The 72,089-nt window shown below is 34.5% G+C and overlaps 3 protein-coding genes and 1 pseudogene across 3 annotated transcripts; 2 read left to right on the top strand and 2 right to left on the bottom strand.

Annotated features, from left to right (window-relative positions):
* Positions 1-7,168: 7,168 nt before the first annotated feature.
* On the bottom strand, positions 7,169-8,089 carry Or4l1 (olfactory receptor family 4 subfamily L member 1). Its single transcript, XM_027929809.2, has one exon. It carries the CDS (start codon positions 8,087-8,089, stop codon positions 7,169-7,171), a length of 921 nt encoding a protein of 306 aa, XP_027785610.1.
* A 25,183-nt stretch (positions 8,090-33,272) lies between these two features.
* Positions 33,273-34,250, top strand: LOC114088253 (olfactory receptor 4K17-like). The gene has a single exon (XM_027929837.2). The coding sequence runs from the start codon at positions 33,312-33,314 to the stop codon at positions 34,248-34,250; it is 939 nt and encodes a 312-aa protein (XP_027785638.2). The 5' UTR covers positions 33,273-33,311.
* Positions 34,251-59,777: 25,527 nt separating this feature from the next.
* LOC114088173 (olfactory receptor 4K13-like) lies at positions 59,778-60,716 on the bottom strand. Its single transcript, XM_027929755.2, has one exon. It carries the CDS (start codon positions 60,714-60,716, stop codon positions 59,778-59,780), a length of 939 nt encoding a protein of 312 aa, XP_027785556.2.
* Positions 60,717-61,251: 535 nt separating this feature from the next.
* Positions 61,252-72,089, top strand: part of LOC114087911 (shieldin complex subunit 3 pseudogene) — a 15,868-nt pseudogene continuing 5,030 nt past the window's right edge.

Genomic DNA, 72,089 nt, shown 5'->3' with positions numbered 1-72,089 from the left:
GATATCCCAATCAAGCACCTCTCTCTCCATCAGTCCTGAGCACTGGGACCTGTGCACCTGTAGTAGAGAACTGTTCTGTATTGGGCAGATAAGGACCAGGCACTGAGAGCTGTAGGCTGGCCACATAGCTCAGAGTGCTGGGCTGGGTTGTTGGCTAGGGAGGGGTTGGAAAACTAGGGTCTGGGGATTTGGAGGGTCCTGTTTGGACCAGGGAATTGATGGATGCCAGATTAGGGAGGGAGTCAGGGACTGGGTTGGTGCCAGGTCCTAGCAAGTGTTGGCCTAAGTGTGCACTGGGAACCCAGTAGTGGCAGACTGGATGGCAGATGCCCTCATACCCTTTTCCAACCTACTGACCCTCAATATCTGGTCCCATCCTTCCCCATGTATGGCTCTCTCCAGCCTCTTTAGCAAGATGGTGGCTATTAGCACACCTAGCCAGAAGACCACAGGTATAGCCAAGCCTGCAGGCACCTTGTGATGGTCCTCTAGGCCCTGACTGGTGTCTCTAGATGAAAGCAGCATGGCAAACCTGTAGGTACCTTAATTTGGGCTTCTAGGCCCTAGCCAGTGTCCCAAGATGAAAGCTCAAGATGGCCATGGCATTGGCAGAGTTTTCCCAAGATGATGTCAAAGTTGCCTCAAGATGGAGTTGGCCATGTTTGAAGATGGGGCAGTGACAGGGGTCAGCACAGTGATGGTGGGCAGCTGCATTTGGAGATGCAGAGCTGTGACAGTAAGTGCTGTGGCCAGTGGCTTCCTCCAGGCACTGTCGAGTGTCCCAAGATGGAGGCTTCCATGTTGTGATGACTATGGAGGCAGCTGCAGTATCCCAAAATTGAGGCAGCCATGGTGGGAGATGACACAGCCAAGGCGGGTCACTCAGTGATGGTGGGCAGCCACATTGTAGATGGATAGCCCACAGCATGGATGTCTGCACAGCACAGAGGTCTGCCTCTATTATTTTCTACATATTGGAGAAGATGTATTTGGATTCTTTCTATTTGCAGTTTATGTTTCTTGTATTTGAATTTTCATTTCAGTCCTAAGATTTGGAAAATGTTCTAATATTCTTTATTTGAAAAGATTCTGTATTTCTTTAATTTGTATTTTAGAGCCTATGTCTACCCCAATGATTGATTTGTTCTCTTGATATTATCCCAGATTTCTTGAATATTCTGGTCATAAACATCTTTTCTTTATGGTCAAATTTATTTTCAAGATTATTTGTCTTCAAGGCCTAAAAATAAATCTGTCTTCAAAGTGGCATAATCTATTGGTGAGACTTTTCATTGAATTTTAAGTTTGGTTTATTGAATCTTTCATTTCCAGGATTTTCTCTGTTTTCTTTTTCAGAATCTCAATATCTGTATTGAAATTATCTTTCACTTTCTGTATATTCTGTCTAATTTCACTCCTTACATATTCTTTAATTCATTAAATACTTTTAAGTATCAACTTCCTAAATTCTTTCTCTGACATTTCTTCTACTCTTTTGTTGATTGATTCAGTTGTTGATGTGTTATGAGCTGTTTGGGGTGTTTTTTTTCTCTTGATTTTTTCATTTTGCTCTTATGTCTACCCATCTAATGGGATGCATATAACTTATTCTTTTAAGCAAGGGGCTACTTCATAAATTTCTTTATGTTATGAGTTCTGGGATTAGGCAAATATCCCCAGGTATGGATAATTTAACTTAATGTGTGGCCTCTGCTTTTCCCAGAATTAGTACCACTTGAGAGAAGCCATTGAATCCTATTTAATACAAATATATAAGAGCCAAGTGTCACACTATTTGATCTTTTGAAAAGTGAGAAACTTGTGGATATTGTTCTCCACAGTTTCTCTAATTCAGATATAAACTTGAAGAAGTTTTTGTCTGATTTTCAGCATGTCTGTCATGTATTCTTCCTATAGGTTTTCCAGCACCTGTATAACACAGCAAACTGGGCCTCCTGAGTATAGGACAGGGAGACTAGAAATGTATCCCAATAATCCAAAAACAGTTTCTATTGTTCGAATTTTGATTTCTTGATGGCTCTTATTTTTCTGCTTCCTTGCCTTTCTTATATTTCTTACTAAAAATTATACATTTCATGTATATGCGCTAACTTGGATGGTAATTTCTCTTCATCTCTCCTGTATAGGTTATTTTTGTTAGTTTTTTCCCTTTTCCAGTTTTTTTACATTCGTATGTTTCTTTCCTGGACTAGTTCTGTATAGTGTGTGCACAGTCTAGTATGAAGTTGTTGAGGTCTCTGTTCATTTACCTTAATAATCAGCTATCAATTAGGCATTTTCAGAAATGGCTTCAACCCATAGATTTTACACAACTACTTAAAAAAGACTATGTGCACATTTAGACAATTATCCTTCAATTATTGCCTCTTCAGGGTTTAGGCAAATCATAAACAAGAGATTATTGAGACCTATGTATCACCTTTTCCCCAAGAATTCCTTTTTAAGTTTTGACTATCCTCTTGTTTTCCTGGGCTGTTTAGCATTAATCAGCTGAAATATTAAATAATTTCCACTGATTTTGAACAATACCCTATGGATTATTCCTTATTCACACACCAGCAAGCTCAAGAACAGGTCAAGTAATAGCAATAATGCTACTTGGGATTTCAGGGAAATACAACATGGATCATACTTCTCCTGCACTCAGAAGTAATTCTATGAGGTGTTCCATACACATTGACCTCTGTCCCCAGTTTTTCTCAAATGATTTCTCTTCCTATTTGCAAGGATTTGATTAATTTTCAAATATCTGAAAAAATGAATATAACATTTTTCTTGTGATTTTTCTATAGCAAAGTTTATTTATGTACCTCCTCATTCTAGAATTCTGAAAGTTTGACCTCCTAAGATTGCATTTTGAAAGTGTTTGATTAAAGGAAATGAAAAGTAGGATTTTATAAACCAGAAAACTTTATAAACCATTTAATTGAGGTAACTTTCTTGAAACATAGAATTTAACAACTAGGCAAAGACTGTGAAAGTGTGTATTCATTTTCACTTCAATTGTAATTAAGACAACAGACAGTTTTCATGTATTTGGGATAATAATATTGATAGTTTGCCTCAGCGCAATGCCAATTATCCTGTTCTCCATCAAAGTATAGTCCAAAGAGTTTTGACATACCTGACCAGTCCATTGATCATGAGAAGGATCAATTGTATCAACAATATTATGTTCATTAGGCAATATGAGCAAAAGTTGAACCCCACATGGTGAGAAATAAATTATATGAGGTCATTGATTTTCCATTTCAGTCAAAAATATGTAGTGTATCTTTTCTAAAATAAAAGAAAAATTGATTTTCCTTGCACTTCTTATCAGAGAGAATGAAGTAGCATATCTAATAGACCTCAAGGTTTTGTAGAAACAAATCACCAACATAGATATAATTCCAGGCCTGGAGTTTGATCTATATATAAAATAATAAAGAATACTGACAGCTTTTAGTAAAACATTTGTCCATACTGTGTTGCACCCAGCTCTGTTATTTAGGCCAAACAAACTATCAGACCCTAAAATGCTGGAGGAGTCAAAGGTGGAAAAAGATGGAATTATGGAGCTCATGGAGAGTCCTAGTGAATAAATAAAATGCAGAAATAGAGCTATGCCATTTGTAGCATAGAATTATACCTCTTCTAAAACAACAGATCCTTTTTACCCAGCCTTAGAAGAGTTGGACTTACCCACATGGCACTACTTGCTCATGTTTTATAATTTCCATTGGGGTTGCACCCTGTTTACCAATGTTATAAAGTAGGACAACCACAGTCCATCATACATTGAAAATGATGCATATGAAGCCAAATCAAAAAGAAGCAGAGAGCAAAAAGTTGCATATGCAGATGAACAGGTAGCATGAGCCTCAGGTGGCCATAAAGGGTCCTGTGTAACAACTGAAGGAAGATGAAACATCCCAAGCTTGATTTATACAGAGTTTGAATTGGTATGTGAGAGAATAGAAAGGTTAAATATTATCTGCATGATGATCATAACCCAACCCAGCTTTGAAAAGACAGTATATAAGTCAATTCTTTCAAATGGATAGACCTGCAAGCATTGCATCATATCATGAACTTTGTGTGGAAGAAATGTTCCAGGGTACAAATGTAGATAGATATTCAGCAATCATTGACTGTCTCCATGGTCAGGTTCCTGTAAAGAAATGAACTGGAAAATTGGAGACATAAAGGTCTGGTGCAGAGGCATGTGGATGAATATGTGGGCATGGCATTGACATACAAAAATGTTTGTATCTTAATTGAATATCCACAATAAATAATTCTATACATAAAAGCAGAAACACTACTGAGCATCCAAGAAAAAATGATTCACATAGTGGATACTACTGATGTTAGCCACTATATTTGCCTCTACAGACAGCAAGTATGGACACAACCCAAAATCTACATCTACATTTATGTTGATATCTATGTGTATGTATGCTTTATCTTTCTCTTTTGCCTATGTGTTCATCATGCACATGTACACCAAAAGACAGATATAATGATGTTTAACAAGAACTTAATTTATAATGGCCTGTAATAATTCATAATCTTTGAAATGCATACACCAAGATGTGAGTAGACATGTAAGAATGTATTAATGGAAGTGCCTGTGAAGGAGAAATGGGAGGGAGCCAGAGGAGACAGGGATGGTTTTCAGCATATGATACCATTCAGAGTCCTGTGAAGTAGAGCAGAAAGAAAACATGGCTGGGATCTACTTTGGACCCTCTGTTATGTTCAATTGATGCATTGCCATTTTTATATCAATGTCATGCTATCTTAATTATTGCGTGTGTTTAGAAGTTCTTAAGAACAATTAAAATATGTTCTCTAGTTTTCTTTTAGTTTTTCAAGACCACGCTGGCTATTGTAAGTATTTAAATTTTCTAAAAAAAAATTTTACTATTCACCTGTTAAATTTTATGAAAGTTTATTAGATGTTCACTTGGGATTAAAGTTTGTTTGGTAGCAGGGATTCAACCTAGGGAGATTTAACAACTGAGTCATATCCCCAGCCTGGTTTTTTGTTTGTTTGTTTGTATGTCTGGTTTTTGCTTTGTTTTGAGACAGATTTTTATTAAGTTGCTTAGGGCCCCACTAATTTGCTGATACTGAACTTGAACTTGTTATCCTCCTGCTTCAGGCTTCCTGGTTGCTGAGATTACAGGCATGTGCCACAGCATCTGGCTTGAAGATGTTTTAAAAATATTTGAGAAGAAAAAATTTTGTTTCTGAGTCTTTCAATTTGTGTACATATATTTTTTCATTTAGGCCTTATTTCACTTATTTTATAAATATTTTACAAATTTCAGTAATTAGTCTTGCATATATTTCATCACATTTGCTTATGTAATTTATTTTTTGAGATTTTATTTTGCTGCAAAACAAAAAGTAGATGTAGACTTGGTAGGATCTGTTAGTGATAAATGGTTTCAGGTTTATTTTTTAAAGTAACTCTTAACCATTTTGAAAGTAATATTTTATTTATTATTTTCTGGTTTATATTACTGTTTAGCACATTTAAAAATTACTTACCTTGATGTGTCGAATCATAAAAAGAATGTAATGATTAGCCAAACTTTTCTTAAGGAAACAATTGTTTTAGTCACTTCCAAGAGTGAAGGTTGGAGCAGACATTCTTTTTCTTGCCATCTGCTTCTGCTGGGCTGGCTTTCCTTTTCTTTTTTCCCTCCTTTTTCCTGTTTAAGCTTTCAAGGCGGCCTTCCATCAGTCCCTCACCCTGTATAGGTTCAAAGCCCTATCAACAGTGCTCTCCCAAACTCAAGGTACTAATAGTTGGAGCTCTAGGCAAAGGCTCTCTGGACTATCTGAGTAGGAAATGACTCAGATCTAGCTTATCCCCCTAGGATGTAATTCAATTTCCCTTCTGGGTCTCAGATGAAATTCCATCTTATCATTTTATTTCTTTATATTTTAATTTTTTTTTTTTTTTTGGTCCTGGGATTTGAACCCAGGGGCACTTAATCACTGAGCCACATCCCCAGCCCTTTTTCATATTTTATTTAGAGACAGGGTCTCACTGAATTTCTCAAGCCCTCACTAAATTGCTGAGGCTGGCTTTGAACTTGCAATCCTCCTGCCTCCAAAGTCACTGGTATTAAAAGTGTGCACCACTACACCCAGCATCTTATCATATTAATTAATTTAAAAATGTATTTTAAATATTTCTAACAAGTTCATTTTGTAATCAAAGGATTTAGAATCTTGAGTGTGCTGCACTACAGACTAATGATCTTACACATGTTTTATTAAATGCAGTATAATTCCACCAATCATTAGATGCATATTTCACCTTGTGTTAAAGACATAGAGGATGTTCTATAACCCATGACTCTGAGATTATGCTCTTGCTGTTTACTAAGGATCAATAGACTTCAGTATGGTTTACAATAGCCTATATTCTAAATTTGCTTTATGGCTCACTTCCTTTTGTTTTAAATTTGCTATGTACTATTTTGATACAAATCCTTTAAAAAGGGTAAAGTGACATTGTATATTACTCAAAATAAAGGAACATGCTTTTGTTTTTATTTTAATTTACTGAGGTTTCAAAGTTAGCTGTGCATACTTATATTCACAGCATTTAAGGTGAAGATTTGCTTTTTGTGTTTCTGTTGAAATTGTCCTTTACATGAATTTTTCCTTATACTCACTTTACTTTTGAATTTACTGACATTTGCCTCAAAGATTGGAGAAATTAGAATTATATTTCCCCTTTATTAACTTATATAAATCATAATTTATTCACAGTATTTAAGTAAATGATGTATAAATCTATTAATACCATTAATTTTCCATACCTATTAAAATGATTACTAAGAATATTTATTTTTTATATAATTATTCCTTGACCAGTAAACCGATATTGAAAGTCTAAGGGAAAAATGTTCAATGATTTCATATGTCTGTTTTTCTGTAGGGCTCATTGTTTTTATTAGAGCTATTATAACACCTTTAACTGCCAGTTTAAAGTAACTTGGTATTTTTTTCCTCACTGGTTATGCTTCTAACATAAAAAGTAAAAGAAAGTATGATACACAATCCATTCAATCTATCTTACTATAGTATTTAAAATTTGTGTTAATTACATAGTGCTCAAATCTAGAAGTTCTGTGAGGAACTAACAGGACTGGAACCATAATTTTCTCATGGCCCCTTGCATTTTCTGGTTTCTCAGAGTGTAAATAATAGGATTCATTAAGGGTGTAATAACAGTGTAAAATACAGCAAGGGTTTTATTACTTGCAAAACCACTGAAAGGCCAGCCATATATAAAAATACAGGGTCCAAAGAACATAGTGACCACAATGATGTGGGCAGACAATGTGGACAGAGCCTTGGAGAGCCCCCCAGATGCCCTTTGCTGCACGGTGACCAGGATGACAGTGTAGGAGACAAGCAAGAGGATGAAACAGATAAAAGAGAGAAGCCCACTGTCAGCAATGACAAATAATTCTAGGGTATAAGTTTCAACACAAGCAAGCTTGATCACAAGGGGAAGATCACAAAATATGTTATCCACAACATTGTGGCCACAGAAAGGCAAGTTCACTGTCAATACCATCTGGCTCATAGTGTGTATAAAACCAATTATCCATGAAAGTATCACAAACCGATTCAGCAACTTGTGGCTCATTATTGTCCTGTAGTGCAGGGGTTTACATATGGCTACATATCTGTCAAAAGCCATGATTATCAAAAGCGTCATCTCAGCACCCCCAAAGAGGTGCATAAAGAACATCTGGGTCATGCAACCCCATAGAGAGATAGTCTTGTGCTCAGCAAGCAAGTCTGTGATCATCTTGGGTGTTGTGACAGTAGAGAGACACATGTCCAACAAAGAAAGGTTTCCAAGGAGGAAGTACATGGGAGAATGAAGGGCAGAACTAACTATCACTGTGACCATGATAAGAATGTTTCCCACCACAGTAGCGCAGTAGATCAAGGAAAATGTCACAAAGAAGAAAATCTGAAGTTCCCATTGTCCAGAAAATCCAAGTAAAATAAACTCAGTCACAACAGATCCATTTTTATAATTCATTTACCCAATTCAGAAAGTATCCAGAAGTTCTTTATATACAAAGAGAGAAAAAAGAATCATAGTTAGCACCAATATTTGTAGGAAGATTAAACTTTCAGATAAAACTTCAGGCTTTGATGCCATCTTCAAAATATTTTGAAAAATAAAATGGGCTTCAGAGTCAGCAAACAAAGAAGAGTGAGGTATTGAGAATGTGTAAAAAAAGAAAAAAATTAGGAACAGTGACTAGGAAGTATGGTGTACTAAGAAAAGGGAGTGAATAAAGATATGAAGATGAGTAGAAAGCACCTCTTCCTTTTTTTCCAAATAACTATAATTCTCTCTTTGTTTTCATTTCTACTCAGGTTTCAGTCAAAATATTGTCATTATCAAAAATACCTTAATTTTCCTACCTTAGTTTTTTTTAAAAAAAATGAATAAGGTAAGGCTTACAATTGGTGGGCAGATAAAATGATGAAACATCTATAGGTCAAACCAAGAGGGCACTGAATAATGGGATACTGCCCCGTGGTGTTGGCAGGTGGGTTTTTGCAGAGGCACAGCCAGCACACCATACATCTTGCAGTTTTGTGTGACATGATTATTATGTGCATGAGCAGGAGTCTTGCTTTGGGGACTTGTATGGTAATATCAATATTAGATGCAGTTTGGAGAAAAATAAGGGTTGGTAATTGTTAGGTGAAATGGATATACCAACTATAATTTTGGATGAATAAATAATACATGAAATTTTATGCCCTATGATATGAAAATACACAAACTTGAAAAATAAATCAATACAATTAAGCATAGATTGATTAAGTAAGCCTTTTATTTCAGTGGGAAAGTTGGCATTCACTTATGCTGATGCTTTCCCAGTTTTTGCTTCTTTTATTCCTTCTTTTCCCTTTTCAAGCAAGGTTTTTTTGTGTGTGTGTATGTGTGTGTGTGTGGTGCTAGGGATTGAACCCAGGGTCTTGTGCATGCGAGGCAAGCACTACAACTAAGATATATCCCTAGCCCCACAAGCAAGTTTTCTAAAAAATATTTCTTCAGGTTTGTGTTTAATATGCCTATTGTTATTGTGTGAATATTACAAAGACAGTATAAGTGTAAAAAAAGAAATTATATGGTTCTGACAAAAATTCTATTGGTAAGGAAAATTTTCTAATAAAATTTTCTAATCACACATTTTATTATAATTACTTTTAACTTTTACTTAACAATTTATTTTGTGCTTTGCAGGAAATTGAAAATAGGGGGAATTTTGTAATCATTTATTTCCCACACCTTTTTAATAAATGAGAAATCAAGACCCACACTATTAAGTAAATCTTCCCAGGTCTTATAGACAGGACCACCCCCAAAGAGATGCAATGAATATAAAAACAATTGATGTGAACATTTCTGTTCTTACCTATGTGTATACAATAGATATTACTTAAGATAAAAATAATTGATTCAAGAAAATATTTGCTTCTCCTTTCATCATAGCCAATTAAAGAAAATGTAAATTTAATTCTCAGTGATTTTGTTTGGTAAAAATTATACATACTTTTGCTAAAGCAGAGATTAACCTCAAAAACATAATAGTAAAGAAGCCTGAAAAAGACTACATTCCATTTATATGGATTCCATTTATAAATTTGATGTATATGAAAGACCTAGAAAAGACAAACATAAATACAGAAAGCATGTTAGTTATCTTAGTCTGGAAAGTGTTTACAAATAGGTATATGAGATTTTTTTTTTGTGGTGATGAAAATGATTTAAATAAGACTATGGGGATGATTGCACAACTAAGTAAATATAATAAAAATCATTGAATGTGTACTTAAAGTGATAAAATTTATAGGATATGAATTATATTTAGTAGAATGTAAACCACTATATATACTTTGTTTTTAACTTTCAGTTAAAATTAACCTTAAATTAAAATTGTTATTGTTAAATTAATTTTAACAAATTAATTTAACATTATCATATGAATTATTCCAGTTCTATACAACTGCTTGAACTGAAATATGTTTCACTCTCAGGCACTCAAGGACACACTGTAAATGGAATCTAGTGTAGTTTACAAATTTGCATTTTTGGCTGCCATATGTATTTGGAAGCTTGCTATTCTGCTTTTTCTGCTATGTACAGCATTTATAGTAAAATTCTTGAATCATTTAAATTTTCTTCATTTTTTTGAATATGAATATCTTCTAAAGATTTTTCTCTTGAAGTTCTCCAAGATATCTTTTTTAATTTATGATCTAGTAGTCATCTTCATGCAGAGATTTTCCAAAGATCTAGTTTGGGTCAACAATTCTTTCACTCCAGCTCCTTCTCCAACTGTCAAAATGTGTTTATTTTTTAAAATATACTTATTTACATGTTCTACTAACCCTGAAATTTGATGAAAACAAATACCTCCGACTGGAAAAAACCTATGTGTTGCTAGATTTTCCAGTGTTTTCAACAATGGTATGAGTTTTCTGTCGGATCAAGATTAATCTTTCTTACCTCTATTCATCATTAATCATTAACAATATAATTCTGAATATCATTTGAGACCATATTTCCCCTCAATTTTCACAGAAATTGTTGATCCCAGTCCACTGTGAGTCAGAGAGGGTTTGGTGCCTCAGAATCCAAAGCCTTTCCCTGATAACTAACTCAAAACTAATTAAAATACCATTATTAAACATCTAATGAATTATCCCTCTATAATATTTTCACTTACCTTTTCTAAAGACAGAGTATGAAAATCAACATTTCAAATTATTTTTCAGTATGTAATATCTGATTTCTATTTTCTGTGATGCTTTATAATTCTGTATACTACTTTCTGCCTCTTTTAAAAGATGTGAACCACTTGATGTGGGGCAGGGAGCAGGGGGATTTGCTGGAGCTCTGGGAATCCAAACTTCAGTGGGAGTTGTTAAAATGCTGAGACTGCCACTTAGTATGACCAGGATAGATGTTTACAATTAATTTCTGACCTTGTAATAAGCTGGGTTCTCTCTGGGTAGTGCCTTGTTTAAAATAGCCTTGAAATTGTTGTTTGATTAGCTGCGATATAGTGAGTGTAGACAATTTTGTTTAATGGAATTTCCCTTCCATCTTATTACTCTAAAGCTATCCTTTTTGTTTCCTTCTACCTACTTCGTGGTAATTTTTTTTAAATAACAAACCCAACATATTTTCTAATACTACTTCCTCTATATAAATAATATATGTGTATATTTTATAAGTTTACTATTAAAAAGATATATAAAATACAAAATACCATAGTAGAAGGTTTAAAAGAAAATAATTTAAAAATTCAAGAAATAGACAGTTTGAAAGAAAATAATTTATGTTAAATAACTAAACACTGTATGTTACAAATAGTATAAATAACTTGTGTTCATAAAAGTAAAACGTTTTTAAATTTAGATACTTTGATTTGAGATATTCAGAGACTTATCTTTATGGTACAAAAGCGTTTCATACTTATTATTAAATTATAAAATATTATAATAAGTACTTATTTCACAAAATATTGCTTTTGTGAAATAATCACATTGATGATTCTGTTATACTTTGTACCATAAAGTCTGCTTCAATAATTTTCCTAAACAGAATTCAGTGAATAAATTCAAGTTGGTTGATATCTGGCATCTATCCACAAGTCCTTATTTACTTCCAAATTTACCACATAACCTATAGCTTAAGGTAGATTTTTCTCAGATATTGATTTTAAAAGAATACTTAAAATGGATGAAAAACTTTATATATAAATTATACAATCATCCATGTATTTATATATAGTTTGATAGTGTTTACTGACAAGTAATACATTTTATGTACCACCATATCACCCATTTGTGAATTTGTTGGACATCTATATTTCTTCTTTTGAGAAGTGTCTGTTTCTTTCTTTTGCCCATTTATTAATTGAGTTATTTTTGGTGTTGAGTTTTTTAGTTCTTTATATATTCTGGATATTAATTCACTGTTGGAGAACTAGGAGGCAAGGATTTTCTCCCTCCTGTAGGTTCTCTCTTTATGCTCTTTTTTCCTTTACTGAGCAGAAAATTTTAAATTTGATGTCATCTCACTAATTGACTCTCAGTTTTATTTCTTGCATTTTAAAGTGATGTTAAGGAAGTCAATGCCTTTGATAATACGTTGGAGTATTGAATCTATGTTTTCTTCTAGCACTTGCATGTTTCTGGTCTAATTCCTAGGTCATTGATTCATTTTGAGTTGTCTTTTGTGAGGGGTGAGAGATAGAGATCTAGTCTCATTCTTCTACATATGGATACCCAGTTTTGCCAGAACAATTTGTTTAAAAGACTCTCTCTTCTGTATGTTTTAGATAATTTTGTCAAGGATCAGATGATTGTACATTTATCTCTTCAGTTTGCATTCTTTTCTATTGGTCTTCATGTCAGTTTTGATGTCAATACCATGGTGTTTATGTTACTGTAGCATTTAGTATAATTCACAGTTTGGTATTGTGAAGCTCTTTTTGCCCAGGATTGCTTTAGCTTTTCTGGGTCTCTTATTTTTCCAAATACATTTTAGGAGGTTTTTTTCTAGTTTGGTGAAGAATACTATTAATATTTTGATAGAGATCACATTGAACCTGTATAATGATTTTGATAATATGATCATTTGGACAATACTAATTCTGCCTACTCAAGAACATGGGTGGTCTTTCAATCTTCTAAATTCTTCTTCATTTTTTTTTCTTTAGTGTCCTGTAGCTTTTGTTGTAAATGTCTTTTACCTCCTTGGTTTGATTTATTATCAAGTAATTTTCTTGAAGTTATTGTAAACAGGATTAGTTTTCCTGATTTCTTTTTAGTGGATTCATTATTGGAGTATAGGAAGGAAATTAATTTATATATTTTGGTTTTGCATCCTGCTACTTTGCTGAATTTATCAGTTCTAAGTGTCTTCTGGGGTAGTTTTTTGAGTCTTCTAAATATAATATCATTATCAACAGAACACAGATAATTTGACATCTTCTTTTCTTATTTGTATCCCTTCAATTTAATTCTCTTGCCTGATTGATCTGACTAAAATTCCAAGGTTTTGCTGACTAGAAGTGGTGAGAATGAATATGCCTGTCTTGTTCTTAATTTTAAAGGAAATATTTTTAGTTTTTTTTTTTCCATTTAGTATGATATTGGCCTTAGATTTGTTATGTATATAGACTTTACAACATTGTCATTGGGCTGAGCAATCATTTTGACTTTTCAAGGCTGGACATACTGTAAGTAATGCTAACCTCGCTGTTTTGCTGGTGGAAATAGACTCTTGTTGCCCCTGGTACCCAGAAAGTAGTTCTTTAATTTCAAAGGATTGGGAAAATATAGGTATGAAGCATCATGAGGAGCCAAGAGCTCCCGTGTTTGTGCTGCATGTTTGGTATCTTATTCTGTAAATGCCTGTTAGGTCCAACTGATTAATATTTAGTTTAGTTCTGAAGTGCCTTTATTTAATTTATATCTGGCTGACATATCCCATGGTAAAACAGGTGTGTTTAAATCATCCAGTATTATTGTATTAACTTCTACTTGATTCTTTATTAAATAAAGAGTTTGTTTTACATATATAGGTTCACCATTATTTGGGGTAATGCTATTTCTAAGTTCTCTCTCTCTCAGCACGTGTCCCCTTCCTTAGCAATGGCTGCCACAGCATCCTTTAAAGAGGTGTTCCCTCCACCACCACTTCCCCCCTCTCCCGTTACATCTTTTTTGGCCAAATGAGAAATGCATACTTCAGTTGTTTGCCCTATTAAGCTAAATCCTGCTGCCCAGCTAGAGCATGAACAATAACCTTGGCTGTGTTTAAAGAATTGTGATGCACTGTTCAAGAAAGTAGAATAAATATACTTTTACCCTCAACTTGATTGAGAGACTGGGAATAGGATATGCCTTAGTTCTTAGTGGTTGAAAGGTGCTAGTTAAGATGGTTACATTGATTATGATGATCTTTTCAGAGTTGGGCAATATGTTACTTTACAACAAGCTGCCATTGCTCAAATTAGAACACTTGTATATAAAGCATGGCCATTAGATTCCTGACACCCAAGATCCCTCTAAATCATTTGCAATAATCAGACAAGCTTCTGAGGAGCCTTTCATGTTTTTTCCCCACATCTTTTGAGATTATCATGTGATTATTGTCCTTAACACTATTTATGTGGTGTGTTACATTTATTTATTATCAAACCAATCTTGCATTCCTGAGATGAAATCCACTTGAACATGGTGTACTATCTTCTAATCTGTTTTTAAATGCAGCTTGAAAATATTTTATTAAGGATTTTTGCATTCATGTTCATCAGGGATACTGATCTAAAATTTTCTTTCATTTTATCTGGCTTCTTCCTGCTGGAGATGGGTGGAATAGGGGATCCCCTGTCAGAGATCTGGAAGAGATGAGGATGTGGGGGGTATTTTAGGCTCCTCTACAGACCTGATGTTTGTGGCATGAGGTGAGGTGTAGAGGTGGGGGAACTTCAACATCATCATGGGTGATTCCTTCCTTATGGGGCTCAGGAGAGTCCCATTGTGAGTGAAAGATGAGAATGGCTTTTGTGTGTTCTTAGGAGGTGGTTTTGGCTAGACGGGTCACCTTGTCTACAAGTTGCTTCTGTATAAAATTAACAAGGCAGAGGTAAAAGTTATTACAAGAAAAAATGAGTATTATCAGTCCTGATTGACATCTTAATTGTGCTGCTGAGAAGAAAATGAATTCAGTTGTGTATAGATGAAATATTCTGTAAATATCTGTTAGGTCCAACTGATTAATATTTAGTTTAGTTCTAAAGTGACTTTATTTAATTTATATCTGGCTGACATATCCCATGGTCATCATTTATCATACATTCTATTGTTAATGAGCAGTTATTTGCAAGATAAAGACTAGGAAGAGAAATGAGCTTTTAGGTAATGGTAGTCACGGCAGTAATACCTTATTCCTTACATAGAGTCTGGTGGCTGTCTGCAAATTCAGGCTCTCTGTATATAATTCTCTATTAAATAGGCACGTCTTTAAATCATCCAGTATAATTGTATTAACTTCTATTTGATTCTTTACTGAAATGTTTTTTTACATATAGAGGTGCACCATTGTTTGGGGTGTAAAATATTTACAACCATATATCTTGTTGAATGATTCCCAAATAGTATGAAGTAACCTTCCCTGTCTCTTCTATTAATTTTGTCTTGAAGTCTAGTCTATATTATATAAGAGTAGCTACTCCTGCTTATGTCTGTGCTCCATTTGCATATCTTTTTTGATCCTTACACTTTCAGTCTGTAGAATGTTTGCCTAAAAGGTCAATCTATTGTAAACAACATATAGTTTGTTCTTGTGTTTTAATCCAATCTGTCAATCTATGACTTTTTTTTTTTAATTTTTTATTGTTGGTTGTTTCAATCTATGACTTTTGATTGGAGAGTTTGAAAAATATATACTACATGTTATTGTAAGGATATAATTTTTGTTTCCAGTAATTTTTATTTATTTATAATGCTTATTTCAGACTAGATTCTCCTTTGACTATTCTTTTATTGCAATTCATCCCTATGCTGGTTTTTATTTTATTTTTCATTTATTTACATGAAATATTCCACTGTGTTTTGTAAGGCAGGTGTGTGGTTATGAATTACTTTGCTTTCTACATATTATGGATGATTTTTATTTCATCTTAAAGTCTGAATGATTGTTTTACTTGGTATAGAATCTCAGTTGGCACTTATTTTCTTTGGGGCTTAGTATATTTTTTCTAATCACTCCTGGCTTTAAGGGTACCAGTTGAAAATTCAGTTAAAACCTGAATTGGGTTACCACTAAATATGACCTTCCCTTTTTCTCTTGTGACTTTTAAAAATTCTATGTTTATTCTGTATATTTGGTGTTTTCCATTATAATGTGTTTTGGACAGAATTGTCTTGATATTGCTTATTTGGGGTTCTGTATGCATCTTGTACTTGGCTTTAGTCTAATTCCTAAGATTTGGGAAAATTTCTGATTCTATTATTTCCTTGAAATAATCATACATTCCTTTTTTGTATTTTAGCCTTATTCTATGACAATATTTATTATATTTTTTTTTCCTCTTCATTTTATCACAGATTTTTTTTAATATTATGGTCATGATCTCTTAATAACTTTTCTTTATTGTTGACTTTATTTTCAAGATTATATACTTTGTCTTCAAGCCCTGAGAATTTGTGTGAAAAGTAGTCTAATCTATTGGTGAATATTTCCATCAAATTTTCAGTTTGATTTTTTAGTCTTTTCCAGGATTTCCATTTGGTTCTTTTTCAAAATATCTGTCTTTTTCAAATCACTTGTCGTACATTTAGTGAAGATTTTAAAGCCCTCCATTATCATATGACAATATTACAAGGAAAATTATAGTAATCCATTGATTTTAATTTTCTTTTTAAATATTTTGCTTAACATAATGAAGTCAGATAATCATTCTCTATTATATAGGCATGTCTTTAGATTGTCAAGTCCAGCATTAATAGTAATTGAAGTAAATTCATATTGTAAAAAAATGTTTCTTAGCAATTTTCAATAGTTTCAGTCAGCTTACTCTCAATTATGATAATTAATTCTCCTACTTTGTAATTTGACAGAAGTTCATAGTATATGTAGAATTGTTGCCCTGCCATTTTGTAGCAAAGATTGTATTCAACATACACTTCTTCCCCTTAATATCTTACTTTTGGTGGATTTAATAAGTAATTTTTTTCAGCTCTCTAATATCCATTAACTCTCTGGTTGAATGGAATGCTTCCTTCTGAATTCCTCTGACAATTATAACAGAAAAAAAAATCAGCTATTCAAACTTCACTTTTATTTTCTGGCAGAATAAGTACTTATAGAGTAGATAGTATTCCAAAAAATAAGAAAATGATTCACAAGTAGTTCAAAAGGAACTAAAAGGAGGCCTTGATATAATTATTGATTGCATCAAGTGTCAAAACTTTATTGTGTCTATACATGAACTTGTCCTCAGGGAGCTTAAAGTCCTATCATTGGAGACCTGCCCTGTATAATCCATGCTGATATGAATATGCCATGAGTCAACATGTTCTGTAATGATTGCAAATTTCTCATAAAAATGACCACCTGTTCCAAAAAAAGAAATTATACTTTTAACAACTATTATATAATTGCTACACAGAGAAGTCAGAAGATAGTTTAATGCAGAGGTAATTATATATAAAGGCAAGAAAGCATAAAATATTCTGATGTATTAAGTAAACAAAATAACTAGTAGATTTGAAGTATACCATATGTTGAAGGATGATGTCCTTATCTTTCTAATAAAGACAGAAAGTTTAGGTCAAGAACTTTGAAAGATGAGAAATATCAATCAAAGCAGTTTATCATATGTTCTATTATTAATGAGCAATTATTTGCAAGATAAAGACTAAGAAGAGAAATGAGCTTTTGGGTAATGGTAGTCACATTGAGAGGTAGTAATACCTTTTTCCTTACATAGAATCTGGTAGCTGTCTGCAAATTCAGGCTCTCTGTAGCTGGTCCATGGTGCATAACCTCCACCCTGGCTGATATAGATCACTAGCATACTCTCCCTTAGACTGGAGTAGCGAGTCAGATGGTCTGCCTGCATCTGAGCTCTTACTGCTGACGGTTGTCAATCTGGGGTGTCTGTTCCCCTCCACTGGGACTTCTGTGGAGGAGTGCTGTCTAAGCTCTTGGTGGCATCTGTGACTGTGTGGCCCATGAGTACAGGCTGTCTATGAGCCATGTGTGGCAGAGAAGCCTCTGCCTGGTTGGTGTAGCTCACTGGTATTTTACCTGTCACCATCATGGGAATAGGATATCAGTTGTGAATAAAAAACTAAGCTTCTAATAAAAACAAGAAAAGTTCCTGAGAAGAGCAATAGAACTCTAGTAAGAATCACATCACAGGCCTATATTAATTCTACTTAAGATTTATATTTTCTGTTGAATTTTAATTCCAGGTTTAGTTAGGAAGACCCCCCTTTTTTATTCTCACCAGAACTTAGTTTAGCTGCATCTAAGTAAATAAAACACACATTTCTAAAAATAATTAATCTTTCATAATATGGGCAAATTGTGTTGATACATCATTTAAAAGCAAACAAACTGAACAGCCAAGATTTAAATTGTTGTCTTTCCCTGAACATTGGGGAGTGTCACCCATGGAGAGGACAGTCTGCCCAGGACTTCCCAGTCAGAACATGAAAAGCTGCCCCAAGACTCCAAAGCTACATGACTGTAGGTGTTGTTGTTTCCCCCAATCTGGTGACATATTTTCTTCTCTTTCTCTCTTGCCTATTACTTTTGCTTTTGCTCTTGCTTTCATATTATTACTAAAAGGCATCTTTTATGAAGAGAATTTTTCTATTTTCTGTCGGATCTCATCTGCCAAATTAAGCAGAATTTAACATTACAAGTATGATTTGTTCAGACTCATCAGCATTGGAGAACTTGAAATTTTCTTCTTTTTCATATTTTTGCTGGTCTATAAAATAATCATAACAGGAAAGCTTCTCACTGTGGCCTGTAACCCTCACCTTCATTCACACCAATGTATTTCCTCCTTGGAAACCTCTCTTTTCTAGATACATCTATTTCTACAATTATGACCCCTAAAATGGTTGAAGAATTCCTCAAGGAGAAGAAAACTACTTCCTTGTGGGGCTGTATGGCTCAGATGTTCTTCCTCCATTTCTTGGGGGGCAGTAGAGATGACTCTTCTCATAGTTATGGCGGTTGATCGGTACATCGCCATCGGCAAGCATCTTCACTACACAGCCATCATGAGCCACAGGGTGCTGGTGGGCTCTGTGCTGCTGTCCTGGGCTGTTGGCTTGGTGCACACCATAAGCCAGATGGTCTTCACTGTCACCCTGCCCTTTTGTGGCCCCAACATAGTGGACGACATATTTTGTGACCTTCCCTGGTAATAAAGCTTGCCTGCACTGAGACCTACGTTCTGGAGATGCAGGTAATTGCTGAGAGTGTCCTCCTGTCCTTCATCTGCTTTACACTCTTGCTCATCTCCTACTCTGTCATTCTGGTAACCATATGGTGTGGATCCTCTCCAGAGTTTTGTTCACACTGTCTGCTCACATCACTTGGTCACTCTGTTTTTTTGGCTCTGCATCTTCACTTACACTTTCTGCTTCAAGAGTCTTTCAGTGAAAAAATTTCTTTCTGTGTTTTATTTAGTTATTATATACTTCCATTTAACCTCTGAGGAATCAGGACATGAAATCAGCCATGAGCAGACTGAGGCCGCAACATGCCAGCTTCATACACACCTTCTAAACAACAGGCATGAAGATGAAGGGTTTTGTGGAAAACTCACATAAATTACATGTCAGAATAGGTTGATATGATTTTTTTAATTTTATAGCTTTTTAAATATTATCATATTATACATTGAAAGTTCCACAAAATGTCCCATTATTATGTTTCTATGATTTATATATATAGTTTTGTTGAAGGAATATTATTTTCATTAAATGTATTTCAGATATGCATTAGTAAATTATTTTTTAGATATAATAAATACTACATTTGAAAATTTGACTTATTCACTATATTTAGAAACATTCACTAGTTATTAAAAAGAAAGAAAAATGAATTACTGTACTTTAAATCAGGAATCTTTTAGCTCATTTCTGTAGATGAGTAAAGCAATCAAGTTTGTGAGAATTCTTTTGATCCTTCAGGCATTTACATACATACTCACATTTTCATGGATTCTACTATGTCAAAAGTCTATTCTTCCAAGATGAATGCATTAATTTTCATGAATGGATAGAAACAAATAGTAATTATCATTCACATAAAAGAAAAATACATTTATTTTTTAAGCAAATAGAAATTACACCTAACAAGAATCATATTGCACATTATGTCTCTTCTTTAATTCATGTTTGTGTATATATTTGCATCAAATATTTTTCTAGAAAGAAATAGGAATGTTACTTTTGTGTTAGTTCCCTAGACAAAGAAAAAATGAGGTGGGCCCAAGGATTTTTGGCATCCACTCAGGACAAAACAGAAAGTAGGCCAGCTGATGAATTTGCCTTAAAACCCTTAGATTGTACTAAATTATGAATTTAATTGTCCATAAACATTACAATAAATAGACATAATATGACCTCTTGAACATTTGTATGCAAGGTTGACCTAATAATCAATGTCTCAGCTTAATATAATCTAGAATTTAATGATTTTAAATTGTCTTCCTATATCAGTTCTTCATTATAGTTTTGTCATTATTTTCATTTACTCTAAATATGTTAAATGTTGCCCCTTAAATAATGCTAAATTATTTTATCAGTATAGTGATTTAACTTGCACAAGTACCAGTTTTCTTTTTTCTCAATACAATCTATAATGGATTTCCAGAGAAAATTTATCAATTCAACATGTTGCTATTTTCCCAGAGTCTGAATCAAAATCAATTTACCCATCTGTGCCTTAAGTGATAGCTAAAATACCTCCAACTTCCTATTAATAGAAGCAATACAAGATTAATATCTTTATACCCTATTTGCAAGTAAACTTGAGAAAGAATTTCTCTAGCATAACCCAGGGAAGAAAATAACTCGGCCACAAAGTTTTTACCCACTTAATTTTACTAAAAGCTACAGATCATTTCCTGCTTTCAATTACAGAGCAAGAGTCTTCTGCTTTCTTAATTTTTTACCCATATAATCTAAAGCATGCTACCTTAATTGCATTTTCAGATTCCCAGTAAATTTGGAACCTCCTTCTCATTTGCATTAACCTTCAATCCGTAAGGCTTCAATTTCTTTGACTTGCTCTTTTATGACCTTTATTCCCTTAAGTTGATTTATTTATTTTTCTTCATTTACTAAATTGTGTCTTCATTTACTAAAATGCTGCCTTTTGTATTTAAGAGTTTATAGATGTTCTTTCCCAACGACAGATTGCAAAAATATACCTTAATATTTTATTCTATTACTATTGCTAACATAACATTACATAGCATTTTGTAGTTAAATGTTATGGAGTTCACTTTTATATCTCCTTTTACCAAACCACTCTTCCCAGCAACATTCCAATTTAATCTTCCCTTTCTCCATTGCTTTACTTGGGCATCATATAACTGTACCACAATATGCCTCTCTATGTGTCTCAGCTTATATATAAATATATATACACATTCATGATCTGAGTTTCCTATTGAGTCCCATGTATATGTTTTGTTTTATTATTTATGGGACAATCACTTTGTATATGGTTTAACATTTAAAGGATGTGTTCCCTCTTTGTTATTCTATTAAAAGTTGACTTAGCACAACATGAAACTTTAGTTTTACTAAGATTATTATACTAAATTTTTGTTGTTGGGGTCTGAGCTTCTGAGATAATGGAAAGTGCATCCTGAAGAATCCGCATGCGGAATTCCTGTTTATCAGGTGAAGCCATCGAGGCTGGGGTTGCTGCACAAGGCAGGACAGCAATAACTCCTCATGCTAAGCTAATTCTTGTGGAGCATGATGACTCTAAGGAGAAAAATAAGGCTCACCAGGCATAATGGTGTTCACCCCTATAACTTCAGTGGCTGCAGAGCCTGAGACAGGAGGATTGCAAGTTCAAAGCCAGCCTTAGCAAAAGTGAGGCGCTAAGCAACTCAGTGAAACTCTGTCTCTAAATAAAAATATAAAATAGGGCTGGGGATATAGCTCAGTGGTCAAATGCCCCTGAGTTCAATCCCTGGTACCCCTACCACCCTCAAAATAAGGTTCAAACTGTACTACCTGCTATGTATTTAGGTGTATGTTTTCTGTTACATTATGAGAACATATCCATTTTTTGTCACTGGGAAAAATGTTTACTTAGTACTAGCAAACAAGTTAGTTGTTTTCATTATGTTATGTCATAGTTAAGATTTAACCTCACAGTGCCCTATAAAAGATGTGCTGTGCCCTTGCCCGCAGCTTTGCAAGCCCCCAGCTTCCTCTAGGAAACTAATTGCAAATTTTAAGACTCAGAGTCTTCATGCATAATCGAGGGACTAAATGCTCAATAGTAGTTCATTTGTAGCATTTTATTGCATATGTATATTTGGGATAATTTGATATCTGGGCTATGCAGTATCATCTTACATATAAGCATAGGAAAGAACATCCTTCTGTTTATTCGGATCATATTTTGTGTCCTGTAAGACTTTAAAATTTTCTCCATAAGCCCTTCCTTTATTGTCAACTTGTAAATATCATTTTTCTTTAAGTTTGCTGCTTTAGGTAATCAATTAAATTTATATTGCTATAATATAATAAAATATAAATATTATTTAAACTGGGTAACATTTATGATTATGTATAATAACTGGGATTCATATATAATAAATATCTTCACATATAGATATTAGGTATAAACACACATATAAATATATGTACATATAAATATGCATGCATATGAAATTGTATTTCTGTATCTATATACTGCCCACATACCATGTGGGGTTGGGGTGAGGGTGCTGAATTAGAATCACTCTGCAACCTTAAAGATCAAGTATCACGTTGGAAGACAGGAGAGCGAGAGAGAGCATGCCCCTGGAATCTCTTTATAGGGAAAAGAACAAAGGATTTTCCATAGAATGTTCTACTTCAAATAAGGCAGGGGGTGGACTGGCCAAGCCCCAAAGGGTAATGCCCAGGTGCAGAGCCATGAGAAAGCAAAACTTCTTTGCCCAGCGAAGTGGAGGTCACCTGCATTGCGCAGCCTACAGCATGCAATGCCAGACCAACACCCTCTTGGCTCATGGGTAGCCACCCACAGATATACATATTGTGTCATTATTATATCAAATTATCTGGCCAATTTATTTAGTCAAACAATATTTAGGATGTTTCTGATCAGATTGAAATCTCAGAGTTGACATTTTTTTTATCAGATTGACATTCTAAATTGATGGGATTCTGTATAAGAAGATTACCCTTCATAATTCCCTACAACTCAAAGTATCACTTGAAGGCCTTGATAGAACAAAGACTGACCTTCTATCAGCAAAAGGAACTCTGTCAGTAGGCTGCCAATTAACTAAAACTTCTACATCTTTGAATTTATAAAATGTATGTTTATAGGGTCAGATTTTGATTCAGCTCATCAAACATTGAATTCATTTAGTCTCTAAAATTACATGAGCCAGTTCCTCAAGATCTCTTTCCCTCTGCATATATATGCACACACGTACATATCCTGTTGGTTCTATTTCTCTGTAGAGCCCTGAGTGATACATATATACATATATATGATTCATACATATGTACACATGTACAATACTCATATGTGTAATATCTGTATATTATAAAAATATATATACAAAGTGTGATTTCAAACTTTGAGAGTAAGGTAAAGACATGAAGTCATTTTACTCCTGAATAACTCAATGTGTATTTCCTAAGACAGCATCATTTTCAGAATCAGGAATTCTATATTACTATTTTATGAATATCTAATCAAAAGACTCACTCAATTTCAATGACCGTTAACTGAATGGTGTCCTTTAAATAAGACAAAACCTGGGATCACAACTTATACTTCATTGCCATGCCTTTTTATTAGGCATTTGTCTTCAACAATTCTTTAATCTTTCCTTGAGCTTCATGACCATGATTTTTTTATGGTTAAAACCCATAGAATTTGTAGAATATGACAATTAGTGTTTTGATAATGTTTCCTTCTCAGTAGACCATGGCAGTACTATCACAAAAATGGTGCTGTGTCCTTCTCAATAATTCATATCAAAATCAAATAATGGCAACTTGTCCCATTACTATTGTTATTAAACTTGACAACATCAGCAACATGGCCTGCCAGATATCTCCCTTAAAATTACTACTTATGCAACCATGCTGTTATATAATTAAAGAGTGCCATATAGGGCAAATATTTGAGACTATATAAATATTTTACTCTTCATCACAATTAACTGGTAGTTTTAGTATAAATTGAAGATTTTTCCCTGTATCAATTATTAAAATGATAATTTCCAAATAATTCTTTTTCAATTCCATCATATGATCTATATTTACCAGTTATTTCTTGACAAAAGAGAAATACTAATTTTCCCCCATGTATTTATTCACTTATAGACATGTTTATTTATTTACATATGGATTTAATTCTATTTTTTCAATGATTTAGAATCTGTTATCATTTTCACAATGTTAAAATGATCTTACATTTGTATATTAGGTCCCCTCTCACGTTGGCATGTCAATAGTCTTCTCTTTTTTAACTGGAAAGTTATTTTCTGCACAAAATTTATTCCAGACTCATCTTCCACTTTCTTCATCTAGCCTCAAGATTAACAATTTCTCCAAATATTACAGTTGCTTTTGATACCAAGATTTTGGAATTAGTTGAGGTCATTACTATTGTAGTATCACTGCTTCTAGGTAGTCCTAGAGGACAGAGATAAGGGAAAAAAGTACAATTATATATGTATATACACATATGTTTACAGATGAACATGTGTATATAATGTAAATAAATAATAAATGTGATTTATATAAAACCAATTATTCATACTGACATTTCCAATTCTAGTCCAAAGCCAAATGTTTTATTCTAACCTTCTTCATCATTATTTGTGATCCCATCATGAATCATTTATATAAGTCACTTCCATTGTTCACTGTCTTCTCCTGTCTGTTCAACTAAAGAGGGCATAGAATGCAGTTTCAGAATTAACCATACCATATCCAAAGTACATGTATGAAGACATAAATTGGTGTGAATATAGTTTGTATACAAACAGATATATGAAAAACTGTGCTCTATAAATGTAATAAGAATTGTAATAAATTCCACTGTCATATATAAATTAAAAAAAAAATTTAAAAAAGAGTTAACCATACCAATATGATAAGAAAGCTGACTAGATTTCAATATTTTATTTAAAAAATCTTGTTGTTTGTATGCTTGTGTATATATTCAAAATACTGTGATCAAAAGCTATTAGTTCTTAAAATTAAATTTAACTGATATATGAAAACAAAAAAATATGTATTAATAAGATTAAGTAATGTTTTGAAATCATGTTTTTTAATGTTTAAAAATATCTAACTACTCAGATATTTATCACTTCTTTGTGATGAAAACTTTAAATATTATGATTTCCAGATATTTGAAATAAATTCTATATTAATGTTATCTATAGTCACTCTACTCTGAACTACTACACCAGAACTCCTCTCTCCTAATCTAACTTAGTACCCATTCATCAACCTCTTTCATCCCTCCCTCTCAGTACTCTCTCCAGCATCTGTTAACCACCATTCTACTCTCAACTTCTTTGAGATCAACTTTTAAGGTTCTATACATGAGTAAGATCATGCAGTGCTTGTCCTTATGCCTGGCTTACTTCATTTAACATAATGGCCTCCAATGCAAGCCAAATTGTCACAAATGACAGGATTCATGGATTTTTATGGATGAATATTATTACATTATGTATATATACCACTTCTTTATGTATTTATCACTTAACAGACACTTAAAAATCTGCTTTTATTTCTTGGTTATGTTAAATATGCTATAAAAAACATCAGAATATAAGTGTATTTTTTTCATACTGAGATAATTTCCTTTGAACATATTACCTACTAGAATTTCTAGATAACTCTACTCTATCCTTTTTCGGTGTGGTTAGATAATCAATTTAAAAGACAATTTGTTTTATTGATTTTCTTCTTTTACATTTAAGAGTATTTACCTCATTTAAGAGTATTTACCTCATTCTTTGTTGGATATATTATATAAAATTTTAATTAATTATATTTATGAGTAAATATAAAGACATTCACACATATATGTATATGCATGTGAAGTGTTTATACTAAGAGGTATACTTAGAGCAGTATTACTCCCTTTTGATCTTTTCAAAATCATTCGAGTCCCCTATCCTTTACATTTCGTCGCCATTTGCTACATAAAATAAATAATCCAATTATTTTATGCTTTGCTTTCTACAAAAATATGCACATTTAAAGCCACCCCAGTTTGTTTTTCCTTTTATCTAATTAATGATAGCTTACTGGGCTGGGGATATTGCTCAGTTGGTAGTGTGCTTACCTCCCATGCACAAGGCCCTGGTTTCAATCCCCAGCATCACACACACACACACAATAAATAAATAGATAGATAGATAGATAGATAGATAAAAAATCATAGCTTACTGTCAACATTTTTTATATCTGTTTTTATAAAACTGTTTTCTGGATATTAGACCATGACACAGCAATCCTTGACATAGTATTAAACACAAGTCACAGTAATCTATCTCATTCTTCATTGCAGGCAAACATTTCAAATATGATAATAAATATAACATGATAAATAAATAGAAAGGAACAAAATTCAACTGCTCCCTAGCAGCCTATCACAACCATGGCATTTTATACACATGACTGTGTCTAAAATGTCCTCCCCACATCAGATTACTGCTATTATGAATTTAAGAAGAATAGCCTTATGTTTTAATCTGATTTTTCAAATTGTTCACTTTCTTCTCAACTCTGTGTCATTCAACTGTGCTTCAATTAGGGAGTCTGTACATCCTCAGAACTTGTTTCTAGCTGACAGGGAAAAATGGTATTGACTATATTTTCATAGATTAGTTATGAACATTTTATCTGAATTAATTCCTGACCCCTTGACATGGAAGGCTTTACTATTAATTGGTTCAAAATAAAAACACTGAGAAACTGCTCCTTACCTTTCCCATCCCTTCTTAGGATGAATTCACAAAGAGAGTTTGAACCACATTCAAATGCATGCATATAAATTAATCATATCTTTCCTTGGGTGAACACTAACAAGGTGAAATGTTTCTGCTTTGAAATCTGCAGTCATTGCAATGATTACATATGCAGGGACCTCTATATTTTGTAGTTTCAAAAAGCTCTCTCTCTCTCTCTCTCTCTCTCTCTCTCTCTCTCTCTCTATATATATATATATATATATATATATATATATATATAATGTATATGCATGGGATCGAACCCAGAGTCATTTAATATATATAATATTTATAAACATTTATATAATTACATACTTATATTTAGTATATTTATATTTATATATTAAATATATATTTATATATTTATATACTAAATATAAATATACTAAATATACACTTATATAAATATATTTATATTTATATACTAAATATACACATATAAATATATATATTTAGTCATTAATATATAATCATATAAAAAAGAATTCTAAGCTTTGTAATTTTCAAGTTAAGATAGTTACAAAAGCAATAATAATTTTTTTTCAGTTAAAACTAATAGAAATCAGTATACAGGTTCTTCCAAAGCTAAAAATAAAATTACCATATGATCCAATCATAATGTTCTTTGCTATTTATCCAACATAATTAAAGTCAGCATGCTTTAGAGATACACACACCCATGTTTATTGCTGTGTCATTCACAACAGTCAGATTATAGAATCAATCTAAATGTCCATCAACCAATGAGTGGATAAAGAAAATGTGGTACATATACACAATGGAGTTTTATTCAGCCATAAAGAAAAATAAAATTGTGTCATTTGGGTGGAAGAGGAGAGCATCACGTTAAGTGAAATAAGTTAGAGAAAACAGTATTTTGTATTTGGAAGCTAGAGATAAACAAAAAAAAAAAGAATGCCATAAAAGTAGAAGGAAGACTATTAGGGTAGAAGAAGGGCATCAGGAGGAGGGAGGAAAGAAGGGAAGAAAGGTCTTGGAGAGCAAAGTTGACCAAATTGTTTTAATGCATATATGAACAAACCACAAGAAAATTCACCATTCTGTATAATTAACATGAACCAATTAAAATACCCAGACAATACCTGTTCTGTAATCCTCAAATCTCATTATTAGTTGTTAAATTTTTACTTAAAATATGAAATAAATAATTAAGCTATATTCATATTTAGTCATTAATATATAATCATATAAAAAAGAATTCTAAGCTTTGTAATTTTCAAGTTAAGATAGTTACAGAAGCAATAATAATATTTTTTTTCAGTTAAAACTAATCCAACAGCCCAGTGGTGTGGTCCATGCCTATAATCCCAGCAGCTCTGAAGGTTGAGGCAGGAGGATCACCTGTTCAAAGCCAGCCTCAGCCATGGCGAGGCACTAAGCAACCAAGGGAGACCCTGTCTCTAAATAAAATATAAAAAAGGGCTGGGGATGTGGTTCAGTGGTTGAGTGCCCTGAGTTCAATTCCCGGTTTGAAAAAAACAAAAAATAGTCCAGCAATATCAGTAAGATAAATATGTTAATAAGAACATTAATATTCATTCTGTGTAAGGAAAAAATAGCAACATACCTAGTATATGGGAGGCTCTCTATGAACTTGCTATTTCTTTTTATTCACTAGACTATCAGCTTCTGAAAGCCTAGGAACATGTTTTTATATTTGTATCCTTTATGATTAGCCCATGACTAAATACAATAAATGATCAAATGTACCTTTAAGAGATAAATGATTAATTAGAAAAGATGTGAATGGAGCTAATGAATATTTGAAGCATCATAGAAGTGTCATAGCTTGCAGTTGCAATGTCATAATTAAACTTCAAATCCACACAAGCCTTTCCATTCTCTGTTTCTACCCTTTCTACCCTTCCACAGGACTGTCCATATATTGCATTCTCCTCACTATGACCCACCACAATCATTGCTTTTGTAGTGGAATATTAAGAGCCCACATAAGCTGCATCTCATTATTTCACAGTGGAGAATAAAAAACAAATGGTCCCCAAAATGGTTTGGATTAACCAAAGATGAAAGTAAGACATCAGCTCTAAATCCCTCTCAATCTCCTGGGTAGGGCTAGGTTCATCTGGCATATATTAACTATCATTAATGCTAAAAGACCAAGCAATACTTGGCAGCCCTGAAGTTTTATTCCTTCAAAAAAATGAATTCCCTTTAGAATCACCAATTAGAGTTCCCAGAGTTTTCTGGCTCTTAATGACCACTACATAACTCAGAAGAGAGACTTTATTAGGAGGTCTACAGGTTGGAGTTTACATGCTTTAAAGATGCATTTTCTTATGGAACTCTGAATTCAGAAGGTTCCTGCCCATGGAGCTATTTCTCCACCAGGATTCATTGTGCTTACTGCATCTGAACTGGTAAGAAGGCATTGTTAGCATATTAAAGCCAATACATTTGGCTGTTAGAACTCACACAAATAACTGCTGTTCACTAAACATGTTGTGAATACACATATAAAGGCACAGTTTCAAGTTTCAGAAAAAGCTCCAGAGATTCTAAATTTTTTTCCAAAAGAAAACTAAAAACAGAGTTACAAAAAGAGAGATGATTTACGTGAAGTTTCTAGTTTAGAGTTTGAAATACAGGAGAGTTTTAATAAATCATTGAATTTATTATTATTGAGGAAAGAATGAAGAGATTCCATTATATGCGAGGCACTGTGCTAGGTGCTAATATAACAATAATAACAAAAAATTAATAATCTTGGAAGGAAAGAATAATCAATATATATATATATATATATATATATATATATATATATATATATATATATATATATATATCTTTTATATATACAAAATTACAACATAGGTAATAAGAGCAGTGCTCCAGGGATATAGAAGAGAGAATCTTCAACTCTATGTTAGGAAAAGTGCCACTGAGAATGTTATCCATTTAGACATTGAGGATGAGTAGCATGAGTTAGGAAAGCAAAGGATAGCTCATTGATTGGTATGTGTGCATTTCTTCTTATGAGGGACTCGCATTTCCTGAAATCTTTTTTTTTCTAGAGGCTTTATGGGAAGAGCTGGGCTGCTGTTAAATAAGTTCCTAAAATAGCCAACTCTCAAGGACCCTTGCTAATTTGAGATTCTGAGCATTGCTATGTCCTAGGCAGAGTTCTATTTGGAATTTTATTTTGTTACTATTGTTGTTGAATGGCTCCTAACCAGTCACAGGGAGAGAGATTTCTCCAACTAGTGTTGCTGATCGCTGACCTTAGAACTTTTGCTGAGAAGTTGGAAAGAATGAAGAGCTTAGAAAACACAAGTGTGCACTAAACAAGAAGTGCAGACCTGTCCTACATACCTCTTAGAGCCTGAGGAAGCACAGAAGTTAGATCACTAGAATTCAGCTTTACTTCTGTGTCCCCACCAATAATTCCTCTGATATTTTAACTAATTCATTGCAAAAATTTGCCTCAGAATAGCAGACAATTCAACTTAAATGGCAACATGATTTAAAAAAGAAAAACCCTGCTCAGTATAAATGCAATAACAGTGTTATTTATTCAACTATTCAGTATTTTATTTTTTACTAGGAATTTATCTATTAATTCTAATGATCTTATTATGAAAAAATAGCTTTTAAAAACTTGCAGTGAAATGCAAGGCTAGGCTAAAGGTAAGCCTCAACTCCAAAGTTATGGATGTTTAACTTTTATATCATGAAGTTCAGAGTCTGAATTCCTGCACTTTACCTTAATGAACTTCAGCAAGTAAACACTGAGTGGCAACAGCTAACATTTGCTGTGTGCCATCTATGAGCTCAGTTATGGGATAAGAACTTTGTGTACACTCTTTTGATCAAAATATTCCACCCACCTCTGAGTCACATTCCTTATTGTTAATTTTGTGATATAACATAGGTACTTAGAAATGCCTAATATGGAAAATACTGATGAGTATATTGTGATGTTACAGAAAACCTGAGCATGCCTTCCCCTTCATTGTCTAACACTAAGTCCTCCACACAACTCAGCCTTCAATGACAAGCCAATCACGGAATTCTTGCGATTCCTTTATTCTTTCTGTTTCTTGACAAGTAACACTTAAATAGCGATATCACTGAGGTCAGTTACAGATCATGTGAATTTGAATAGAAAAAAGAACATCTCATTAGTATTTTTCAAAGCTGGTAGATTATTTTTCTCTATTTACAAAGAAATTACATCACTGGATCTAAATCCTTAAACCCATTTGGCATACTGTATGTGTTCATAAGTGCAAGGAAGCACTTTACAGGTGAGTGTTAAATCCTAAGATAAAAATTTGCAGCACATAGCTCTGCATAGGTTTTTATGAGTGACTGTTAATTAAATGGCTATACCACAAGTGACACATTCTTTTTATAAATTTATCAAAGTCTTAGTAGTTTAAGATTTAAGGTGGGTTGAAATGTATTCCATTGTACAGGGATGGCATGGTAGAAAAAGAAGAATGCTGTCCTAATCTGTATGTAATGTGTAATTTTAAAATTTTTCCATAGATCCTGCTTTTGAAGTTTTGTCTAAAACTATTTGCCTAATCCAAATCCATGCATATTTTCTCTCTTTTATGTTCCTTAGAAAATGTAGGTTTCCATGTTACATTTAGCTTTATGATCCACATTTTAGGTAAATTTTATACACATCAAGAGGTTTAGATTGAGTTTCATTGTATTTTTTTATTTTACATATTCACATATCCAATTTTTCAATCTTGATTTGTTTCAAAGACTTTTTTTACACATGCAGAGCTCATTTTTTCATCTCTGGTTGTATACAAAGTATATGCACACCATTTATATCTTCATAAATGTACTTAGGATAATGATATCCATCTCATTCCACCATCTTTTTTTACCCCCGTTTCAAAGATTTTTATGCTTTAAACTATATTTTCTCCTTTCACCTATTTTGCACAAATGTGTTATTGTATTTAAAAGTGCATAACTCTAAGGTCGCTATTTTTAAAAAAATATTTTTAGTTGAAGATGGACACAATATCTTTATTTATTTATTTTTATGCAGTGGTAGAGCACTTGCCTAGCATGTGTGAGGCACTGGATAAATAGTGCCTCACACATGCTAGGCAAGTGCTCTACCACTGAGCTACAATCCCAGTCCCCTAAAATCACTCTTAATTCTGTTTGTGCTCTGTCCACCATGTCATCTTTCTTTATGCTCTAAAACTTCTTAAACTCTGTGTCTCACTCAATGTCTCAGTTTCCTCATCTCACATTGAGTTCATTTCTCAAGTTTTCAATCAAAGAAGTTATTTGCTGAAAAATAGAGTATGGATTGATGGTCAAGGCTAAAGGACCATACCATGTGATAGCAGAAAGAGCTATTTCTACTGCTCTCTCAGATCCAAACTATACCTAAGTATTATCTTTAATTTATGAAACAATCTTTAATTTATGAAACATCATGCCTCATTGTCAGTAACTTATATGTTTGCAAAGAAAATATAATTGATTTCGGAGAGTAGTATAAGATTTTAAAAACCTTTATACTTTTTCTTTCCATTTAAGTTAATTTTATTTTTATTTAATAACATAAAATGTACACATTTCAGGGTATCATGAAATGTTTTAAATCATGCATACATAGTTAAATGTTTAAACAAGGACAAATATGTCTATCACCTTGAGCATTTATCATTTCTTTACAGTGAATACATTAAAAATCTTTCTTATAATTTTTTGAAATATACATTATGTTATCCTGTAGTGTCACCCTCTTATGCGATAGCACATCAAAAATTCTTACTCCTATCTCACTCTAAATTAGTGATCAACCTCTATCAATCTTTCCTTCATTCTAAACTAGTGATCAACCTCTATCAATCTGTCCCTCATCCTCCTTCTCTCCATAAACAGTGGTAACTACAATTCTACTCACAAATTCTATAAAATTATTTTTTTATATTCTACAAATATGTGAGATCATGCTTGTTCATCTGTACCTGGCTTATTTTACTTAGTGTTCTTCACTTCTATCCATATTTTTGAAAATGACAGGGTTTTTTTTAGCTGAATGGTGGTAATTCATTGCCTATATGTACTGCCTTTTCTTTGTACATTCATCAGTCTATAGACACTTAGATTTTTTTTCCCAATCTTAAACACTGTGAATAGTGATGTGAATATGAGAGTACAAATGTCTCTTTGACTTATTGATTTCATTTCCTTTGGATAGTCACCCAGTACTGGAACAGCTGGATCATGGTATAGTTGTTAATAAATTTTTGAAAAACCTCCATATTGTTTATCATACTGGCTGTACTAACTTACATTCCCACCAACAATGGGTGAAGGTTCACTTTTCCTAATATTGTTGAAAGAACATAGCAACCTTTGTGGTATAAGTGATCTCTTTTTCTCTCTGCAGGTCATCTGTGAACAAGCAATGAGATCAAAACCATGCAACTACTAAATCAGTCTCAAGTATCAGAATTTATTTTGGTGGGACTGACCAGCTTTAAGGATATAGAGTTTCTTCTCTTTGCCCTCTTCTCAATTATCTATTTGGTAACAGTTTTAGGGAACCTTCTCATTATACTTACTGTATTTTTAACCCCAAACCTGAACACCCCCATGTACTTCCTCCTTGGGAATCTCTCCTTTGTGGATATGTCCCTTGCTTCCTTTGCCACCCCTAAAATGATTGTGAATTTGATAAAACACAGGAAGACTATTTCTTTTCTTGGTTGCTTCACTCAAATATTTCTTCTCCACTTACTAGGTGCAACTGAAACTGTACTATTGGTTTCCATGGCCTTTGATAGATATGTGGCCATTTGTAAGCCCCTACACTACATGACCATCATGAACAAGAAACTGTGTATTTTGCTTGTAGTGATGTCATGGTGCTCAGGTCTCCTTCATGTAGGACTTCAGTTACCCTTTGCCATAAACTTGCCTTTCTGTGGTCCTAATGTGGTGGATAGCATTTTCTGTGATCTGCCTCTAGTTAGCAAACTTGCATGCACAGATACCTATTTTGTACAAGTAGTCATTGTTGCCAACAGTGGCATGATCTCCATGAGCTGTTTCCTCATTTTGCTTATTTCCTACACTTTAATCCTCACAACCATTAAAAGAAGCTCTTCTATTGGGCAGTCTAAAGCCCGTTCCACTTTGACAGCTCACATCACAGTGGTGATTATCTTCTTTGGACCGTGCATCTTTATCTATGTCTGGCCCTTCAACAACCACTCTGTGGATAAGTTCCTTGCTGTATTCTATACCATTATCACCCCTATCTTGAATCCACTTATCTACACTCTACGGAACAAAGAAATGAAGACAGCCATGAGGAAACTCTGGAGAGCTCTTGTGCATTCTAACGAAGATTCTTAGGTTAAAAGCATGATTACAGAGAAATGGAGTATTGTTCATACCTCTAAAACTTTCTTTTAAAATAAACTTATCCAAGTAATATAGAGAGAGACAAATAAAATAGCAAGATTCTAGAAGATAGATATCTGATAATATTTTGAATGTTTAACCAATGTAAAATTAATAAATTTTTATTGATCCTTAAAATGATGTTCAGTGAGTTATAACAATTGTCAAAAATCTCCTTGTCTGTCAGAGCAGTTTGATTTATATGTATTTTAAAAAGGTACTCATAAGGCTTGCTATGAAAGGCCAATTAAGTCAATCTGCAGAATGTCTGTTATAATTTTCTGTACATAAAGATAATTTTCTATCTTCTCTATGATATTAGTGTCTGAGTCACAAATCCATGTGGTACCTTTACAAAGCCAGAAACTGAGTTGCCACCATCTACCTTCCTGATCAAAGTCACTCATTTTTCCTTTTGCCACCAAAATAAGATTTTTATATGCTCATCTTTATGGCTATTAATAAAATGAAATCTTACTACCATCTTCATGACCTCGATATTTCAATTTCATAGAATTATGCCCTGACTCCAAATAGAAGGTTATACATTTTAGAGAAATACTGTGAATTTTGGAAATGATATTATATATTGCTTCCAATATATGTGTATAAGGGAAAGAACTCAGGGGCACTTAAACACTGAGCTACATCCTTAGCCCTTTTTAATATTTTATTTAGAAACAGAGTCTTATTGAGTTGCTTAGAGCCTCACTAAGTTACTGAGGCTGGCTTTGAACTCTCGATCCTTCTGCCTCAGCCTCCTGAGCCACTGAAATTATGGTGTGTGTCACTGCACCCAGCTTGAAAGAAATATATTTTTGTTTGTGTTCCATGGCCCAGACATCAGCTCAGCCAATATAGAAAGAGAATCCATGACTTGAGTCCTGAACCACCATATCTAGTCTCTCTGACTCTTTGTTTCAAAAGCACCTGTGCCTCAAATACCATTACCAATGGGCAATGGGAGTCCTTGGTCCCAGGTGTCACTGTGATCACTCCTGAGAATGCAGATCTATAGTAGTGCACACCAGCTTGTGCTTCTGGCCTCCATTCCAAGGCTTCCCAAGAACACCACCCATCTGATACTTATATCACTATAAGTAGGCCTTGAATCTAGACTCTGTGCCATGAGGGTTTCTCTGTGTCATAACACCATTAGTAGCAGACAAAGAGTCTGGAAAGATGTTAGTAGCCATCACCACTAAAGACCCTGATCACCACCACAGAGTTCCATGGTGTCAATCAATGCTACCTTGCAATCTTCTGCAACATCAACTTCAGCTGAGAGAGAAAAGTAGAATCAATACCACTGTGCACCCATGGTCGTCACAACAGTTTCAGCCTACCCAACAGTGCCCTTTCACCCCCACATAGAAAAGCATCTTTCCCATGGAAAGCAGCATGTGAGGTCTGGGAAAGGTAAGTGCTCTGGTAAATGCAAGGAGTGTACTTACAACAACAGTGTATGAAAAACCAAGAAACATGCCTTCACAAAAGAATTCAGTAATTTATCCAGTATCTGAATCCAAAGAAATGAAGACCTATGATCTACTAGGCCCATAATGCACAATAATTGCTTTAAGGAAACTCCGGAAGCTTCAGTATAACTAATTTAACAAAACAATTAGAAAAACAATAATTATCCAAAAGAAATTTTACAGAGAGGTTGAAATTAATTTAACCCCCCCCCCAATTAGTTAAAAAATTAATAAGATATAAATTACTTAAATTACAACATCAAAAATATAAAATGTGGGAAGAGGTGGAGTAAAATTATAATTTTTAAAGAAAATTAAAGTAAAATATTTTTCCAGTTAAAGTAGATTATAACTGTAGAGCCTGTGCAAAAGGAAAACAAAGAGAGAGTGTGGATATACTTCTATCAAAAAAAAAAAAACTGATTCAAAAACTGTACAAAGTAACTAGAAAGTCATTATATAATGATGAAAAGGTCAATTCAGCACGACAGTGTAACAATTGATACACCCCCAGAATTGAAGAAAAATTTTGAAGCAAGAGATCGAATGCAAGATAACTAGGGCCTTCAGTACTATAGTTTCAACAATAGATACATCATACAGACAAAAAATCAATAGGAAACTTCAGAGTTAAGCTACACTAGAACAAATGGACCTAACAAATATACACATATTATTCCCTTCAAAAACAGAAGAATGCATGTTCTTCTGTTCATGTTCTGAACATGAACACTTCATGTTCAAGTGTATAAATCACATTCTCCATGACAGATCATGTGTTGGGCCACAAACCAAGTCCTATAAAATTTAAGGTATAAATCATATCAGGTATTTATTCTGACCACAGTGGTATACAACTAGAAATCAATAAGTTAAGGAATTTTATTATTTTTTTTTCTTTACCTACCATAGCTAAAGTAAAGATCCATTATGGAATTCATAAATGAGTGTTGTGTTTATATGTCTACCAACAGCAGTACTTTTTTTAAGGAAAGCAATATTTCTCTGCTTTGAATTAAGCAATGCATGATTTTATTTTATTTTTATTTATTCATTTATTTATTTTTAATTTATTTTTTATTGGTTGTTCAAAACATTATAAAGCTATTGACATATCATATTTCATACAATAGATTCAAGTTGGTTATGAACTCCCAATTTTACCCCAAATACAGATTGCAGAATCACATCGGTTACACATCCACATTTTTACATAATGCCCTATTAGTAACTGTTGTATTCTGCTACCTTTACTATCCTCTACTATCCCCCCTCCCTCCCCTCCCATCTTCTCTCACTACCCCATCCACTATAATTCATTTCTCTCCTTGTTTATTTTCCCATTCCCCTCACAACCTCTTATATGTAATTTTGTATAACAATGAGTGTCTCCCTCCATTACCATGCAATTTCCCTTTCTCTCCCTTTCCATCCCACCTCATGTATCTGTTTAATGTTAATCTTTTCTTCCTGCTCTTCCTCCCTGCTCTGTTCTTAGTTGCTCTCATTATATCAAAGAAGACATTTGGTATTTGTTTTTTAGGGATTGGCTAGCTTCACTAAGCATGATCTGCTCTAGTGCCATCCATTTTTTAGATAACTTAAAAATGTATGGAATAGCTGACATTATCCTAAACAAATAATGGGTCAAGGAATAAAAAGAAAGGGGGGGGGGGGGTGATTGGAAAATTATTTATTTATTTATTTATTTAAGGTGCAGATGGACACAACACAATGCCTTTATTTTTATGTGGTGCTGAGGATCGAACCCGGTTCCCGCCTGTGCTAGGCCAGGGCTCTACCGCTGAGCCACAATCCCAGCCTTGGAAAGTAATTTAAAAATATCAAAATGGACATACATTGTACCAAAAAAAAATGAGAGGCAGCAACTGAAGTTATAAGAAGAAAGTTTATAGCAATGAAGACCAACATCAAAAAAAAAAGAATATAGGTCTGACAACCTAATATGACATGTAAAAGGAACTAAAGCAATAACAATTAAGTTCAAAGATGGCAAAAGAATAATATTAAAGATCAAAGAGAGGGGGCTGGGGATGTGGCTCAAGCACTTGCCTGGCATGCATGCGGCCCAGGTTCGATCCTCAGCACCACATACAGACAAAGATGTTGTGTCCGCCAAATACTAAAAAATAAATATTAAAAAATTCTCTCTCTCCCTCTCTCTCACTCTCTCTCTCTCTCTTTCTTTAAAAAAAAAAAAAAAAAAAAAAAAACAGATCAAAGAGGAAATAAAGTACAAGCCCGAAAACAATAAAAAGGTCAACAACGTAAAAGCTGATTTTTTGAAAAGGAAAACAGAACAGAGAAACCTTGAACTACATTAAGAAAAAGTGATATTCATAAATAAATAAAAGCAGTCATTATAGTACAGAAATATAAAGGATAATGAAAAGCTACTATGCATAACTATTTAACAAAAAATGAATAACCTAGAAAAAACGGATAATTACTAGAAACCACATACAAAAACTAAATCATGAAGAAATAGAAAATCTGACCAGATCAATAGCAATTAAGGAGACTGAATCAGTAGTGAAATGTCTTCCATCATAGAAAACCCTGGACCTGTTATCCACACTGTTGAATTCTGAATAGAAAAAATATTGGTATGTCATAAACTTTATTTTCTCAAAAGAATTGTCAAGATGGAGTATTTTCAAACTCATTTTTAGAGGGAAACATCCTTCTAGCAAAGCCAGACTAGAACACTGAAAGAAAAAGAAAATTTCAAAACCTCCTATAAATATATATTAATCAAAAAGAGCATGATACTGACATAAAAAGAGACCCACTGCTCTATGGGACAGAATAGTGAACACAAAAGAAATTCCAAGCTGGATGGGGTGGCACATGCTTGTAATTCTCACCTGCTCAGGAGGCTGAGGCAGGAGAATCACAAGTTCAAAGCCAGCATCAGCAACTTAGAGAGGCCCTAACCAACTCAGTGAGACCCTGTCTCTAAATAAAATATAAAAATGGCTGAGGATGTGGCTTAGTGGTTAAGTGCCCCAGGGATTTAATCTCTGGTTACTCCCTCCCCCACCACCCCTGAAAAAAAAAAAAAAAAAAGAATTTCGACACTTTTGGTCAATTTATTTTCAAGGTACCTACTAACAACACAATAGGGAAAGAACAGTCTCTTTTATAAAAAAAAAACAAAATTATTAATGAAAGTGTATAACTACACATAATGCTAACACAAACCAGATGATAACATCTGTAGCTCTTTTAATAACATGAAAAGTATATTTCAGAATATTACAAAGGAATATTACTAAAGGCAACAGAAGATCATCAGGTCATCTCACCCAGAAATAGCACTCAATCAGGATGACCTAACAATTTTCCTAATTGTTATTACGGACCATGTATGCCCCTAATCATAGAGCTGAAATATGGGAATAAAACTGATAAAACTACTAGGAGGAGGAACAGAGAGAAAATTATAATAAAAACATCAAAATCCACACTGTCAATAATTGATTAAAGTTGATAAAAACTCATTAGAGTTGAACCACTTTTATATAATTGATATTTATAAAATACTTTGATCAAATTTATTAAATTTATCTTTTTTCTGAAGTGAACATACATACATTTGCCAAGTTAGAGAATATTCTGAGCCATAAAACAATCATAATTAATTTTAAAAGTGTTTAAATTACCCAGATTTGTACATAGATGTATAAAACAGTTCTATTTGTAATCTCCCAAAGTAGAAAGAAGACAAATATCCTAAAGCAGATGAATGGATGACAATATGCTGGTCTTTAAGTATGACTTAATAGTATTAAGCAACAGAAAAGAATGTTCCATTGATGCAAACACCAAAATGACAAATATCACAATATGTATGATGAGAAAAAGAAGTCATATTTAATACAAGTTCAGACTACTTAATTTCAAGATTAGTGGTTTTCTACAGAGGGAGGATTTGTGCATGGAAAGACTAGAAAGAGGTTATCCAGGGACAAGAAAGCTTTGGGAGCTGAGGTACAAAAAAAATGTACATTTTCAATATGAACAGTTTATTATGTGTGAATGTACTGTGTTCATCATCTCTAGCAATTAGAGAAATGCAAATCAAAACTACTCTAAAATTTCATCTCACTCCAGTCAGATTGGCAATTATCAAGAATACAAGCAACAGTAAATGTTGGCAAGGATGTGGAGAAAAAGGTACAATCATATTTTGCTGGTGGGACTGCAAATTGATGCAACCACTATGGAAAGCAGTATGGACAGTCCTCAGAAAACTTGGAATGAAACCACCAATTGACCCAGCTATCCCACTCCTTGGTTTGTACCCAAAGGACTTAAAATCAGCATACTACAGTGATGCAGCCACATCAATGTTTATAGCAGCTCAATTCGCAATAGCTAGACCATGGAACCAACCTATATGCCCTTCAAAAGATGAATGATAAAGAAAATGTGGTACATATACATAATGAAATATTATACCACCTTAAAGAAGAATGAAATCATGGCATTTGCACTTAAGTGGATGGAGCTGGAGAATATCATACTAAATATCATACTAAGTGAAATAAGCCAAGCCCCTAAAACCAAAGCCTCAATGTTTTCTCTGATAGGTGGATCTGATCCATAATAGGGTGTGGGGGATAAAGGGACTTTGAATTATGCAGAGGGAAGTGAGGGAAGGGGAAAGGGTGTGGGGATAGGAAGGCAGTGGAATGAGATGGGCACTATTATTCTATATACATGTATGATTACACTATTGGTGTGACTCTGGACCATGCTCAGCCAGAGGAAAGAGAAATTGGGCTTCCTTGTGTACAATGTGTCAAAATGCATTCTATTGTCATGTATGACTAATTAGAACAAATTAAAAATTTTAAAAAGCTAAGAAATCAAAATAAAGGTGTTTTAAACTCATTTTAATATTCTTTTTTAAAACAAATATATCTTAATAAATTTTACAACCATTTCACAAACTCAGTGAATGTAATCATTACTGGCATCAGATCAATATTGGTGTCAGATTCGCCATTTTAGGTCAGGGGGCCATTTTATCTAGAGCCTCCCGAGTTTTGATTCTGAGGCATTGCTGCTTAACTTCCTGTAAGAACATGTTGCCTGCTAAATGATTAACCCCACCCCAGCTTATGATGCAACTCCTAAGCAGCTGATGAAAAGCCTCTTGCAGGCTATAAAGCTGCTCTGAGTGCTCTCCTCGGAGGGACAGCCTGTTGGTTTGCCTGGTGTCACTAACAATAAACTCTTGTGTGAGATTCAGGTGTGAGGTGTGGTCTTTGGACTTTGTGTGGAATCTGCAAGTGTCCACTGGTGCTGTGACTGGGATTAGGCTCTCCCATCAACCTTGCTCTCCCTTTGGGGATCTGAGCTGCTTTGAGATTCCATACTCGGTCCTAAGCCGCCCTCACTGCGAATTCACCTTCCATTTCACTGAACGCTTGACTTCTCATCCACCACCCACTGATTCGGGGAAGTTCCCCTGCCTTAAGTCCACTCAAAGGACCTGTGGGTCCTGGGAAGTGACCTTGAACATCCGGCACTCCCAGGGTTCCCATTTGGTTGGGAATGGAACCCCATCCACGGCTTTCAGAGATACATTTGGTTCCTACCGTTGGCCGAGTCCATAAGCTCAGAAGGTCTCACCCCTGGCAAAAGATCTTTCTCTGGGTCTCGGCCTGAAAGCCCTGGTGCCAGGCACTGAGAATCCCTACAGGCCTCAGCCCCAGCTACTGTCCTGAGGCGATGAGGACTCCCAAAACGGTTAGCTCTTCCTCATTCGGTATAAGAGAACACAGAGGTACACCTCTGCTTCTCACTACCGACTCTCTTTTTCTCTTGCCATGAGTGTAGCCACCCCTGCCATCCCTAGGACATCCCCTTGGGGGTTGCCTTTTAGCAAACTTAGACTCACTCTGCCTTACCCCTGACTTAATGGTGCAAAAACTAATTTGACTCTGCAACCAAATTTGGCCTCTCTATACCTTTGACAATGATTCTAAATAGTTGCTAACAGCACTCTAGATCCCAACATTTTGAGGGAACTTTTTAACTTCTGTGAGTGCTTGGGAAACATAGAAAGCAATCTCCCGTGTTCAGGCCTTCTCTTTACTTCATTCCAAATGGTCCCTCTGCTCTTCCTGTTCTCAGGCCCAAGTTCTCTGGCTCTTGAAACCCTCTCTTCTCTACCTCAGGACCTTCCTGAAACCCTAGACTTCAACCCTGCTGATGAACCCTCTTCCTACTGTTCTCCACTTTCTGCTCCAAATGCTTCGGGACCTCCCTCACCTACTTTCAGTCTACCCGCTACTTGCTTTAGCTCCAGCACAAACCCCTCTACCCAGCACACACCTCTGCTTCCCCTTTGTGAAGTAGCAGAGTCAGAGGGAGTTGTTTGGCTACACATCTCTTTCTCCTTTAGTGACCTCTCCCGGATCAAAAGAAGGCTAAGGGCCTTCACCTCCAATCTTTCAGGGTACATTAAAGAATTTCAATACCTAACCCAATCATATGATCTAACTCTCCATGACATCCATAAGATCCTATCCAACATCCTCCTACTTGAGGAACACAGGCAAGTTTGGGATAGGCTAGAAACTATGTTGAGGAGGTCCACCAAACCTCCCCCACTCACCCAATTGGCACTGAGGCAGTCCCTGACCATGACCCCTCCAGTTTGGTTGGAGGGATCACTAGTAGGAACCAATTTATTTCCTGCCTCATGGCAGGACTAAGAAAATCAGCACATAAGGAGGCTATTAACTATAAGAAACTCCAAGAAGAACTTCAGGACAAAAATGAAATCTCCTCAATATTCTTGGACCACCTCACAAAGGCCCTTTTGCAGTACAGCAATCTAGACCCTGAAACCCCAGATGGGAGACAACTACTAATGACCTACTTATTCTCCCAGAGCTTCCCCAACATTTAGGCTAAACTCAAACACCTAGAGAAGGTACCCCAAACTCCTCAAGCAGAGGTTTTGCAATGGGAGAGATGAGAAGGCCCATAAACAAAAATATCAGATGCTGGCCAAGGCCTTTCAACCTGCCTCAACCTCTGTCACTGGGGTATCCCTGCTCCCTAGGAAGGAGCCAGGGGAACCCCGGACCCCTGCTTCATATGTGTCAAAGGGGTCATTGGGCCACAGCATGCCCAAGTGCCCAGAAACCTCCTGGTGCATGTCCCAAATGCCATCAAGAAGGACACTGGGCCATCAACTGTCCTCACACACCAAGAGTTGCAAGGCCATCTAGCTCTGATACCTTTCAAACAGATCTTCTAGGTCTGGCAACGGATGACTGAGGGGGCCCAGGATCCCCTCACCCAACCACCACCATTACTTCTCCAGAGCCCAGAGTAATCATTGTGGTAGCAGTTGGGCCCATCTCTTTCCCTGTGGACACTGGAGCCACATACTCTGTCCTAAAGGAGTTTTGGGGACCTACTTCTCTTTTTTGTTCATCTCTTGTCAGGTAGAAGGAACACCTTACCAGTCCCTACAAACCCCTTTGCTTCACTGCAAATTCCAGGGCATTACCTTTTCCCATTCCTTCCTGGTGATTTCCTACTGCCCAGCTCCTCTCTTAGGCAGGGACCTCCTAGCCAAAGTTGGAGCTTTCATTACCTTAGCTCCTGAGTCTCACCTCAATCTCAGCTCACCTCCAGTACCCCTCCTGCTAGTACTCCAGACAAATTCCATGACCTCTTACCTGCATCAAGGTTGATCCCTCAATCTGGGACCTCCAAAACCCCTCCATAGCCGCCCATCACCCTCCCTTGATAATACATCTCAAGGATCCCCACCTATTTCCCTGAACAACCCCAATACCCACTTTCCCTCCAAACCCTCAAGGGTCTCAAATTTTTAATCTTTGATCTGCTCCAAAAAGGCTTCTTATGCCAAATGAACTCCTGTTTTAACACACCATCTTAGCAGTCAAGAAACCAAATGGATCCTACAGAAAAGTACAGAATCTTCACCTCATGAATATAGCCTTAATCAACATTCCCCCAGTTGTTCCCAACCCCTATATCCTCCTCTCCACTGTTCCCTCACACACCACTCTTTTTCAGTTTTGGATATAAAAGATGCCTTTCTCTCCATTCCCTTATACCACCAATCCCAGTACATTTTCACCTTCACCTGGACAGACCTCCACTCCTTTAACTTGGACTGTCCTACCCAAGGATTTAGAGATAATCCCCATCTATTTGGCCAAGTCCTTTCTAGGGATTTATCTTCCCTCTCACTCCCCCAATTTAAACTTATTCAATATGTAGATGATCTCCTCCTTTACAGCCCCTCTTTACAGATTAGTCTCATTATATGGCAATCCCAGAGGACCTCTGTCTTTGCACATCTTCAAAACCTTGACTTTCAACCCTCCAAAGCTCTCTGCTACTTTCTAAAGAAGACTCTTGTCAGGCAGAGGAGGTTACTGCAAAGACTACCAGCTCCTGACGCCCAAGACTGAGACTTATGACTCATGGTCAACTCCTCTGACTTCAAAGACTCTGCCCCTACCTAAAACCCTCCCTGACCCCCTTTAAGGGAATGAGATTCTTCTCCCCTAATCAGCAGGAAGAAGCTACAGAAGAAAGATCATTGTCCTCACCCCCAGTTTCTATAAAACCAAAAGGGAAGAATCTTGGCATCAAATTAATATTGGCATCAGATTCACCATATTAGGTCAGGAGCCATTTTATCTAGAGGCTTCAAAGTTTCAATTCTGAGGCAATGCTGCTTAATTTCTCATAAAAACATGTACCTGCTAAATGATCAACCCCACCCCAGCTTATGCTACAACTCTCATCAGCTTATGAAATTCCTCTTGCAGGATATAAAGCTTCTATGAGTGCAGTCACACTGCTACTCTCCTCAGAGGGACAGCCTTGTTGGTTTGCCTCATGTTACTGACAATAAATCTCTTATGTGAGATTCAGGTGTGTGGCGTGGTCTTTGGACTTTGTGTGGACTCTGTGAGTGTCCATTCAATCATAAAATAAACTCAACTATTATATTAGATCAAGATTCTCTGCTATTCAGACAACTTTGACATGCATTAATATGAGAGAAAATAATAGGCAGTGGGGAGTAGGAACGAGATAGTAAAGGTGGACCAGCGGGCAAGCACCAAGACAGTCATTTTAAAATTTTAACATGCCTAGACATGTTATAAAACATTTCCTTTTCTCAAAAAGGTGGTATGTTTCCAAATTGACTGAAAAATCAGGGTGGGCCTCTTGGGACCATTGAAATATCAAGAATCAACTTTTTAAAAATCACAGAAAATACCAACAATACCAACAACAACAACAAAACTGATCAACCAAGTGTAAACCCCCAGTAACAGTGAAGAATCCATCAGGAGGAGCTTATCAACTTCTCCTTACATGCCTTTAAAAGAAAGAATTCCCCCAAACTTAAAGGTACTCTTGCTCTTCCCAGGCATGCTAATGCAGGGAGTTCTGAGTCATTTTCTTTTACTCTCCTTTTTAATAAAATCCCTGTTTGCTTGTTTACCTCCTATGGTGTTCATTCCTTGATTCTGTGGAACACAAACCCAATCTAAATCCTGCCAGTAACAATAGGGCACAGTGACATATCCTGGCCTTTTGTTGTGGTCATATGTAATACTGCTTAGTGTATGACCTCTCTGGCAACAGGAAATAAAATCTGAATTGAATGTAATTATGTAGATAGAGTTACAGAATTAGATTGCAGAAGACATCTCCTTAGTACTTACTGGCCAAATGAATAACTTTACTAATTTTTAACATTTGGTTGATTTACATGAGGTTTAACTTCTCTCCTTGTTCTGATTTCAAGGGTATGCAACAATTGATATCACTCTTAAAAAGAAAACCCCATGAGTTAGATGTCCAGGTAATTATTTCCATGATTCTTGCTCTATTCAGAGCAGTTTCAACCAAAGAACATCTTCAGGTGGTGAATATGGTCATGCTGAGGGAGAGCACTTCCACAGATCCACCGAGCAATAGATGTCAGCAAAAGCATGTTTTAGAAGGAGACAGAATCTGCTCTAAGAGAAAAATTCATGTTTACATAGCCATCTCATCTCTCTGACTCTGTCCATTAATTCTTTAAACATTTCTGGGTATCCGTTTTAAGGAGGTCTACTGTTCTGGAGTTGAGAACAGTTCCTTTAGCTGCTGACATTTTTCAGACTTTCTCCTGCTATTGTTACCTGCAGGAAATGGAATGGGATTCTTGTTCCATGGAGTTGAAGAATGAACACTGAAAATGCCATTGAGGTAAACAAGCAAGAAGGAATTTTATTTAAAAGGAAAGTGAGGTAGGGAGACCTGTAGAGTAGAGGAAGGGACCAGGGAAGGGAGAAGGGGAGGGAAAGGGGAAATATGGGGAATGATATTGGCCAAATTATATTGTTGTACTCTACATGTGCAAATATGTAACAATGAATCTCACTGTTATATACAATTACAATGTATCACAAAACATAGAAAGATATTTTTTTAAAAAAAAGCTATGCTAATGAGCAAAAGAGAAGCTATAAAAAAAAAAGGAAAGTGATAGAAAGATTCAGAGCTTCTGGCCCAGAGTACCTGGGAAGGGCAAGAGTGCCTTTTAAGTCTTTTAGTGGGGATTGAACCCAGGGACACACATTCTTAGTCCTTCTTTTTCCTTTTATTTTTATTTAGAGATAAGATCTGAGTTGCTTAGGACCTCCCTACATTTCTAAGGCTGGCTTTGAACCTGCAATCCTCCTGCATTATCCTTCCAAGGTACTGGGTTTACAGGCATGCACCACTGCACTGGGCTAGAGTTCCTTCTTTAAAGGCACATAAGGAGAAGTTGATGGACTCCTCTTGATTGGTTTTTGATATTTCAATTGTCCCATGAGGGACATGGCACAGGTTATAGATTATGCAGTTCCTTTTGGCAAGATGGAAACTCACACCCTTTTGAGAAAGAGGAACTGCTTTATAACAAGAAGGGCAGGTGAAAGTGGCTCTCCTGGTGCTTGCACTCTTGTTGATCTTTACTGTCCCTTCCCTCCTCTCCACTGCCAAACTTTTTCTAGCTCAATACTATGGCAGGGGGTGTTACAGAGGAAAGCTGCTTACCTAGTGACAGCCAGGAATCACAGAGAGAGAAACAAACAGAGACAGAGAGAGAGGGAGTGAGGGGAGGGGAAGGGGCCAGAGGCAAGATATACCCTTCCAGGGTTATCCCCAAGTGACTTACGTCCCCCAACTAGAACTGACCTTCTGAAATTTCCACTTCCTCTCAGTCATGCCATGAAATTGTGAACCCAGGAATGCATTTATCCACTGATGGGGTTAGAGCCCTTAATGTCATTTCTGATCATTGCTGCATCAGGGAGCATGACTTCTAACATGTGAGTCTTGGAGAACATTCCAAACACAAACTATTACAGATTATACCTAGCATTTCCAATTACATATCCAAGAAAAATAAAAATATACGTCCACACCCAGACTTGTCAATGAATGCACATACACTTTAATCATAAATTCTGAAAAGTAAAAATAGTCCAAATGTTTATTACCCTTTGAATGAATAAACAAAACGTGAATGAAATATACGATGAAATATTCTTTGGCATAAAATCAATCAAATAATGATACATGCCAAAACATATGTGTTACCGTGTACACTCTGAAAGTGTCAAGCTGGGCAAAAGAAGCCAGTCACAAAAAGGAGCACATATTGCATGATTTCATTGACACAAAATGCCCAGAATAAGTAAATCTTTAGAGAAAGAGAATAGAATAATGAAATAATGGTTTCCTAGGGTCCTGGAAGTGTGCCAGATGTGGTTTTTTGTAACTGGCTTATTTAGTTCAGCCTTGTGATTTTAGTATTCATCCACACTGCAGCATGCATCAATATTGGGTGCAAAATAAATTACATTGTTTGTGTGTTCCACATTAGGAGTGTCTGATAAAATTCTGGATTTTGGGGAGGAAGGATATAAAACTTTCTAAAATCACACTGTCATGCTTTTTCAAAATTCTGTTAATATATTAAACATTATATAATTGTACACATAAGTAGGTGAATTTTATGGTATGGTAGTTCTATTTCAACAAAGTTGGTGGAAAACTAAATACAATTCTAGGAGCTCTCCTGTGAGTCCTGTTAATACATGACAGCTACTTTTATCAATTGCTTCAATGTGTAGCCTTTTTCTTTCTTTATCAGGCCTAGGGTACCCCAGTGGTATTTTGGAGGAGTTTGGTTATTATGGAGAAGAAATCAGGTCAGGGCAAAAGTGTCATCTGTTGCCTGAAGCTTCCTTGAGCAGGGTGAAGTCCCAGGTCTAGTAAGGGACCACTTTGCTGGGGCAAAGTCTTCAGGAACATCATCCATGTATACCCACCACACACTTCAGATTTCTAGATTTTCCCTGCCAGTGAGCAGGGAAATCTGAGCACACTTCAGATTTCTAGATTTTCCCTGCTCTGAGCATAACAGACATACCTGACCAAGTGTTTATATATTTCTGTACCTGTGTTATTGCATTAGATATTCAGTGTACTGCTGGTAACTATCCCTTAACCATAGGAGGTGTCTCTTTGCAAACTACCAAAGAGTTCCTTGGGCCCTTACACTGGCTCTTTAATGACTTCTTTTTTTACCTTCTATTCACTATTCCTCTGCAAGAAGTCAATCCAGCTCCACTCTAGGAATAGTTCTTCCTAATCTTTAACATCTAATCTTTAAACATCTGAATTATTTTCCTGCAGGAATGTTCTTTTCCAAAATAATATTGGTTTTCAGATAACCTCTAGTGAATTTTTTGGGGGGTGGGGTACCAGGGGTTGAACTAAGGAATACTCAACCACTGAGCCACATCCCCAGGCCTATTTTGTGTTTTATTTAAAAACAGGGTCTTACTGAGTTGCTTACTGCCTTGTCATTCCTGAGTCTGGCTTTAAACTCACAATGCTCCTGGCTCAGCCTCCTGAGGTGCTGGGATTATAGACCTGTGCCACCATGTTCAGCCCACCAGTGAAATTTTTAATAATCAGGCATCCATCTCATTTGGGGGCTGATGTGCCATCTTCTCCATGAGATTGAGCCTATTTGTTTATCATGGTGTTGAGTGCCCCATCCACAAATTTCTATTTACTACCTAGTTTCTCAGGCCACTATCATTACCAGTTGTGTTACCTTGGCTCATTTTAGAAATAGACAGCAAGGTGGAATTAGAGTATACTCACTCAGTGAAATACCCAGCAAAAAAAAGACAAGTGATCCATGGACAACTTGGAGACATTTCTAAAATATTATTTATGTTCAGCAGAAGACAATTAAAACATAATAATAAATTCTATAAAATTTATTTAATAGAAATTCAAGAAGACACAAAATTAATATTTAATGATAGAAATGAGAATAGTCATTGTCTCCCATGTTTTTTTTATTTTTCCTAATTAGTTACACATGATAGCAGAATGCATTTGATTCATTGTACACAAATGAAGCACAACTTTTCATTTCTCTGGTTGTACACGACGTAGAGTTACACCACATGTGAGATTAGGGTAGTGATGTTCATCTCATTCCACCATCTTTCTCACCTCCATACCCCCTTCCCTTCCCTCCCTCCCCTTTGCCCAAAGTTCCTCCATTCTCCCCATGCCACCCCTCCACTCCACATTATGGATCTGCATCCACTTATCAGACAGAACATTCGGCCTTTGTTTTTTTGGGATTGGCTTACTTAGCTGAACATGATATTCTCCAGCTTCCATCCATTTACCTGTAAATACCAGAATTTTATTCTCTTTTAATTCTGAGTAATATTCTACTGTGTATATGTACCATAGTTTCTTTATACATTCATTTGTTAAAGGACATCTAGGTTGGTTCCACAGATTAGCTATTGTGAATCTTTCATGGTATTTACTGCAAAATGGTCAAAGAAAATATTTAAGATTGAGAGAAATACTTTTTATCTTGTAAATGCAGTGATTTTGCATAGGAAAAAAATATACTTGAATTTGTATATTTAAAATGTGTATACCTTGCTACTCATAAATTATTTCTCATATACTAACAGAAATTTAAAAACATACAAATAAAAAGAAAGAATAGAAAACCAGCAAATATAATGGTTTAAAATAGTGTTCATGGCAGCACATTTTCAACAGTCTTGGCAATAAAAGAGAAAATTTTGGCACAGTGTTTAAAGGATGTTAATTATTAAAAAGCAGATAGCTCTTTGTTCTGTCTCCTGGGGGAGTTTCTAGGCAGCTCTACATTCTGATAGCCAAGATCTAATTATATTCTCCCAGGCCAAAGTAGGCCTAGGGGAAAACAAGTCTAGTTTGGCTGGGCTTAATAGATATCTTGTTATTTGTTTTTCTTATTCTACTTTTTGCCTTATATTTCACTTGGTCTTGCCAAGTGTTAAAATTAAATTAGCAATGCTGTATAATACATACCTGCAATGGACTATAATTAATATTGTAATACTAAAATTAATAGTATTTTCTAGTTTGCTATTTTCTTTGCAGGAGAATAATTATGATATATCAATAAATTATTCCTTATTCTTCCTTTTCCTGGCACTAATAGTTCAATAAATACCATACTTTATAATTTAGGACACAGATTAATACATTTTTCTTTTAGTCTATATTTGTGTAGATACACTAATTTTCCATTCAAACTGAGAAATGGACATCAAAGTAACAGATCTTTCCTATAACCATACAGAACTGCAAGCATCTTATTTGATTAAGTAACATGTCCAGCTGTTTAGAGAAATAGATTTCTACCACAATTTTATTAAGAATGAATCAAATGAATGGATAACATAAACAATCCCAGAGGTTCTGTTTATCTAAAAATAATCTAATAATTTATAACCAAGTTTGCAACTCATGGTCTAATGTGAGATGGTGGTAGATACGGTTGTTTCTTTTAGATTGAGTTATCTCCTATGATGATCTGCCTCCTTCCTCAAAACTAATGTGAATTTTATTTTAAAAACTTTAAGCCAGATTTTTACTCATGATTCTGGCATCTTGAACAGAGTTCTTTTTACTTGGAATGATAAAAACAATACATTTACTTATAGGATCAAACATTCATCTAAAATAAAAAATATAATAAAATTAAAGTTAAGAAGGAAAAAAATATATATACACATACATAAGAATAGTAAGCAGTGGAGCCTGTTTTGTAACTTTTGTCTCATTACCGCAATGTCACACCTCCACGTCTAATGGAGCTAGATACTTACTCATTCTTCCACCCCATTTTGAAATAAATAAGCTCAAAGTCACTAGGAAAGAAACCATGGCCTGATATGAAGCCATGGTGTGGTGTTGCCATACAGCAGTGTTTTCCTAGAATCTTTTATCCTGGACTAGGCAAAACAAACAAATGATAATTTTAAAGTAATAAAGTATGGCTAATTTCAAAATCTCATGTGAATTTAGGAACTAAAATAGAAAGAAAATTCCAGAAATCAGAGTTAACCTGAATAATGGAGGACATGGCGGTAGTGGGGCTCATAGAAGGTAGGCTCATGGGAGAGACAGGAAGAAAAGAACCTTTCAACTAAGCCTTTGATGTGCTTTGCTTCTTCCACATCAGCCAGCAAATGCCAAAAATGGAAAAGTCTTCAAAATTTTTAAGAAACAATCCATAACCTCAGTATTTCATATTTATAAAAATTGCCAGCTATTATCTGGGGATATGTAGTCTCCTTAACTCAGGTTGAATTTAATCCTCAAAGTTGTATGTTTATAGTATTTTGCAGTGGGGTTTTTGGGAAGTGATTAGATGAGGTCTTGAGGGTAGGACAGTATAATAATAGGAAGAGAGACCCAAATTAAAAAGCTTGTTCTGTGTCACCATGCACAGAGCCCACAGCATCAAGAAGGACCTTGCCTGATGCAACTGCCTGATCTTGCACATCTCTGGCTTCAGAATTGTGGGTTGAATAACATGTTATTCTGTAAAAGTTACTCAGTCCCTGGTATTCAGTTATAGTAGAAGAAAATAGACTAAGACACTGCCACTCAAATTAAAGGATTATAGACAAATTTTGAAAATGTAATAACTCATTGAGTTTTCTTTGTAAGGAACTTCTTGGCAGGAACTAAGAATAAACATTTGTAAGTTAAAAAAAATAAATAAATGCATCATTATCCAAAGTACATGTATGAAGACACGAATTGGTGTGAACATACTTTGTTTATAACCAGAGATATGAAAAATTGTGCTTTATATGAGTAATAAGAATTGTAATGCACTATCATTTATTTCTAAAAAAATCAATTAAAAAAAAAGAAATGTTCACTTTTCTTTGTAGCTATTCTCATCCAAGTGTGGAGCCCATTTCCTGAACTCTTGCTTCTGTGGCTGTTTTTATGACTTAATTTGGCCAATGGAATTTGAAAAATTTTCTTTGCAATACACATTTCTCCTTTCCATTCAAGAATTTGAACGCAGTATGGAGATTCCTTGGAAAGCTGGGAATGGAGCTGCCATTTGACCCAGGTATTCCCTTTCTCAGACTATACCCAAAAGACCTAAAAAGAGCATACAGGGACACAGCCACATCAATGTTTATAGTAGCACAATTCACAATAGCTAGACTGTGGAACCAATCTAGATGCCCTTCAATAGATGAATGGATAAAAAAAAAAGTGGCATTTTTACACAATGGAATATTACACAGCACTAAAAAATAACAAGATCATGGCATTTGCAGGGAAATGGATGGCATTAGAGCAGATTATGCTAAATGAATTCTTCTTTTCAATGTGACAATGTCATTGCTACATTCAAATGATTGATTCTGTTTCTCTGTACTCTTATATTTTGAAAGGCTTTGTACCTGCTTTGTTTAATAGGATATCAGACATGGCATTCTTGATTTCTCAAGCTTAGGTATTAACAATCATTGAAAATTGCTCTTTATGTTCTCGGGAATGAGAGAATACTAGGGTTCACAGAATCTCATACAAGCCATCCTTAAAATGAGAGCCTATATAAAGAGAGAAGACCTAAAAAATGAAAGAGCTCAGAGAGAGTAAAAGGCCAAGTCATAACACAGCTTGTGTGCAAAGTAGGTGAAGGAGGTCATCTTAGGTAATGGGTGGTCTGGTGACCTGCCCAGCCAAATTCACATGGAGAAGTGATAGTATATAACAGCTGAAGTGTTGCCCAATTCATGAATCACAAGCAATAATAATAACAAAAGATTATCATTGTTTGTGTTCCTAGGTTATGGGGTGATTTTCATGGAGCTATAAGTAACTGAAACAGGAATAATTCCCCTTATTGTGCTGCTGCTGTAACAAAACCGAAAAATATATAGCAAAGGTTTTGGAACCCAGCAACAAAGAAATACTGGAATACAGGTGAGAAAATAATTCATGGGGCTTGAAGAACAGTGAGGTTATTATTATATAAAAGTGCAAAGAAACAGGATCTTTTCTATTAATTTTTTTTAATATTTATTATTATTTTTTTTTTTTTAGTTTTTCAGTGGACACAACATCTTTGTTTGTATGTGGTGCTGAGGATCGAACTCGGGCCGCACACATGCCAGGCAAGCACGCTACCGCTTGAGCGACATCCCCAGCCTGAGGATCTTTTCTATTATAATGAAATGTCAGTCAGTGTTGTTACCAACATTTATATAGCCTATGAAAATGTGCACATTTCTAGGTAGCCCATGATATGACAGAAATATTGCATATCTTGACCATTGCAGTAGATTTATGCATACAAGAAGTCATTTTACTGTACACTTAAGGATTGGTCATATATGGTACATAAATTAGAACTTGGTAAAGTACAGATAAAATATGATGCACATGCTGTCATACACACTATCATTAACCTTCAACTTAAATTTCTGAACAATTATCCTTCACAGACACATGTAAATATTTAGGCTTACTTATTATAGAATGGATTGGGATTGACAAAAAAAAAAGTTGTATTTTCCTTATTAGGAGACATTATACATTCATAAAATGAATAGTAAAAAGACATATAAAGAGTTAAGAAATAGTGTTAACTGAAAAATTTTTAAGACACATTTTAATTACAGAAAGAAACAGAAAAAATATGCAACACCCTTCAAACATGAAGACCTAGACCTCGGGGCTGACTAATAAGCACTGACTGGAGAGAAAACTATAGCAAACAAAGAAGTAGCTCCTATGCCCCAGTATCTCTAGGAAGGTTCAGATCTGCAAGTTCCAGAGAAGAGAGGAAACTCAATTCTCATTCATTTGAATGGACCTAAAGAAGACATTTCCTGAGGTTAACCCCAAGCAGTAAACAGAGAACTTCATGCATATATAAAAGCACTACACCTGAGAAACGAGCTTATAGAGGAGCAGCGCACAAACACCAGAAACCACCCATGTGCCCAAATACAAGTCCATCAACCTGCAATCTATGCACACAACAGAGGATATAAGCCCTACACTCTCCCAAGGACTTTTTAACCAAACTACAATACCTCTATCTTAAACTGTCATATGCCACAATATACATGGGGGTACCCACACTGAATTTGACAATCCTGGATACATGGAGTTTTTCTTCAGGATGGCCCACAAGACTACACCCCTTAAAGGAGAGTATCCTGGCTGCTCTGTCAATGACACTTGAGGGTCATGTCCTCTGGCCCACCAAAAACCTAGTAAGTACTTGGACACACCAAGACCAGAAAGAGACTCCTAGAATTGTGTCAAAAGGGATCAGGTATGATCACTACCTCTACCTTCAGGGAAACTTAGAGGTAAAGCTGTGGAGGAATAGGCATCTTCAAGAGGTCTCAAATCCTGAGGAAATTCAAATGAGAAGGACTCAGAAAGAAATCTCCCCACCTCAGCATGAAATACTGTAAATTGCTCTAATGTCACTTTTGATCTTACAAATATTACTTTTAGTATTGAATTTTGATAGACTTTCCCCTTATTACTTAATATTGCAGTTCTCAACTTAATTGATAGTATGTAGAAGCAATAAAATATCAGACAGTGTACGGACAAATCTCACTAGAAAAATAGTCCATTAAATGATAATCAAATCTGAATTAAAAGTAAATCAAAATGACAGGAAATCATAAATCATCTCTTGGCTTGGAATGTGGCTCAAGTGGTAGCGTGCTTGCCTGGCATGCGCAAGGCACTGGGTTCAATCCTCAACACCACATAAAAGTAAAATACAGTTATAATGAATAAATAAATAGATAGATAGATAAATAAATAATTCATCTCTCTATAATACCACTGAATGTAAATGGTCTAAACTCACTAGTCAAAAGACACTCATTGGCAGAATGGAGTAAGAAACAGGACCCAACCATATGTTGTTTACAAGAAACTCACCCTATAGACAAAGACATACAGACTTAGATGTCTGGGTGAAGGTGAAAGGATGAGAAAAGATATATCATTCAGAAGGAAACTTAAAGCAAGAAGAAGTAGCTGTTCACGTATCTGACAAAGTAGACTTCAAGCTAAAATTTGTCTTCCAAGAGACAAAGAAGGCCAATTCATACTGGCAAGGGAAGTATCTAATAACATGATATAATGATTTGTGGAGACAGGTTCATGGAGTACTGCATACGTTGAGCTAGGTGCGTGAGCTGCAAACTGCTTGCCCCTAGGCACAGCGCCCAAGCATGGGACCTTGTGTTGTGGTCCCAGCGTTTGCTCCACGGTCCACTCCTCCATTGATTGCCACAAGTACTGCTGGCCAGAAACTGTATTGGTGGCTGGCTATAATCTTCTTAGCTACTGCTTGAGTATATATACATGGTAACTATGCAATAAAATCAGACCTGCTTCCCGCTTGGTCTCCGGAGGTCTTGATTCATGACAGGGCAGCCACACTCTGCTCTGTTCCATGGACCTCCTCACTGGACAAGAGAGAGCCCACACAATGATTGTAAATATTTATGTCCCAAATGTTGATGCACCTACGTACATAAAACAAAATTTACTCGATATAAATAATTAAATAAACCTCAATATAATAATATGGTTGATTTTCACATAACTCTCTCACCAATAGAGAGACTAAGTAGACTCATGAGAACTAAAAAATATTATAAATCAAATGAAACTATAGAATCTATAAAATATTTTGTCCAGCAAAATTAGACTCACATTATTCTCAGCTGCACATGGAAACTTCTCTAAAATAGACTGTATTTAGGAAACAAACCAAGTCTTAGAAAATACAAAAAAAAAAAAAAAATAGAGAGAGAAAAAGAGATAATTCCTTGTATCCTAACAGACCAAAATGGGATGAAATTAGAAAACAATAGCAGAAAACAAAACAAAACATTTTATCATTCAACATAGGAATATTACAAATACACTTTTGAATAAAGTATGGGTCCAACAAGAAAACAAGGGAGAAATTAAATATGTCCTAGAAACAAATGAGATCAGAGACAAACATCAAGTTACAGCATAGAGGTGGATCTAAGAGAAAATTTTATAGACTACAAAAATAAAGACATACAAAAACTAAACCAAAAAGCTCATATAATATCAATATCCTCAATAAACTACCATTACACCTTAAAGCCCTAAAAAACACAGAACAAACTAATCCCAAAATCAGCAGAACACAGAACATCAAAGCCAAACTTACTAAACTGAGAATTTTTTAAAAAGAGATCAAGGAAATAAAATTGGCTTTTTGAAAAAATAAACAAGATTGATAGTCCTTAGCCAAACTATGCAAAAGAATAAAGAGAAGACCCAAGGAAACAAAATTAGAAATAATAAAAAGAGGTGGCTAATTACATTTATTGATTTGCATTTGTTGAAACAACCTTGCATGCCTGCAATGAAACCCACTTGATCATGGTGTACCATCTTCTTAACGTGTTTTGGAATGTGGTTTGCTAATATTTTATGAAGGATTTTTGTGTCTATGTTCCTGAGGGATATTTGAGTGTGGTTTTCTTTCTTTGATATGTCTTCTTCTGGTTTTGGTGTAACAGTGTGATACTGGCGTCATAGAAAGAATTTGGGAGTGTTTTCTCCCTTTCTAGCTCATGGAATAATTTGAGGAAAATTGGCTTTATTTATTTTTTAAAGGGCTAGAATCCACTTGGGCCTAGACTTTTCTTTGTCAGGTATCTCCTAATTGTGCTTCCATCTCATCTGCTTGTCATATTAGTCAGTTTAGATTTTCTATCTACTCAAGGTTCAATTTGGGTAGGTTACACATAACTGGAAATTAATATCTTCCAAATTTTCTAATTTCAGGGAGTATAAATTTTTAAAATAATTCCTAATGATCCTCTAGATTTCAGAAGTGTTTGTGGTGAAGTCTCTTTTTACCCTAAAGAAGAATGAAACTATAGAGGTTATTGGTAAATGGATGGAACTAGAGAACATCATGCTAAATGGAATAAACTAGGCTCAGGAAATCAAAGGTTGAATTTTTTTCTCTCATATGTAGAAGCTAGACCAAAATAAGGGGGAAAAGTGATAGTGAGAATCCCAGCAAAATAGAATGGAGATCAAATAAAGTAGATGAAGGAGATGGGGAGGTAGGAGGGATGAGAAAAGGGAGGAACTATGAAATAAAATTGACAAAATTATGCTATGTACACGTGTAAACATACCATGGTGAATTTCGCCTTTATGTATTTGCATAAATCACTAATTTAAAGAACTATAAATTTTAAAAAATTGTCAAAGGGGGGAAAAATAAATCACTAGATCACCAATAGATTTGAGCTGGCTGAAGAAAAAAACCGCAAACTTGAATATATATATAGGAATTAATCTCAACCAATAAAGAAAAAATTGGGAAAAACTTTAAAAGTCTTGGAAAATATGGAATACCATTAAGTGTACCAATACATATGATATGGAATGTAAATCTTGCTTTCTAGATTGATCCGTTAGTCTGATAGTGATCTTATTAACTCAAATAGTCAGCACAGGAAAAATTCCAAGTTTAGGAAGTTAAGTAAATAATTTAGTTCATACATACTAGGCTTAAGATATCCTCAATCTACCTTCAGGAGGGTACAATGGGAAGTCAAAAATAAAAAATTCTTTTATAGTACAGAAATAAGGAGCAACAACAAGAAGATGGTGATATTACCAAGAATTCAGTAACTGTCAAAAGGAGCTAACATCCCAAGAGATGGGATGAGCAAAGAGGAAGGGACATTACCCAGAGCTTATGGCTGCTGTTGGCATAGTGGTGCCATTGCTGCTAATGGACACTCTATCCTGCCACTAATAATTTCCTCACACACTTAGTGAAGCTTCAGGGAGGCTTCCATCTTGCTCATTCTATTGATCCCCCACCAATATTTCTGGAGTACAAAGTTGGCTTACTGTTGCTACAAGATACAGAAGCAATGGACAGCTTATCCCTTTCTCCAAACTTCAGTTTCATATGTGTGTCTTTCACTTGTAGAAATTCACAGCAATAAGTTTGTAAGAGAGTTTAGCAAATAAAATTTTTAGGCTTATAGGCTACAGAACTCATGTGGGGCTAAAAATCAACACACATTCAGAACTTTTGGCTAGTCAGAATGCTATTCACACCATTCTACCCTTATTTGAAAATTACAGTATCTTCAACCTAAAGATACATCTATCCTACATTCAAATTGATACTTTTCTCCTCTTTATCCAAGACCAAAAAAAAAATTTCCAACTGGTTATTATATCTTTTTCTGTTCTAATCCAGTCATAATCCCTCATGAACATTCTTCTTTTTTGGCAGGACTGGGGATTGAACTCAGAATGCTCTACCCCTGAGCTACATCTTCAAACATTTTTATTTTTTTATTTTTAGACAAGATCTCACTAAGTTGCTAAGGCCGTACTTGAACTTGTGATGCTTCTGCCCCAGACTCCTGAGTAGCTGAGAATGCAAGCATGCCTGGCCCAGCTCAAACATATATTTTTTAACTTGTAAATAAGCCACTGCCTCCTTGAGAAGGAAAAATGAAAACAAAAACAAAACAAAACAAACCTGGAAATTGTCAACAAATGTAATGAAGGAAAAAATATTCTTATTTTCTACAAACATTTTGTTAGTGAGTCCTCAAAATTAATATTTGTGGTTGCCTAGCTTTACAGCCTATTGCATTCTTCTTTTATCTTCACTTATATTTTTGATATGGTCTTTCCTTATTAAGTAGAATGAATCAAATTTTTATTGTTACCCACTTTTGTAATTTTCACTTACTTTTACTATATAATATGTAAATACAATGAGGTACCATAACAAATTAGTTGGGTTTCACACATGGTATTCTCTACCCTATTCTACAACAACAAACAGTACACATTAATAACTGGGATCTGTCTTTTTAGTTAGTAAGATCTTTTCTATTGAGAAGCAAAAGGAGACTGGAAAAGTCTTGGTGACCATTTTTACTTTCAAGTTAATGAAAAACTCTTTGTTAGAACTATATATTTTGGGGGAACTATGATCTAAAAGGACTATACAGAAAATAGATACTTATTACTGTTATTAAATATAGATAGGAAAATATTTTTAATTAGGAGGCATACATATTGTAGTTAGGTGTAGGTTGTGATTATGAATATAGTATATAAATTTACTATGACAAGTTCACTAAATTTTCTAATGCTAAGTTTGTTTCTTATTGCCAACATGCAAATCATGTTCTCTCTTTTCATTTTGGTGAAAGTAAGAAAAAATATAAAGTGCCTTGTATATGGTTAGACCTTTAAAAATACTATATAAGATATAATTTATCTTATAGAAGAACACAAAACTATGACAAATGAAATGTTGAAATGGTTTATATTTTGATAGTCAAGTCAGGATGTTTTATTGCATATATGCTTATGTAGGGAAAAGTTATCATTCCTCAAATTGTGATTTATATTTGGTATAAAATCACATACCTTAATGTCTTTGGATGTGCTGTTGCTACCATTGCTTTTGATGATTACAATATCCCAGTTAAAATATTGATCTGGAACTCATATGCTTGGTCTTTATTTTTCTTAATGCATTCTTCATGTCTTTATTTCTGAATGTATAGATGATTGGATTTAAAAGGGGAGTAAAAATTGTATAAAACACAGAGAGAATCTTATCAACGGACACACTGTTGAATGGCCATACATAGATAAAGATGCAAGGTCCAAAGAATAGCGCAACCACTGTAATGTGGGCTGAAAGAGTGGACAAAGCTTTGGAAGGCCCCCTGGAAGAGTGATGTTGGACAGTAATCAGGATGATGCTATAGGAGATGAATAGAACGATGAAACAGAACAAAGAGAGTAGTCCACTGTCTGCAATGACTAACAGCTCCAGGATGTAAGTGTCAGTGCAGGCAAGTCTGATGACCCGAGGAAGATCACAAAAAAAACTATCCACAACATTTGGACCACAGAAGGGCAAAGTCACTGTGAAAACCATTTGGCTCATAGTGTGCACAAAACCAGTGGTCCAGGAAAGAAGTATAAGTCCAGTACAAACAAGATTGCTCATAATAATTTTGTAATGGAGGGGTTTACATATGGCAATGTATCTATCAATTGCCATGGCTACGAGCACCATCATCTCACTTCCACCTAAAAGGTGAAGGAAAAACATCTGGGTCATGCAGCCTTCATAGGATATGGTATTATATCCACTATTTAAGTTATAGATCATCTTAGGAGTAGCAAAGGAGGCCAGGGACATATCAATGAAGGAGAGGTTAGCCAGTAGGAAGTACATAGGAGAGTGCAGTTGGGGATCCAATTTCACTACAAAGATAACGATGAGGTTACCTAGCACAATGGATACATAGATAATGGAAAAAAACAAGTAAAAGAAAATCTGTAATTCGCGAGACTCTGTGAGTCCCAACAAAATAAACTCAGACACCATGGAGTGATTTTGTTGTTCCATTTCTTTGGCTGTTGGTATGTGTTACCTAAAACAAAAACAAAATAGATTACATTCTGTAAGATAAAGTTGAGAGAGTAAGGTGGACATCTGGGAGGCTGCGTGTTGGTATCCAGGAGTGGTTTCTTGAAGTCGCGATGTGTAATTGTAGATGGACCATAATTTGTACAGATCTGTAAAAGAGAACGGATGACTGATGAAAAGAACCTGTTGGGGCCTTAAAGTATGTAGCAAAAACAGAATTTAAGGTACCACCCTAGAAAGAAGCTGTTGGAAGTGTCTTTCACGCCAGTTCTTCCCAGTCCCGCCTTTTTCTTTTTTCCTCCGAGCCAGGTTGAACCTCTTCAGCCACCTTAGACTGCGATCCAAAGTACCAGTCAAAATGGAAGCAAATCAATCCCCCCAAAAGAAGCAACTGCTGGTGCTGAAAGGTCCTGTTCCCCTTGGTTTGATGAGAGAGACAGTCTTGTCTCTCTTGTAAATTAACATTTTAGCTCTGAAGAGTTCAGCTAAGAAATTTTTTCTTCATTGAGAGTAAATGGATTATTGCAGAATGATTCCAGAAGTAATATTACTTTATCAATGTTATGAAAGTGATCCCACACAACTGTCAAAAATTGCAAAAAAAAGCAATTCAAGACTTTCCTACTCATTCATCACCAAGATTTATTCCTTGGTTTCCACAGGATAGGTCCATGCTTCCACTCAAAGAATCACCACCTGTAATATCTGGAGAGGCAGCTGAAGATGTGAAAGAGTACTTAACCATTTCAGAACATGACATTAAATCACAGAGTTATGATTGCACAGTAGATCTTTCAGAGTTTCAACTTAGTTTGAAAAAGCAGCAGTTAATTCAGTCAGGCACATTGAATGAATACACTGATTCAGGAAAGCTGGATAAGAAATCAGAAAAAATAAAACAACATAAAAGGAGGTCTTGAAGTGTTTCACTTGCAAACAATAATTGTACTGAGAACATTTTTCCTTTGTCTAAAATAAAAAATGCAAGACATTTCAGAGGCACTAAATTTGCACTCACTTTATAGAGCAAGGTGGACAATAGAACACAATGTTTCTAACAACCAAAGTCTGGAAGACATTTGAGCAAAATTCAATTGAATTATTAGGCATAATGAACTTCCATCTTGTATGCTACAATTCAGAAACATTTAGGCAAAATATAGGTGTTCTATGATGTTAAGTACTGTGAATATGAGCAAGAAATGAATAGGTATCCAGGTGAATTCCTCAACTTATTAATTAGGTTAAGAACTTTCTGTATTATACTTACTAGTAGTTTTCTTTTAAGTAAATTATAATAAAGCATTGTTTATACTGAAAAACAAAACTGAGAGATTAAGTATATATTCTCTTAACTCTACTTTTGAAAATCCACAATGTGCAGAAAGAACCAAAAATATCAATGAGTTAAAAAATGTTTAAGAAATAGATACAGTTTCTCAGCAAAAATCATGAGAAATATTTTCTATAGCAAAAATATTTGAATAAAATTAAAGCCTTCAATATGTAATTCATGTATACTCTAATCTTGAGAAAACTAATTGTCTTTAGTTGGTGAGAGAGTATGGAAGTTCCCTGCCATCTGTTTTGTAATTAAGAAACAGATGTATTGGTCCTCCATGGGCAAAGAAGAGAACCATTCTATCTTGAAATCTATGACTACACTGTGCAATAGCAATGGGAAAGAAAAGAGGAACAAATGGTTTTCTTATTGAGAAGAAGGAAGAAGAAAAATAAAATTAATTAGATGTAGTGTGGAACACTCACATCTAGGTGTTGGTTCACTAGTTGCTGCTGAAAATCAGACAGGCAGAGATGATTTAACACAATGAATCTTCGAGGCACATGAATATGTGTTTGCTCAAAGTGCAATGAATTCTTTATCCTTAAGATGGAACACAAATCTAAATATTTTGTTCTTTCCATGGATGCAGGCTTCACTTTTGAGTCTATGGATTTCATAGATTGGAAGATAAAGTGCTCAGAGGTAGTATAATAGAGTTTGCTGCTGGTTTCTGATTTCCCCTCTTTACTTTCTCTAACAAGCAGGCAATTATTGAAACATGTATATTAAACAAGATAGATCATTTATATAGATATAATAAATGTAGAACTCTGGTGAACAAAGAGGGATCTGCAGAGAACACATTCTTACTTACATCTTGCTCTAGAAAAATAAAGCAGATCCATGAGGAATGATGCCCATTTAAACAGAATTAATGCTATCCAGAATTTTTGAAACAGAATATCAAGTAAGATATGCCTTATAGCTAAATGGAAAAGAATAATGCCTTTTCAAAAATAAGAGCTAAAAAAAACCCTTATAAAATTGTGGAATAATTTTTATCTGACTGAAGACTTTCTTAATAGAAGTAAATAGACACAAAGAAGTTTTGAAATATGTTGAAATGTTTTAAGAATTTAGGAAGTGCTATAGTAATATAATAAAAATTTTAGATTTAATAAATATATGCATTCTTATCATTTGGGCTCACAATATTTAAAAACACTGGCAAAGGCAATATTTACTCTTTATTTTATGATTTTGTGTGTGGTTTATAAAAAATAAATGGTATTCTGACATAACAATATTTCACAAGTAAAAGTTTTAGTTTTACTGACTTTTATTATAGAAATTATGAAAATTGAAAATTCTACCTTTTGACTGGTGACTGTCATGTAACAGGGATATTTGTCATCTTATACTCCTATTCCACAGCACTGTAGAATGACAACATTTCAAATATTGAGGACCCATAGCAGGAGGAATGAAGCAACAAAATAAAACATTTGTGATTTCATGGAGAAATATTGGCTCATAGTACAAATACTTCAAGCTTTAAACTATAGAGAACTTTTATTAACAAAACCATTTTTACTAAACTAGTGAGTAGTTATCCTTCCTTGTTTGGCAGCAGCTATAAACAGACCCAAATTAACAATGGCTAAACCACAGCAGAAATATATTTCTCTTCATATAATAGTCTGCAAATAAGTATTCCACAGTGGGTAAAGCAGTTTCAATTGGTCAGGACCCAGGCTCTTTTCATCTCATCCCACTGTCCTAGAGTGAGGCTCTCATGCATGGCACAAAATAGCTTTTTACTGCTTCTGTAATTAGGCACAGAATTGGAATGAGGGAAAGAAAACTTATCCTTCCATTTAAGGATATGATCCTAAAGTTGCACACATCTTTTTCACTCACGTTTCATTAACCAGCCCTTAATGAAATAGCCACATCCAGGTATAAAGGAACCTGGAGAACATTGTCACTGGCCAAAGTGCCAAGAACCCAACTAAAATTTTGTTATCATGGAAGGAGGAAGAAACCAAGGCTGTGGGATACCTATCCATGTTGGGCACATCCTTTATAACTTATACAAAAGCACCTCCAAACCATACTTCTTCCTTCTGATGTGGATACCTAGCTCTACTTCCTATTGCCTGAACTTGTCTGTCTTATTTTTGCCAAATCCAGAGCCTTTTGAAAGGTCCTCCTGTTTTGTAAAATAAAGAGATAACGTATAAAAAAAAAGAATTATTATCCAGACTTAGCTACAAATTCATATTTAAATTCAATATACAGTATGGATCAATTTTGAGTTCAGTGAAGAAAATATTTAGTAAACGGTAACAGAATAATTAGCAATTGGGGAGGATGATCAGATCCCAAATCATTTCTCATGTAAAAATAAATTTCAGAGGGATAAAATATTTACACCTGTAAAAATAAAACACTGATGTTAGTAAAAGCAAATATAGCTAGATGCTATATTGGAGCTGGTAAAACATTCCAGACATAAAATTAGGATCCATGAAGATAAAGATTCACAGGTTTCACTATGAAAGTGAAAAAATTAAGAAGTGCACATATGAAAAGACAGTATATTTTCACAAATGAAGAAAAGAGTTGTACTTTATTTGTGAAGAAAATTTAGCATTAATTAAGAAAATGTTTCAGAAATAATTGAAAAGCGAGTAAGTCTGGGCATTGTCAGTTGCCAAAAGTAGTAAAAATATCTTTAACATGGAAGTGCTCAAGTTTATTTATAATGTAAAAATTCAAGTTAAAAAATAAAATACCTACTGTGTTAAAAATATGTTTAACATTAAGATGTTAGAAGGGAGTATAAGAAGTTTCATTTATTATTTCTTGTACATTAGCACAATTTTGGGGTGAAATACAGTACTTTTTCTGGGTGAAATGTCACTTATTTAAAAGTTTTGCAACAGTTCAATAAAGAATCTCTACTTCTAGGATTTACAGCCTAAGTTTTCAAATAAAATGATCAAAATGCTCATTGTAGCATTGTCTTTAATAAACAAATATTAGAAAGCACCCCAGAATTCCATCAATAATCTAATGATTAAAAAATGAAAATCCCTGTGTGCTGATGTAGAAAAATGTATAAAATATATTATTAAATTATAGTAGCATTTTGATGAAAAATTATGCACATAAATGTTTTAAATATCTAAGGAACCCTAAATGCATTAAGCTTTCAACACTAATATTGGTTCATATGGTTTAACTCAGATTCTAATTAAGTTAAAACTGTATAGAATTAGCTTCCACACTGTGCCTCACAAATATGTATAATTATTTTCTGCCAATTAAAAAGAAAAAAAAATTCTATGAAATTTGATAAGCTTAAATTAGGTTCTAGTTCTGAATAAATCCTTTTCCCTACCCCGTATAATTGGAATTTAGCTAGTAAGGGCTTCAAATCAGAGAATCGCTTGTTTTCTGAGAAGGCATTTTTTAAACAATAAAATAATGGGAGGTCTATGATGGTCATTACCTCTACCACCCAACATATTTATAGTTTCAGCAGCACTGAAACCAAGGTAGATGGTTACTGATCAGGCAATTTACTACAGATGGTCTGGACCAGAAATATCTTTTAAATGTATTCTGACAAAGCCATTTTCCCAGGTACACAGGAGCATGTCTCTAATTCTCTTTTCCCACTAACCCCTTCAATGTATGCTGGGAAAATTGCTAGCAAAATTTAAGTGAAGAGAAACAGGCAGATAGATTTGATGTTAAAACATACCGTAAACCTAAAGTAATTGTTGTGATCCTTTACATTCACAAGAGAGAATGAGAAGTAGATGTAAGAAACCCAGAGAGTTCAGAACACAAGTATTTAAAATGTACTATTGAGGATAATGGTGATTTTCAAATCATTGGGAAGTTCTTTGGAGAAAGAACTGTTTAGCTATTCGAGATTTAAGGAAAAATAAATGCAAATGTTTTAAGTAATATTTCAAACAATAAAATGTCTAGATAAATATACAAGTAAGTAAATGTGGTTTATTTTATTTTGTAATATTGAATTAGTGAAACTTTTTAAAGAATCATGATAAAAGGAGACATTATAGAAGAAAAAGATTAGTAGATTTTATTTGGTAAAGTCGAGCAACCTCCCTATATCATATCAAAAACATTAACAAAAATGCAAGAGACAAAAGCAGAGCTGGGGAAATGCAGACATGTATATATGTCCTTATTATAAAATTCCTAAAGTGAATGAGGAAACTTTTAAAAGCTCTATATAAAAAAATAAGCCAACATAAGGTACAAAATGTTTAATAAAATAAACAAATTATATTCGTAGAGTTAGAAAAAGTTTAATTTTAAAATTGAAAAACTGTGTGAGATGAGCACGAGGTAACTCAGTGATTTAACCTCGGATGGTAGAATGACAGGTCCCATTAGGCTTTTCTCTATATCTTGACCTCTGACAAGTATTCTGCAATGAAAGTGCTTTACTTTTGAAATTAGAAAAAAATAAACAATATTTTATTTAATCAAGCATAAAAATATCTTCAACTTTTTTTTTTCTCCATACCTCTTTCTTGCTCCTGAAATTGAACTGGAAGTCACAGAGACTGTTATGGGTTTTTTTTCATTTGTTCCCACTTTGGTCAATCTTCCTTTTTAATGTTCATATTCTAACAAAAGTCACATTCCTTTTATTTGGAAGCTGTATAAGACAACCTGAGAAATATGTCAATTAACGACCCTGGGAAAAACTCTCATTGTGCTAGTGAATTCCCTCAGCAATTAAAAGACCTTGAAGTTGGTGAGTTAGAATCTTTAAAATCTCTAATTAGCATGTAGGTTTTTACATTAAGGAAGAGACAAAAAAGATAAGGCATTAACATCCAAACAATATACTTGTTTCCATGCATAAACATGAACATAAAAGCTGAGTGACTACTTAAAAATAGTGTTTATTTTTAAAAAATCAATGCTGTTGACTTTTCAAAGGTCTAAAGTAAGAAGAATTTAGGAACATGATGTAGAGGCAAGATATATTGTACTATATTTCCCTTTGTTATAGAAAATTTCTTAGAAAACTTTGATGGTCATAAGTATCTTTCTTTAATCCTATCTTCTGAATAAAGAGCAGGATTATAAGCTTAACTGGAACAACTATTTCCTAAGAGTCACATCCTTCTGATAACTGACATAACTACCTTCATAATTTTCCTATGTAATTAGTTCCTTTTGGATTTAAGAACTCTACTGGTACCATGTTCTGCCAGGAGAGTTCGTAGGTAAAGTGAAAGAAACTTGCTATGTTAAATCACTGGTCTCTCCTGTGGCAAACTAAAACAGCAATTTCTTGTTTCTCACAATTGACTTTCTGTGTTTATTATGTTGACAAAAGGCCTGTACAACCTTTCACAAAAAATGTCAAAATTTGCATAGAATTCTGGTCAACAATGATAAAATTACTTTGCTGTCATAGTCTCTGAGTTGATAACTTCACGCATTGATTACTCACATACTCAGATCTTAGACTTTTTTTTTTGGGGGGGGGGAAATCATGTTTTATTAGAACTGTCACACCAAATTGTGTACATATTACGGATATTTTCACATTATAAAGATAGTTTGGAAGTTGTTGTACTTGCGATTTTATGTTATCCAATATAGTATAGTCAAACTTTGTCATTGCTTTGGGATGGACTGAGGGTAATGTTTGTTCATTCAGCTTCATGGTGTTTTTTTTTTTTTTTTTTTGAAAACTGGTTGAGAGGCTTGGACTGTGCTCTTACCTGTCAGTTTTGAGGTAGATAAATTAGAGAAGTGTTGCCAAACTTTTTAAGGATCAGATGGCAAATATTTTAGGCTTTATGGTCTGTATTGTTTCATTTACAACTACTAGCACTAATTCTCATGTGAATTAAGATCTTAGACCTTTTTAAGGAAAGAGAACAACTGCTAAAGGGGTTGATGAAACTAAATGATCTCCCATTTCTTTATTTTGTTTTTCTCCTACAACAGCTGAATACAAATATGTGTTTTCATCTGGCTATTCCTATAGTTTGTGTATTCTTCTCTCTTTATATTGGGAAATAAAAACCAGCACAATTCCCAGTGTAAGTTTTGTTAAAAAATATTGAAATGATATAAAATGACCTTCATAAAATACAGAGGGTAAAAAATAAATATCAACTTCCATTAGCCCACCATTTATATAAAGGAAAGGATTTTCCTTTTCAATTTTTTCTTTTGTTTTCCCTTTTTGAAAATAAACTATTGAGTTTTGATAATTATAATATTTTCTGTTTTATATTTTATGAGAAGATGTTTAAAGGATTTCTGTGGACGGTGGTATCAATATAGTTATATTGACACTAATAAATTGTCTACTTCTAACACAGCCAGTTGAAATCTGAATCCCTTTCATAGTCCCCAACCAAAATTCCTTCTCCTTTCAGATACTAAGGTTATCTCCAATATTACCCAAGGTTTTGAATTCTGCTTCACTAGTGTAGATACATTATAAATCATTATAATCTCAGAAGATTCTATATTAAATAATGTTACAGAGAAGATTACATGCCATTTATTTCCATCTTAACCATTTGTAAGTTTTTAAGAGACCTAACATATACAAAAAACCATGCAAAGTAGTTTTTGTTCAAAATGTGCAAGGTCCATGTATACAGTTAGATGACATTTTTATGTGTGATTGAAGCCTAAATCCAACCAAGATCCCCCAGATCACCACAGAGAAGCTCTGCTTATTCTCATTATTTGGAAAAGTAGAGCCTGGTAAGAGGTACGATACGAGATAACTCACTCTGTAGTTGAAATGGTTCTGTCATTAGTGGTTTGCCTGCTCTTGAACAATTTGACTTTAAGTGAAATTAAATAGTATGTATAATTTTTAATGCTATTTTATTTTATAATAGTATCTGTGAGTTTGATCCATATCATATCAGGAGTTTGTTCTTTTTAAATGTGGTGTTATATTGCGCCGAGTGAGATTCCACATTTTTCAAAAAATCCATCCACCTCTTGTTGGACACTTGTGTTGTTTCCAGAGCTGCTTTTAACAGTTGTGCACATTTCTTAAGGATATAATCACTCTTTCCTCTTAAGTCAGTCCCTTGCACGTAATTACTGAACCACAGGATACGCATGAAACAGACAAAAGGTTTCCAGTGTGTGTGCACAACTTTATACCCCCTGTCAGCTTTACACAAGAGTTTCAGGTGCTCTACATTCTTGGCAGGCTTTGCTATTCTCAAGAATTTTTAATTTTAGATATTTTACTGGGTTATGCAGAAATGATTGTGGATATAAGCATTTCATTGATTTTTAACAATGTGGAAGACCTTTTCAAGTGATTACTATCTGAATATTCTTTATAAAATACTTAAATTGGATTTATTTATTAATTGAATATTTATTTGGGGCCAGGGATTGAACTCAGGGCCTTGCATGTAATGCACACTCTACCATTGACCTACACCCCTAGTTCCAAATTTACTTAACAGACACATAAAAATGTACATATTAATTTTGACATATGTATGTATTTTGCAACAATTAAGTCAGGATTAACATCTCTCTGCAAACATTAATCATTTTTTATGGTGAAACTTCAAAATCCTTTCTTGTAGGGTTTTAAAATATTCTCCTTGCTGAAGTAAATATTTAACTCTTGCCTCAATCTATTGAATGCTAGACAACTTTGAAATAAGAATGTTTCTTGGGGCTGGGGTTGTGGCTCAGTGGTAGAGCGTGTGCCTCAAACATGTGAAGCACTGGGTTCGATCCTCAGCACGACATAAAAATGAATAAACAAAATAAAGGTATTGTGTCTGTCTATAATTTAAAAATATTTTTAAAAAAAGGAATAAGGATGTTTCTTTAAAAACTCAATTTATGCTACCAACAAAGTGAGAAATGATAAGTGCATATCGCATATTATTAAAGAAATTAAAATCATAATTTAAAATATTATCTTTAAAACACACACTCAAGAACCAGTTGTCTTCACTGAAAAACTTATTTACACTCAATTGAGAATGACACCATGTAGATTCTCTCAGAGAAAAAGGCACACTTCACAAAGAGTTGTATTAGTCCAGAATAAACCTGATATTAAGTTTAACAAGGAAATGAAAAGCTAACAAGACACGAAAATACATAAACATGAAACAAAATGTGATAATGAAAAAATTACCAAAGAGATATACAAATTTAGAATGACTGAGTTGACAGAACATTTAAAAATCAACCACTGTTATTCATCATATTAACAGAATAAATGATAAATACGTATAATCCTCAAACCAATGCTCCCATAAAACTTGAAAAACTTCAATTACCCATTCTAAATTTAAAAATAAAACAGCTGGATGCTTCCACAATGTTTTGAAAAGGTGAAGACTCAGGAAAGACTCTCCACTGTTACCACTCCTATTTCTATTTTAAAGGCAGCCTTAGCCAGTATGTAAGCCAAAACAAAACATAAATGGTACATATATTGGAAAAGAAGAAACAGGACAATCTTTTGGCAGACATGACATATTATATAATAGTAAATTCAAAATAATATACCAACATTTGTTAAAATTAGTAAGTCAAACTAGGGAGATTTTGAATTCAAGATCAATATATTAAAACCAGTTGTAACAATAAACAAAAAATATGCAAGAGATCTAAACCAACAATCACAAAACATTGCTAAGTAAAAGTAAAGAAAACTTAAAAGAAATCCATTATGGATTAGAATTCTCAACATAATTTTAGACCCTGAATCTCCTCTCTCATTCAACCTCTATATATGTAGTACAATTCTCCTAAAACTTCTAGAAGGCTAGTTTTTGTGAAAATGAAGAAAGGAATTATATAAATAAATAAATATATATATATATATATATATATATATATATATATATATATATATATATATATATATATAATATATATAAATACATATATATAAATGCTAATGATTTTAAATAGCAAATCCTCAAGGAGGAGAAGGAAGGGATGGAGAAGGTAAACAGGAAACAGGAAGATTTATACTACCAGATTTCAGTACTTTTTAAAGAATCCATATTACTTAAGACATAGTGGTTTTGGTAAAGAATAGGCAAATAAGAACATTAAAATAGTTATAATTTATAAATTGATTCACATAATTCAACTATTTGACTTATAACAAAATGTTACTGTAATTCAGTGGAAGAAAAAAGATATTTTAAACGAATAGTGTTGAAGCTGTTAGATGTTTATTGGACATCTTAGGAACAACATTGAGGCAAAAAGGAACACACACATAATTGGGGGAAATAAAGCAATAGCATATTATAATGTAATGAACACAATAAATAATATACATATCTTGACTTCTTAACCATGACAAAAACTTCACTGTAAAAATAAGAAAAACTAGATGTCTGTTACAAAAAATTGTGCTGTGACTGGATAATTATGAATGTAATGCACTCCACTCTTGTCATGTATGTAAGAAATAAATTAAAAAAGAAAAAAATTTTTAAAAATAAGAAAAACTAGATGTCATCAAAATGTTTTAGATTATTTACTGAAAGAAAACATTAAGAAAGTGAAAGGTTGTCAGGCATAATGGAGCACACCTGCACTCACAGTGACTCGGGAGGCTGAGGCAGGAAGACAGCAAGTTCGAGGCCAGCCTCAGCAACTTAAGGAGGCCCTTAGCAACTCAGCAAGACCCTGTCTCAATATTGGAAAAAAAAATAGGTGAGGAGGGGTTGCTAGGAATGCAGGTTAGTGGTTAAGTGCCCCTGGATTCAATGCCTAGCACCCCAAAAATTTTTTAAATAAATAAAAAATGAAAACTTTCTACTTTAATCATACTAACCATGCTTTAAGGGCTCAAATAAGTACATATCTCCACTGTTACCACTCTTATTTCTATTTTAGAGGCAGCCTTAGCCAATATGTAAGCCAAAACACATATGATAGCTGATGATTTGGACAGGCTAGATCTAAACCATTTCCTGGCCTAGTCAAAACAGTCTCCTTATTTTGGATTTTTTCAGAGTGAGAAATCA

The sequence above is a fragment of the Marmota flaviventris genome, chromosome 2 (genome assembly GCF_047511675.1).
Source record: "Marmota flaviventris isolate mMarFla1 chromosome 2, mMarFla1.hap1, whole genome shotgun sequence".
In the NCBI taxonomy this organism is placed as follows: domain Eukaryota; kingdom Metazoa; phylum Chordata; class Mammalia; order Rodentia; family Sciuridae; genus Marmota; species Marmota flaviventris.
The sequence above is the reverse complement of the archived record's forward strand: the minus strand, read 5'-3'. Positions and strand labels throughout refer to the sequence as shown.

What these genes read in the sequence shown, in the direction of transcription:
- LOC114088173 (XM_027929755.2), bottom strand. Translation starts at nt 60,716, where the DNA reads ATGGAACAACAAAATCACTCCATGGTGTCTGAGTTTATTTTGTTGGGA.
- Or4l1 (XM_027929809.2), bottom strand. Translation starts at nt 8,089, where the DNA reads ATGAATTATAAAAATGGATCTGTTGTGACTGAGTTTATTTTACTTGGA.
- LOC114088253 (XM_027929837.2), top strand. Translation starts at nt 33,312, where the DNA reads ATGCAACTACTAAATCAGTCTCAAGTATCAGAATTTATTTTGGTGGGA.